Source organism: Macaca thibetana, chromosome 8, assembly GCF_024542745.1.
Source record: "Macaca thibetana thibetana isolate TM-01 chromosome 8, ASM2454274v1, whole genome shotgun sequence".
Classification (NCBI taxonomy): domain Eukaryota; kingdom Metazoa; phylum Chordata; class Mammalia; order Primates; family Cercopithecidae; genus Macaca; species Macaca thibetana.
Window position 1 is genome coordinate 57,163,821 of NC_065585.1, and position 52,387 is coordinate 57,216,207.

General features: G+C 37.0%; 1 protein-coding gene across 1 annotated transcript; it reads left to right on the forward strand.

Moving 5' to 3' along the window:
• The first annotated feature begins 22,689 nt into the window (after nucleotides 1–22,689).
• On the forward strand, nucleotides 22,690–26,037 carry DCAF4L2 (DDB1 and CUL4 associated factor 4 like 2). Its single transcript, XM_050801225.1, has one exon. It carries the CDS (start codon nucleotides 22,808–22,810, stop codon nucleotides 23,993–23,995), a length of 1,188 nt encoding a protein of 395 aa, XP_050657182.1. The 5' UTR covers nucleotides 22,690–22,807; the 3' UTR covers nucleotides 23,996–26,037.
• Nucleotides 26,038–52,387: the final 26,350 nt, after the last annotated feature.

Sequence of the window (52,387 nt, forward strand, 5' to 3'; positions counted from 1 at the left end):
CAATACTTTACCAACTATCTAGGTGTTCTTCAAGCCAATCAAGTTGACATCTAATATTAACCATCACATCTGTCAAGCAACACTTTCTGGTAGAATTTTTTATTTTAGTTTTATCAACGAATTAATTGTGATTTTCTGTCCTGTTTCTATTATTTTTGCTATAATATATTGTTAGTTAGTCTCCAAAGATGGCCCCTAACAAGTTTTCTCCTTGCTTTATGCACATATTTCTATATACATCAAAAGGTCATAGTTTATCTTTTCTTATTTCCTCTAAACCTTCACCCTCTGGAATGGTCTTTTGACTGGTTTTAACCAAGGAAGGTGGCAGAAGTGATGTTCTAAGAGTTCAAAATCAAAGCCTTAAGAAGACTAGCAGCTTTACCTTGTCCCTTGGCACCATGCCTTGATATGGGGAGGAGCCCAAGGTACATGGAGAGGAACATGGCGGGTACTGGGTCTTGATGGACAGCCCCTGCTGAGCTACCAGCTGAAAGCCAGAGACAATTGCCAGACATTTAAGTGAATCATCTTGACATACCAGCAGAGTTGAGTCCCCAAATGACTGTAGCCACAGCTAACAACACATGGACCAGAACTGCCCAGGTGAGTTCAGACCACTTATAATATTATAAGAGATAACAAAACTGTGTTATTTAAAGTTGCTAAATTTGGAGATTGTTTGCTATTTATGAAAAAAGATAACTGAAACAATAGACTACCATCTTCTAGTACATAAAGACAGCTTAATTTTCTAATAATGTATGACTTATTTCTCTTGAATAGATATCTGAGTTCAAGCATTGCTCTACAGAAATGATAATATTCATCTCTCTTATTAATATAATATGCAATAGCTGTCTTATTAAAGTGGTATGTGAAAGAAAAATTGTTTTCATTCTTGGTGCTATGTGGTCACAGGTTTTGTTTATGTTGTCCCATATGTGCATGCTATACATTGGCTTGTAGTATAAACTGCTCTTTGTCCTCCAGTATTTGTTCTCCTCTTCCCTTGTGATGATAGAGCCATGATTTTTGACTGGACATTTAGCTGTGCAGGATGGAGACAATTTCTCAACCTGCCAAGCTGCTGTAATTTCTGATCAAGGAGATACCAACGGAAATCACCCATGTAAGCTTATGGAGATTGCTTGCTCCTTCTTTGCTTCCTTTGAATGGAAGATAGATAATATATTTAGAACTTATCTTAGACCGGGGGACAAGGTCATTTAGGCAGAAAGGGGCCTGGGCCTTGCACTGTGGTGCACCATGCTCACCTTGGAATGCCTGCTAGGAGTTTCACATGATAGAGAAAAAGATTCTGTTTATTTAACACAGTTATTAGGATTCTCCGATACTTGCAGGTCAAGCCAATCCTCAGTAATCTAGCAAGTATATCAGACTCTAGGCTGAAACCTTTGCTAGTAGTCCACATTTCTAAACATATCTTTTAAAGCAAGATTGATAGGGCACATTTTTTCCCCTCAATAACACAGTTTCCTTTATATGAAATAGAAATAATCACAATCAGCTTCAATTAATTTTCTTTCTTTCTTTTTTTTTTTTTTTGAGATGGAATCTCACTCTGTCGCCCAGGCTGGAGTGCAGTGGCATGATCTCAGCTCACTGCAAGCTCTGCCTTCTGGGTTCATGCCATTCTCCTGCCTCAGCCTCCCGAGTAGCTGGGACTACAAGCGCCCACCAGCATGCCCAGTTAATTTTTTTTGTATTTTTAGTAGAAACAGGTTTTCACCGTGTTAGCCAGGATGTTCTTGATCTCCTGGCCTCGTGATCCGCCCGCCTCGGCCTCCCAAAGTGCTGGGATTACAGGCGTGAGCCACAGTCAATTTTCTTAAGATGCCTTTAGGAAGTATGAAGTAAATGTGTTATATTGGCATCAAGGTAAACCAGAATCTTCCATATGCAAATATTTTATTTTAATAATCTTTCATTTCTAATGATGTGTTTGAATGCTAAACAGAGAAAATAAAGAAAAAGAATAAATACATTTTGGGAAAGAAGATGTACACTGATGAAAATGACACAAAACAAAATTTTCAAGGTATTATACGCACATGTGAATGATAATGTAACATATATACACACATACTGAAGAGATTTTAAAGGAATAACATAATAAGGCAGCACTAGAAGGACAATTAATTGTGAAGGCACTTAGTTTAACATTTGGGTGCCTCTGGAGGACAACTTGCAGGCATTATGGTAACATCTTAATACATAATTAAAGTAGCATGCTGATTGAGAGACTGTCTGATAGCGTCTAACTGTCTAGCAACACATGGCTGAGGCACAGGAGAGAATCAGGTTTAGTCCTGTTCTTATCTTCTTTTTTTTTCTTTTTTTTTTTTTTTGAGATGGAGTCTTGCTCTGTTGCCCAGGCTGGAGTGCAGTGGCATGATCTCAGCTCACTGCAACCTCTGCCTCCCGGGTTCAAGCAATTCTTCTGCCTCGGCCTCCCAAGTAGCTGGGACTACAGGCGCATGCCACCACACCAGGCTAATTTTTTGTATTTTAGTAGAGATGGGGTTTCACCATGTTACCCAGGCTGGTCTCAAACTCCTGAGTTCAGGAAATCCACCCGCCTCCAGTTTGAGCTCAGGCAATCCACCCGCCTCAGCCACCCAAAGTGTTGGATTACAGGCATGAGCCATTGCACCCGGCTTTATTATCTTAATTTAGTGAAAATACTGTTATTTCACACTTTGCTTCAGAATAGGCACAATATAAAAAAGCAGGCATGTTTTGGTATGAATGCTGGAACAGCTAACGTCATTGCCACTTCTCACTGCCCTTACATACATCTCCATTAGGAAATCTGCCTTTCTCCATTAGAATGGCAAACCTTCCGTCTACCATCCAGTTACCAATTACCATTATCTGCTATGAAGCTTAGTGTGAGTGATGAATGATAAACTTTTGTTTTCTGGATTGGCAACTTTCCCAATGGCAAGATAATATGCACAAAGAAGAAGATACTCAAAGGTGCATTTTAAATTATTTTTTAATATCGAGGGTTTTTAACCACAATACAATTTTTTTTTTGAAAAGTTACCACAATATACCCCTACACACACAGAGGTATACACACACCATATATTCTGTGGATTCTCTTCCATAAAATATTAAGCAATGTTTTCATAAAATGAAGAAGGATGTCCTCATCTGTCACATATTAAATGTATTTCATAAAGCACAAGTATATATAATTCATGTCACTTTTTGTCTATTTAATGTTATGACAAATGCCAGTTTTATTTATGTTCATGTCAAATTTCTTAATCCTTCAAAAATATCATATTGATTTCCTGTAAAAATGAATTTCAAGGTTCGATTGTATCCACATAACTCTTAAAATTCATCTTTCTGATTTATTGAGGCAGCTCAGCTATTTCCTAGCTAAACCATATTTTTGAAGCTAAACTATATCTTGATGGGAATCTACATAGTATAAAAACACAGATTAGAAATATGTGAAAATGTGCTTGACTATCTGTCTCTTCTTAAAAATGGAAATGATTCACAGAAAGCAGCAAATGAGAAATTTATGATTCAGTAGCAGCAACATGCAGACCATTATAGATTGTTTCTGTCACTAAAGGCTTCTCAGATACACGGAATGATGCAGTTTGGGATTCCTCTTTTGTAGTATAATTTCCAGGAAGTTACTTGCTTGCTAACTCCCAAATAGATATTAACTGATGTCCAAATTCCTTTAAAAATTGGCAAAGTAATGCGAATCTCACCATGTCTCTGACGTTCTTTATTCTTTTGACAAAATCATAAATGTTATCTAAATGTTATCACTAAGAAAATTTTGTATGTGGACGGGAGTCTATAAAAAGTTTTCCATGTGAAGGCAGACGTATCCAAAGGTTTACAACTCCACTAGCATCCTGATTGAAATCTGAACTTGGTTCCATGTTCCTATCTTGCTTTCATGAGCTCACAGCTTCATCAATTTCTCTGCTAGTTTACAAAGGAAAGAGCAAGAGGAGTGTACAAAGTGAGAAACTGTAGATTTAGAACAAACCAAAGGAAGTAATTTTAGTGCAGGTAATTGTCATTTCAGTGGCAGGTTTTTCAGAGATCTCTGTGGTTTCAGTACTGGATCTCTACGTAAAAATAATATAAGCAAGACTTGTCATTCACAACAAAAATGATTCTAATAATTATGTCAAATTCATCGCATCATACCTGCTGATACCCTGTGAGGTAAAGAAGAAAGTTGTGAGGAAAGGATGGCCACTCCCTTGTTTAACAATGCCAATTGATGGTTGTCTCTTGGGAACATTAACCTCCAGGCTAGAATTTTTCTGTTTTGTTGTTGTTGTTGTTGTTGTTGTTGTTTGTTTGTTTTTGAGATGGAGTTTCACTCTTATTGCCCAGGTTGGAATGCAATGGTGCAATCTCGGCTCACTGCAACCTCTGCCTCCCGGGTTCAAGCGATTCTTCTGCTTTACTCTCCTGAGTAGCTGGGATTACAGGCATGCGCCACCACATCCGGCTAATTTTGTCTTTTTAATAGAGACAGGGTTTCTCCATGTTGGTCAGGCTGGTCTCGAACTCCTGACCTCAGGTGATCCACCCGCCTCAGCCTCTCAAAGTGCTGGGATTACGGGTATGAGCTACCGCTCCTGGCTGGTGGCTGGAATTTTTCAATAGCACCTCTGTTTGCTGACAGGTATTGAACTCGACAGTGCCAGCTTCTGGAAGATTCATTATTCTCCTGTGCATTACTAACTCTAGAGGCAGGCAAAAATGCCAGAAATCTCTTGAGCAAAAACAGTCTTATATATTGTTTTCCATGACTTCCAGACTCTGGAGATTTCGATAAATGATGCAATTCTGAGCGTTTTTCTCTAAATTGAGCCCAATTTAAACTCTGAAACTTTAGCAACAAGCATGAAAATAGCAATTATTATTTTTTTCTTGTTTTATGTATTTTACCTGCTTTTATGTAGCTTAAAAGTATTGTTTATTTTATTCCTTAAGATTCGTTCCTATTCAATAATAAGAAATGAGACCAGCCCAGGAAACATGGTGAAACCCACTCTACAAAATACAAAAGTTAGCCAGGTGTGGTGGTGCATGCCTGTAGTCCCAGTTACTTGGGAGGCTGAGAGGTGGGAGGAACACTTGAGCCTGGGAAGTCCTGGCTGCAGGAAGCCACGACTACAACACTGCCCTCCAGTCAGATGACAGAGCAAGACCTGTCTTAAAAAATAAAAGAAAGAGAGAAAGAGAGAAAGAGAGAAAGAGAAAGAGAAAGAGAAAGAAAGGAAAGGAAAGGAAAGGAAAGGAAAGGAAAGGAAAGGAAAGGAAAGGAAAGGAAAGGAAAGGAAAGGAAAGGAAAGGAGGTCAGGTTTGGTGGCTCATGCCTGTAATTCAGCATTTTGAGAGGCTGAGTTTAGCGGATCACTTGAGTCCAGGAGTTCAAGACTAGCCTTGGTGATATGGTGAAACCCCATCTCTACAAAAAATATAAAAACTAGCCAGGCGTGTTGGCATGCACCTGTAGTTTCAGTTGCTCAGGAGGCTGAGGTTGGGCGGATTGCTTGAACCTGGGAGGTACAAGTTGCAGTGAGCTGAGATCATGCCACTGCACTCCAGTCTGGGTGACAGAGCAAGACCCTGTTTCAGGAAAAAAAAAAAAAAAAGAAGAAGAAGAAATGAAATGATATTTGGGTAATGACATGTTTTCTTTAATGAACTACATTGATTAAAGTAGATAACAGGTCAATAAGCACACTTTTGGATATCAGGTAGAATACAATGACAAAATATGAGCATGCGTGTATGAGTTGGTTACAGGTATTCACCTAGGCAGCTAATATGTCTTCTTTTTACATACAGCAGCATTCCGGAAGGGGTGGCAAATAGGGAGAGCAGAAAGGGAAGGTTTTGACTGTAGTACAATCCTTAGGGCAAATAAAGAAACAAAATGTATTTGGTCTTATTGAGACACTCCTTCAGACGTTAATTGTGGTTATGGGAACTTGGATTCATAATGACCATTTTGAAATCTGTAGTACAATCCTTAGGCTAGTCCTGTTTATAGTAAAGAAACAAAATGTATTTGCTGTCTTATTGAAAGGACACTCCTTCTTGGACTAAAGATTTTGTAGGAAATATATATGTTCTTTTTCTAAAGTTGGAGTCATTTATCTGGACAGATGGTCATGCCAGTTTAACACATTGTGCATAAATGCTATGTAGCATGGCCAGAGTATAGAATGTTCTCTTTTGTGAAATAGTTTTATTTTAAAAAGTTACTATATTATGAAAAAAACCATACTTTGCCCATGTGTGTTACTAATTTTTGAAGAACTATATTGAACACAAAGATCAGTGTGATCATGATTTATTTTTCTTTGATCCAAAGGCTTTCATCATTATGTATAGCTGAGTTGAAGTTCCACTTAATGTTTTATCTTAGTTATTTTTCATACACTTTTGCAAGTAGGAAATACTATTTATTGAATCTGTGTTTATGCTAGGATATGACGTATGCTAAATCATTTTGACCTTGTCTCTGTCATGAAATTGTTATGATTAATATTTCAGGTTTACAGTTGAGGAAACATACTCAGAGGCATTAGGTAATGTGCATAAAGATGGTAAGTGTGAAGGCTGTTTCAGGAATCATACTTAAGGCAGTGCTTCCTCGGTGGTGTTCTGCTCAGAACCTTTTCTTTTTTTTTTTTTTGAGACTGAGTCTCACTTTGTTGCCCAGGAGTGCAGTGGCACGATCTTGGCCCACTGCAACCTCCACCTCCTAGGTTCAAGTGATTCTCCTGCCTCAGCCTTCTGAGTAGCTGGGACTGCAGGCACGTACCACCACACCCGGCTAATTTTTGTCATTTTTAGTAGAGATGGGGTTTCGCCACGTTGGCTAGGCTGGTCATGAGCCACCGTGCTCAGAACTTCTGTACCTCAAGTCGATACACTGCCTCTAGCCATCTCCACAAATGAATTTCAATCTGCATTTCCTCAACTTTCCATCCACTAAATTTTGTGCTTTAGCTGCAGATAACTTAGAATTCTTTGAAAATGTCCTGAGCTTTCCTTTGTACCTGCTCCATGATTTTCCCCCTATGAAACGCTCCTTTTTCTTCCCCTCAATGTGTTCCTTCAGGTGAAATTAATTATCCCCTCTTCTAAGATTGCAAAATTATATTCTTTTATTAAAAAATATCTTCTGTTCTGATGTGCATTTGTCTATTTCCTTGGTTCTGACTTCCACTGTTGCTTAATTGGTGATAGCCATTATGAACTGAAAAGTAAAAAGCAAAGATATAACCACAATAAAAAGTACACTCAAGCTGCACATTTTAATTATCAAAGAAGAAATTTCCATTGGTAGAGGAATACACCTTTCGGCAGGACAGCAAATAAATTTTGTTTCGTTAACAGGACTAATCTAAGGACTCTGCTAAAATCAAAGCCTTTCCTTTTTGCTCTCCCTATTTGATCTCCTTCCGGAATGCCCCTGTATGTAAAAAGAAGACATAGCAGCTGCCTAAAGTATAGATATCTTTGTAAAATGGTGGCATTTTATATATCTGTATCTTTTGCTTCATCCATAATTATAGGTAATTATAACATATACTTTGCTTCGCCCATCCTAATATCTTGCATACCGAGTAGGCTCTTGCATACCGAGTAGGCACTCAAAAAACAGTTTTGAGTTGGCTTTCTAGTCGATAGAATATTTTATAAATTAGCTTTTTGTGTATTCAGAAATGTTGGAAATGACAAATGACTGGTTGATTTTGGAATACCATGGTGATATACAATGTGTACATTCTATTCTAAAGATGTTACTTCAGTATTCAGCATGCAAACACTTGGTAATTTTCTATTATATGGTTATTACAAATTTAATCTTGTTATTAATTCCTGGCAAAGAGCTTCTAATTCCATATTGATTATAAATATGAGAAAAAGAAAATTACAATGGAAGGAATTCCTAGTTATACACAATACATCTTTAGCTCTTTACACTATTCTTGTAAAACAAGATATATTATTTATATTTATCATCCAAGACATGCAGTTGACCATTTTTAATCTAATGTTCAGTGATTTAATCATAGTGACAATTTCTGGTTATAGAAATAATTTTTGTTAGCATTAGTGGATTGATTTAATATTTCTAGGACTTATTAGGACAGAGGTAAATGCTAGATTATGGAACCTTAAGGATGACCTAGTTAAGGGCTTCCTTTTTTTTTTTTTTGAGATGGAATCTCACTCTGCTGCCCAGGCTGGAGTGCAGTGGCACGATCTTGGCTCACTGCAAGCTCCGCCTCTTGGGTTCACGCCATTCTCCTGCCTCAGCCTCCTGAGTAGCTGGGACTACAGGTGCCCGCCACCACAGGTTCTTAGTACTAGGATTCTAGACTTAGAGATGCTGATGATCCCTCTCAATTTACATGCACAATATTTGTATTTGTTGTTCCTTCCTCCACCTGTAGAGTTTTTTGTATATTCTTCTCATATAGTTTTATAATCATCTAAGCTGTCCATAACCACTGAAGTCATCTCTCTAAATTTACAAAGGAGTCCCAGAGAGATGAAAAGACACATATATGTCATCGCCTCACTGAAACCAGAACCCAGGTCTTCTAATTCCGTGCACAGTGACTTTCCTGAACATGATGTTAACTGGTGCCATATTGTGAATTCATAACACATCTGTATATTCTTCATTAACCTTAAAGAGAAACACGGGAAGATGATACATTTAATGGTAACAGTAAAAATGAAGCTCACTGCTACTTTTGTTTGTCCTTCAATTCCTAAATTAATTCTGGGAACAGAATGTAACACTAAACATATAGTCACAACATGACCTATTCTTAGCATTCTTTATTTCTGTTTATTTCTTTCACCTTAAAAGATTATTTTGAAGCAAGTAGAAGCTCTACATTTTGTGAGAAGTCTCCGAAATACTGAGGGAAATGTCTGTCCCAAACACCTTTGATAAAGTAAGTAAGCATCTGAATTATTTTTCTGTTTAGGGAAAAGATAAATTATTATACTTGACTTAAAAAATTCAGCATTTATTTTATTGATATACTTTCTGACACTGCATTTTTAAATAATACAACAAACAAAAAAACCCACATATACAACAAAACCAAAACAAGGAAATAAGTAAACCAAAAGTGATATGGCAAATATTAACAGCTTATTTTCTAAGAAACTTGCTTATTTTTCTGGATAAAAGGAGAAACCTTTGGTGTCAATGACTGATACATAATAATGTACAAAATACACTAGATATTTTGTCAATTAAAATACTAAGCCAACACCTGCTACTTCATTCTATCAGTATTACAGTAAACTAGAACTAGCTTAGTTTGGAAATCCGGTTTCTTCTAAAGACCTATTTATAGTCCTTTTGGTAATTTTTGTCTCACAGAAATTTATTAGTATAAACATATATTTTAAGAAGTAGTACATTTTCAAATCAATGCTTCATATTCAAAAGTGATCTTTTCTGCATACAGATACCATCCGAGTTACTGATCAATTGATCAATTTTTATTTGCATGCTTTCCAAAACAGGAATTAAGGTAGCTCAATGCCTAAGTTGTTTCTCTAGAAAGGGTTATAGTTTCTTTTGTACCTGGCAATAAATTGTAAATTTTCTGACTAGAGCCAAGTACCTATCTATGGCCCCAAAACATATATATAGTTTCTCTTTACCTCTCTACTTTTCTTCCCTTTTTCACTCCCTTCCTCTCTCTATCTGTGCCAAGATAACTAGGTTACTCAAAGACTGAATTATTTGTTTAGCATAATACTGTAGCTTAAATTGTTTTTAGAAGTATGTATACATTCCATCAAGTCTGTCCCTAAGACTTAGATTGTCTGAACTGTGTCAAGATCTCTAAAAAGCCTGGGATATTACCCTAATTGCAAGCTAACAAGTTAGCCTGCCACAGTTTCATAGATGTTGACAGGAGATGCAAGACTCTTGGAACAGAGACAAAAGACTTTATTGCTCACAGCAGAGCAGATACCATAAACTTCATGTTTGCATTGGTTCCCCTTGCCACCCACGTCCCATAGGGACAACATGAAGCAGGGTCAGGAGGAAGCTGTGCATTGCAAGTGGGTTTGTGTCACAGCTGAGGAAACTCCAGGTTAGGAAACCCCATTCTTTTAAAACAGCTACTAGCTAACTTATACAACCTTTGCCACAAAAGAAAACATATCTTTATTATTCTGGATAGCTACCAAGTGTTCCCTGTTCCCCAGAGAGACCTTATTCTAACTAATTGTTGTTTCCTATACAAATGTTTTTGAAAAGATAGTCCAGAACAAAAGCGTGGCAAGACATGCAGCAATGAGAGGGAACTTTGTAGAGTTGTCACCCATCAAATAGTGTTAAACTTGATCCTTACTTACTGTGGTAAAGTAAGTGGTAAACTTGATCCTTACTTACTGTGGTAAAAAGTGGTAAAATTGATCCTTTATCCTTTTTAAGGATAAAGAGTGCATAGATAAAGAGTTACTAAGAGTATATGTAGAGGAAAGAATTTTTGTCCTCTGCTATATGATTACATGCTATTTTCATCTTAAGTAAAAAATTGATATGCAGAAAATAATCTAAAGTTGCAACTGACAATTGTGAAAGAGATGAAATAATAAGGCCCACGGAGGAACAGGAACTCTCAGATACTGCTGGTGTTAGTATAGTTTGGCATAATTTTTAACAGGTGAATTTGTTTTATGTATCAAAAGTCTTAAAATGTGTGTGACACATACTCTAAATACTTTCCCAAAGACATCAGTATAGATGTGGACAAAGATAGAAATGGTTATTAGCTGTGTTTTTCTAAAAAGAAGGAAATAGAAACCACTTCATGAATAAAAAAGAAATTATTTAAGAAAATTATGGTTTACTCATGCAACAGAAAACCATATATAAAATGAAACCTATGTTATGGAAGAAGTCCTAATACCATTGTAAAATAGTCACAGTATAGGGCTGGAGGCTAAAAAACAGTGTGCACCACAAAACAATGTTTTTAAACAGGAAGTACCTAACTTTATGTGCATGTGAGTATATAAATATAGAATTACTGAAAAACTGTATACTAAAATGTTTATGTTAATGGCGAGATTACAATTTCTCTTTTAATAAATTTGCTTTAAACTTTTCTACTTTTCTGTTTTTAATATTATTTTTCTAATAATTGTGCATGTGCTACTTTATGATTAGAATATATGTTTTTTAACTTTTAATGCAGATTCTTTGATGTGACGTAGAACATTATTCTATGACATAAAGTATATAAAACTGTTAATTTATCCTGGATTTTGAAGTGACGAGTTATAATAAGGACAAAAGAAGTCAGACACTGCCTTTACATCCATTGAAACATCCACCTTTGCTATAAAACTGGTATTAAGAAAGTAAGTTAAGAGTAAACATAAAAATGAAAATATATTAAGTATTTCACTAGTGAAATTTTTTTTATCAGGAGCATAATTGATATACCTCTGATCAAAACTGTTGATTGACATATCCAAATGTCTGGTATTTCAGATGCCAATATTAAGAAAAAGTTTAGTAACAATGATATATAGTTTTGATTTTCATATTGGAATAAAGAATATTTATAACTTTATGAGAGTGTTTTGGGAAAGTGATTGTAAATGGCTGATTGGAACCTTCTACATCAGCTCATTTAGAATCAAATCACAAAAATTATAAAATCAAACAGTTTATATTTCAAACTAAAAAATATACAAATTTTATGTTATCAACAAGTCATGTTTACCCTTGCAAAATTAACTAAAAATTAAAATAGTGTTCACCATTTGTAAAATGAGCTATATTAACATTTCTCATATACTACAAATTTTACATATTCAAGTTTATTTATTTATTTATGTATTTGTTTATTTGTTTATTTATTTATTTGAGATGCAGTCTCACTCTGTTGCCCAGGATGGAGCACAGTGGCATGATCTTGGCTTACTGCAACCTCTGCCTCCAAGGTTCAAGAGATTTTTGTGTCTCAGTCTTCTAAGTAGCTGGGACTACAGGTGTGTGCCACCATGCCTGGCTAATTTTTATATTTTTAATAGAGAGGGGTTTTTGCCATATTGGCCAGGCTGGTCTTGAACTCCTGACCTCAGGTGATCCACCTGCCTCAGCCTCCCAAACTGCTGGGATTACAGACATGAGCCACTGCACCCCAGGCATGTATGTTTGGATCACAGTAATCAAATATGAATATTTTTAAACAAAATCACATGTTCTAACACAAAACTTCTAAACTACTAAATCTCTTTAACTCTTATAAAATTCATTGTTTCATATATAGTCCAGGTGTCTTTTATTTGCCCCTCCAGATGTGCACTCCACCTTTCTTTCCATACTTTCTGCCCCAGAACCTGTCCTCTGTGGACAACATCCCAACTGCACAATTCAGTGATGTTAGTGATGTAGTTAGGCCATGGTGGGAGTATTTACTCCATGAAAATCCTAACAGGCGCCAAATCAGTTTTTTTCCTTTTTCTCCTCTAAGAGCCAGTGGTTTAAACATTTACCACCATGAAGCTCTAATTCACACATATAATAGATAGCTATTAATTACATAAATTATCTAATAGTTTACATTGAGAATCACCATTTTAAATGTGTGTGTGTGTATGTGTGTATGTGTGTGTGTGTGTGTGTGATGTGTGTTACAAGTGGGATTCGCCTGCTAATGAGAAACCCCACCACCTTCTTATGGGTAGAGGGAAAAAGGTTTGGGTAGAGGGAAAAAGTTTAGGATGAAGTACAATGAAATGGGAGAATTCCCTAACAAATGAAACAACTGACTATTATTTGGCAAAGTATATTTACCTGAGTGAACTATAGGGACAATTGAGAGATGGTTAAAGGAAAGGGACTCCCCTTAATTTTTAACACAGAAACTATAATATGGTCTTCATATTGGCCTTATTTCTCCATCAACATTTACTAAATCAAATCTAAGTTTTATTCTCCTCTCAGAAATCATTAGAAACAGCAGTATTATGGTTATCAAGCACTTATAGGACTATGTACAATTATTAAGCTGTTGGAAAGAACAGGAAAACAAATTTTAAGCAGAACTCTTACTGTTAAAGCTTACAGGCTAAAACATGCATATCTAGAACAAAAAAGGTAGACGATCCCTTGTTTTACCATAATAACACTGAAGCATTTAAAAATATTAATATTCCTGAACACATAACATATAGTAATTTCAAGGTCTCTTGAAGTTATAATAGTATGCTTATCAAGGAAAGAAATAACTCCAGTTAAATACTTTCCTCCTGGTAGCAAATGCTGTAGTGAAGATATACCACAAACAGATGGTGCAGAGGATGTGAGATGGCTTGATGATGGGAGGATAATATCACTAAACCAGAATAAATTTGTGCTTGAGCCTGAGGATGGAACTGCTCAGAGAAATAGATAAGAAGCCAACAGTTTGGGGTTGGGATTACAGAGATAACTGCTTAATATCCAAATTATATTTCTCAAAGTATCAGAAGAGGTTGAAGATGCAACTAAATTGTAAAATATATCAACGAATGGAAGTCACATTTTTATTGCAATGATAATGCAAGGGCAGCTCAACGAACTTTGTAGAGCCATGCAGGCCTGCAAAGTTTAAATAAATGCACATCTATGAATTCCACCAAGCACTCTACAGTCTCTGCAAGCCAGGATTGCTTAGCATATGGCATGTGGGCATGCAGACCCTTTTATATGTGTAGATCTATATGCAAAAATGAGGAGGAATGTGGAATTAAAATGTGATAATTGTCCTTTTGTGCTTGTTCTTTTGGGAGTGCCTGTGTGTGTTGAGGAGTGATGTGGGAGAGAAAGGAAGTGAGGGGAAGGCAGGAGGTCTGGTTCATCCTACTCATCTATTTGTTGACTCCAATAATGTAGAATGAGATATTTTTGCATGTTGATCTTTCCCTTACTGAAGTATGAGGCTAATGAAAAGCAAATAATGGTCAGTTGTGCACATGCTTGTACAACACAACACCAGCACTTTTAGATGGGTTAAGTGTGGGTGATGTACATTTTTGCATAATTTGGCATACAATTGAATTTTCTGAACTAAACATGTACCGAGGGGGCATTTGAAATTTATTTCAGAATGAATCAGCAATTGAACATAACTTAAAATATTTTTTATTTAAATTATTTTTGAACTCAAAGCATTGAGCAATTTCATTTAATTTTAAAACATGAGGCTATTATTACCCCACTTAGATTATTTATTCACCTGCTGACAGCTCTATCTTAAATAATTATGATTCTATTCATCAAAATGCCTGATTTTTTTAAAAAGCCAGCCCCTTGATGGACATCAATCTGTTTCATAATGTTTCAGTGCATTTTTGATGGAAGGATGCTGTTAAGTTAGTAATGAAAAAATTAGAGGAAAAAAATTCAAGAAGCAGAGTCTGAGAAAATGAATCATGAAAACAATCTGTTTTTTTTTTTAAATACAAGATAATTTTAAAAGCCTAAAGAATGGTGAGCAGTGCTTTGCAAAAGTGTTAATTGAGTACAGTAAATATTATGTGTAAGGCACAGAGCAGTTGATGGTGGGCGTGTCAGGAACTTTTTTAAAATAATATTTTTTATTGAAGTACAGCTTACATATAAAAATGCTCAAATAATAATTATACAGCTTGATGAATTTTCAAAAATTGAAGAAACCTACATAACCAGCACGTGGATCAAGAAATAAAATATTTCTGGACCTCTAAAGTTCCACTTTATGCACTATTCTGTCACTACATTCACTCTCAGAGTAGCCTGTATCCTGAGTTATGACAATGTAGGTTAGTTTTGCCTGAAATATGTTCTTTTTTAAAAAATAGTTTTGCCTGAAATATGTTCTGTTTTTAAAAAATCTCTCTTTACATTCCATCTTTCTCCTCCCTGTTGTGCTCATCTTCATCACTGTAGCATCTATACAACATTTAACACTTGCCAAGAACCGTGTCTGTATTGCTATTTACTCCTTAAAACAACTCGATAAGGTACATATTATTATGATATTATTATTGTTTACATTTTACAGATTGGAGAAATGAGTATTAAATTATTTAAATGAAGTGTACAGTAGTAAAATTAGTAAAAGATAGATGAGGGATTTAAATCCAAGCTTGTCAGACAACATCATGAAAGCCTTAAGACATTACACTGAAAGATATCCTTGTATTTTATTGATTTCCACCTGAGTATTTTTGCTTCTATAAAGCTTTAATTTCCTTGGACAAATATTTCTCAACTAATTTTATAAGCAAGGCACAAAAGTTAAAATATTGATCATCACAGCATCTGCCTTCAAAGAAAACCCCATACATATATAAATTTCATCACAGAGTGTATATTTGGGGGATACAAGGGAACACATTGTTGGAACAAGAATCACATGAGTTTTCTGTTGAGAATCGTTACTGTGATGAATCATGCTTTTTGCTGGGACTATATATATGAATACTGAGACAAAAAAGAAAGGTTGAGAACAACTGGCCTATCAGAAAAGAATAACACATTAGAGTCACAGATATAAGGAGCCAACTCTGTGCCTTATGATTAAGACAACAAGTGAGTACTAAAGAACATCCAACTAAAGACTTCTGAGTTTTGACTGGTAGAAAGAGTGACACTTTTCCTCCAGGTATCTGAATTTTATCTAAGCCTTATTTTAAATACAACCTATATAATATGAAATTTAATATTAAAAGCATAAATAAAAAGAAACCAAGAAAAATGTTTTCAAGGGAAAGGGATATTTTTTAAAAAACAGTATTTGTCAACTTTGATTATACAGAAAACAGAAATGAGATTGAAGGCAAAGTCACTGAGTTAATACTTGAATAAAACTATAGTATCTTATATCTTTACCAGATTAAATTATGAAGACTTTTAAAAGTCTGGTGCTTTGTCAGAGATACAGGAGGAAAAATTACTCTAAAATGAAAACTTCTCCACATTATGAAATCATTATGAATTAGAGGTAAGAGTATTAAATTTAATTTGACAGGCTTATGTATGGAGTGTAAGTTTTCATGTATGTGTAAGTGTGTGCACATGCAAGAGACTGTTAGAACTAGGACTTAAAAATATCTACTTTAATTTAGCTTAATATTTCTATAAAAATACAGCCTTTTCATTTTCCTGTTTCACCAAAGCAAGCATGTTATTTTAGTAAATAGGATGTAAGATTTACTAAAGAGATTATCTTGGCAAAACCAGAGTTGGGGCATTTCCAAGTTCCCACATGGAATTTAATAAATCCCCAAGAGAGGTACCTTTTCATTTGGAGTAAGCTATTTGGTTAATATGAGAAGTCAGTGGGTGAAGAATTACATCAAAAACACATGAAGCTTCATAGGTAACAATCTACTAATCCATTATGAAATGCCAGTGAATACTTTGTACCTTAGGTTTATTATTGTAAACAAAACAAAACAAAACAAAACTATTTTTATTTGCTTCAAAAAGGGTATGCTTTGGTGCAGAAATTGTAACAGTTCATATAAAAGCATAATAATGTTTTTATAAATATGACTGCTTTTAGGTATAATATTTGCAATGTTATGTTTGCAGGATATTTGCAATGTGCTGAGACTAGTGCTAAGTGCTTTGCATACATTTATGCTCATCTTTTTAGCTAAAAATTTAGTAAGATATTATAATCCCAATTTTCAAGATGAGAAAACCAAGCAAGGCACATAGAAATTTACTTGTGTTATGTTTTACCAATACTAAATGACAGACATAGAATTCAAAATGGAGTCTATTCAAAATTAAATCTCTTTCTTCTGGCCAGGTGCAGTGGCTCATGCCTGTAATCCCAGCACTTTGGGAGGCCAAGGCAGGAGGATCACCTGAAGTCAGGAGTTCAAGAGCAGCCTGGCCACCACGATGAAACCCTGTCTCTACTAACAATACAGAAATTAGCCAGGCGTGGTGGCAGGCGCCTGTAATCCCAGCTACTTGGGAGACTGCAGCAGGAGAATCGCTTGAACCCAGGAGGCAGAGGTTGCAGTGAGCTGAGATGGCACCACTGAACTTCAGCCTGGGCAACAGAGTGAGACTCCATCTAAAAAAAAAAAAAAAAAAGCCGGGCGCGGTGGCTCACGCCTGTAATCCCAGCACTTTGGGAGGCCGAGGCGGGCGGATCACAAGGTCAGGAGATCGAGACCACGGTGAAACCCCGTCTCTACTAAAACATACAAAAAATTAGCCAGGTGCTGTGGCGGGCACCTGTAGTCCCAGCTAGTCCGGACGCTGAGGCAGGAGAATGGCATGAACCCAGGAGACAGAGCTTGCAGTGAGCCAAGATCGTGCCACTGCACTCCAGCCTGGGGGACAGAGCGAGACTCCGTCTCAAAAAAAAAAAAAATAATAATTCTCTTTCTTCTATGTCACAGTGATTCACGTTTTGACCAAAACCAAGTATAGACAATAAGAGCAATTTCAGTATACTCAAGATGAGAAAAAGAATTCTAGATTGAGTAAAATATTCAAGGGTTATTTAGCCAAAATGTATAAATTCTGGTGCATATATTTAATATTTAATGCTGCCAAAAAATATAATCTCAATCTAACATTTTGATATGTTCAACTCTTCATGTTATGTTTTTTGGCTAAATGAAGGCAGTCACTCACACAGGATTTTATACTTATTTTATGAATTACCTTTCTTCTTTTGGACTTTAAGTGTATGCTTATAAATTTTTATTTATGTGTTTATATGAACATACTCATTGATATTAATATAACATAAAATGCTATCCATCTGCTAGAATTATATTTAAAGAAAGTACATTATGTGAGAAAGAGAACAATGAAATGTAAGTTTGGACTTAAGTTTTATTAGAAAAGGACATTTCTTCAAAGACAGTTCACACTATATCTTGGGATAAAGGACACAGCTGAAAGCTAATATATCTATGTTATAACAGGACAACCTGCTTAAAGCAATTTGACGCTCACTGAGTATATTCAAATGAGTTTTTAAGATTATGAAGCCTGCCTTGTCTTGCTAAGGATAAGTGAATGGCCTGTGTTGTTTCATATAAGGATTATCATCCCTCCTCCTAAATTATTAGCTTATAAAATTGAAGACAGTGTTTTGGCAGAAAGTAAGTGAGGTTCCAGGTTTTTTTTTTTTTTTTTTTTCCCTGCAGCCTCACTGATAATACAATTGAAACCACCTTTAACAGAACATCTTATTAAAAATAAACATCATAATTAGGTAAATATCTAGATTTTAAAAGATCTACGCTTTTCTGGTTTCAGTATTAAGTAGAAAAAAGTTATAAAGGGATTCTGATGTTCCTCAACGATATGTTCAAATATTAATGACTTTGCTGTCCATAATTCTTTAGAAAATATTGTTAGTCTTCTCATACCCTATAAACATTTTATATTTGTGCTTTATAGCAAGATAACAAAAGTACTCTTCTCTTACATGCCCTCTAATTGCTAGCAATCACTGACCTTTTTACTACCTCCATAGTCTCTCCATTTACAGAATGTTGTATAGTTGGAATCTTACAATATTTAGCCTTTTCAGACTGGCTTCTTTCACTTGGTAATATTTGTTTAACTTTTCTCCATGTCTTTTCATGGTTTCATAACTCATTTATTTTTAGTGCTGAATAATATTCCATTGCCTGGATGTACTACTGTTATTTATCCTTGCATCTTCTGAAGGACATCTTGTTTGCTTCTAAGTTTTGGCAATTATGAATAAAGTTGCTGTAAACATCCGTGTGGATGGTTTTGTGTGAATATAAATTTTCACTTCCTTTGGGTAAATATGAAGGAGCATGATTGCTGGATCATATGGTGAGAATATGTTTAGTTTTCTAAGAAACTTCCAAACTGCTTTCTAAGGTGGCTGTACCATTTTACATCCTTACCAGCAATAAATGAGAACTTATGTTACTCTATATTATCACCACTTTTTTTTTTTTTTTTTTTTGGCCATTCCAAAAGGTATGTGGGTATGTCTGTTTGGTTTTTAAAAATTTCCATTTCTTCTTCAAATATTTCCACATCCAAAGTCTATTTTTGGAATGACAAAATATGTAGTAAATCAAAATCAAAGGTGATGAGGGACAAAAGACTACACACTGGGGACAGTGTACACTGCTCAGATGATGGGTGCACCAAAATTCCAGAAATCACCACTAAAGAACTTATTTATGTAACCAAACACCACCTGTTCCCCCAAAACTATTGAAATAAAAAAAAATAAAAAATTTACAATAAAAAAATATATTTAATGGTTAAAGCTTTTACTTCTACTTCTTGATAACCCTACCTGGGGATTCTACAACTCCTAAGAGTATATGGTAGTTCTCAGATATTAATATAAATTGTTATCATTAAAAAATATCCATTTCTTCTTCAAATATTTCCACACCCAAAGTCTAGTTTTTGGAATGATGCAATACACAGAACATCTAAATCAAAGCTGTAAGAAAAAGATTATAATTTTAATCACATATTTAAGTCTAAGATAAGGGCTCTGGTGTCAAGTGGTCTCAAGCTTTTAGAGTACAGTTAACTATGCAGTTAACTATAGGCAATCAATCACAGGAGCCACAAGAGCTCTCAATGGCCAAAGCTGCAATAATTTTAGCAAATAAATAAATGATGTATAAAATAAGTATTCAAGAGGCCATACTATATAAATAAATGAATACATTAATATAGACACACCTATAAAAATCTCCCTTATAGAATAATTCCTAATAATTGATGTGTATGTTCTGCCCTCAAGAAACTAAAGCATAAATCCCTACTCCTGAAGTGATAGATGTGCAAAGCTCCTTCCTTTCAAGGGGTACAGTGTGAAAAGAGAGGGACAGATGTTTATAGCATACAGTGGAAAAACCCAAGAAACACTACCATATTCAGGTGACCAAAGTTAACATCAATGATGATAAGTCATGTCCACAAGACGTCTGCACCCTTAATGGCATTTTCCTCTGTTGTCTTCCTCCAAAAACATAAAACCCCAGTATTAGTATGGGAAAAACATCAGACAACTCTCTATTGAGAGATATCTATAAGATATGTGACCAATATGCCTCAAAGCTGTCATGTATATAAAAAGTAAGGAAAGTCTAAGAAAAGGTCATGGCCAAGAGAAGCATAAGGAAACATGATTGATATTATATCATGGATGGGATCCTCGAACAGCAACAGGTCACTGGATAAAAACTAAGGAAATAGGAATAAAATATAGACTTCAGTTAATAATAAAGTATCAATATCGGTTTATTAGTGTAATGAATTTATCATTCTAGTGTAAAATGTTAATAATATGGAAACTGGGTGCAGAGTATGTGGGAAGGCTCTATATTATCTTTGTAATTTCTCTGTAAATCTAAGACTGTTGGAAAATTTTTAAAGGGGTTATTTAAAAAATTAAATTGCCTAGATGCATTCGAAGGCAAAAGTTATTATATTGGATAAAAACTTACCAGCAATATATTGTTTATATGAACCCATTTACATAAAAGAACAAATTTAAGTTGAAAGTAAAAGGTGAGAAAAGGTACAGCAAACACTATCAACCAGAAATCTTGGTTGCATATATAAATATTAGATAAGAAGGGTTTAAGGATAAGGATACTTTAATATCAGAGAACACATATTTAACAAAATAAAAGTTGGGCCAGCGTGGTGGCTCAAGCCTGTAATCCCAGCATTTTGGGAAGCCGAAGCGGGTGGATCATGAGATCAGGAGATTGAGACCATTCTGGCTAACAGGGTGAAACCCCATCTCTACTAAAAATATAAAAAAATTAGCCGGGCATGGTGGCAGGCGCCTGTAGTCCCAGCTACTCGGGAGGCTGAGACAGGAGAATGGCCTGAACCCGGGAGGCGGAGCTTGCAGTGAGCTGAGATCACGCCACTGCACTCCAGCCTGAGCGACAGAGCGAGACTCCGTCTCAAAAAACCAAACCAAACTAAACTAAACTGAACTGAACTAAATAAAAGTTGGCCGGGTGCGGTGGCTCACGCCTGTAATCCCAACACTTTGGCAGGCCAAGGAGGGTGGATCACAAGGTTAGGATATCGAGACCATCTTGGCTAACACGATGAAACTCTGTCCCTACTGAAAATACAAAAAATTAAGCAGGCTGGTGGCAGGTGCGTGTAGTCTCAGCTACACGGGAGGCTGAGGCAAGAGAGTGGCGGTGAACCTGGGAGATGGAGCTTGCATTGAGTCAAGATCACGCCACTGCACTCCAGCCTGGGCGACAGAGCGAGACTCCATCTTAAATAACGAACTAACTAACTAAATAAATAAAAGTTAAAAAAATTATAATAATAATGGCAATCATTCAAAAGGAAGACAAAAACAATCGTAAATTTGTGTGTACCTAATATCAACTTAAAATATACAAAGCAAAAACTTTGACAAATTAAATAGAAGAAATACATAACCCCTCAATCTTAACTAGACTTTGAAATGTCTTATGGAGAAACTGATAGAAAAGAGAAACAAAATATGCATAACTATAAAAAATTTGAAAAATGCATTAACCAACTATATCCCTTTCCCTGTTTATATATCTGCCTATATTTATATCTCTATTCATATCTATGACTTTGTTTTTCTACACCAAATAACTGAAGACTATGCATTATTTTCAAGTGAACATGGAAATATAAATAAAGCCTTAAGAAATTCCAAAGGTTTTAACTTATGTATGTTCTCTGACCATAGTTGATTTAAGCTAATTATGAAAGACAGAAAGGTAACTTGAAAAATTCCAAATATATGAAAATTACAGAATGCAATACTTGAACAGGAAGCTGAAAGAAGAGGATGCCCAAATAACCAATAAGCATATGAAAAACTTTTCAAACCATACTCCAGTGGGAAGAGCACATCAAAATCGCATGATCTAATGTACTCCTACCCCTATTTGTAAAATGTAAACTGACCAACAAAAACAAGAATTGGCAAGGATGTATATACATTTTTGACAAGACTGTAATCGGTTTGTCAATATCTACTTAAGCTAAATATATGTTTACCTAATAACCCTTCAATTTCACTTTTTCTTTTTCTTTTTGATAGGAAGTCTCTCTTTGTTGCTCAGGCTGTAGTATAGTGGCGCTATCTTGGCTCACTGCAACCTTCGACTCCCGCGTTCAAGCAATTCTTCTGCCTTAGCCTCCCGAATAGCTGGGACTACAGGCGTCCACCACTATGCCCAGCTGATTTTTGTATTTTTAGTAGAGACGGGGTTTCACCATATTGGCCAGGCTGGTCTCGAACTCCTGACCTCGTAATAGGCCCGCCTTGGCCTCCCAAAGTGCTGGAATTACACCACGCCTGGCCGAATTTCACTTATTAGTAAATAAGAGAAATGTATGCATACAGCTATTATAACATGTGTAAGAGGGGCCGGAAAAGACTCTCTAAACAGGAATAGAAAAGAATAAAAGCAGCTGTCAGAGTAGGAGAAAACTTGAGAGAAGCAACGGAACCCTTGTTTCAGATCACGCGATTCTAACGAGAGTTACGTCAAGGCACCTCAGAGCATTCGGGATTTTGGCCAAGGCGACGAAGGATCTCGTCCGGGTCGATCTCATACGCGCAGGCGCACACGCAGCGGAAAGTTCTTCCGTGCCAGGTCGTGCTGGTAAAGAAGCGGTACTTCCTCTTACTCCCGGGACAGAACTTCCCCTCAGGCAGGAGAACGTCCATCGAACGAAATGGAGAACAAAAGACCGCGACTGCTCGAGGAAGCGGACAAGCAGAAAAAGATAGCCAGAGTGGGACTCAATGCACCTTCCATGCTACGAAAGAACCAGCTAGGTTTCCTCAGATTCGCCAACTATTGCCGTTTAGCTCGCGAGCTGCGTGTAAGCTGCATGCAGAGGAAAAAGGTCCAGATTCATAGCTGGGATCCCTCGTCTTTGGCAAGCGACCGATTTAACCGCATACTGGCGAATACCAACACTGACCAGCTCTTCACAGTGAACCAAGTCGAAGCTGGAGGCTCCAAGTACGGCATCATCACCATGCGAGGCCTGACGACCCCTGAACTCCGGGTATACCCGCACAAAAGCCTCTACGTCCCTAATCGGAAGGTGAATTCTATGTGCTGGGCTTCACTGAATCACTTGGATTCCCACCTTCTGCTGTGCTTCGTGGGACTCGCAGATACTCCCAGTTGTGCCGTGCTGCTCCCAGCGTCGCTGTTCATAGGTAGCTACCCAGGAATGCGTCGGCCAGGCATGCTCTGCAGTTTCCAGATCCCTGATGCCTGGTCCTGTGCCTGGTCCCTGAACATCCACGCATATCACTGCTTCAGTACAGGCTTGTCTCAGCAGGTCCTGTTGACGAACGTGGTGACGGGACATCAGCAGTCATTTGGTACTAGCAGTGATGTTTTGGCCCAGCAGTTTGCAATCATGACTCCTTTGCTGTTTAATGGCTGTCGCTCTGGGGAGGTCTTTGGCATTGATCTGCGCTGTGGAAATCAAGGCAGGGGGTGGAAGGCCATTTGCCTATCCCATGATTCAGCAGTGACCTCTCTGCAAATCCTCCAAGAAGGGCAATGCCTGGTGGCATCAGACATGACTGGAACTATCAAGCTGTGGGACTTGAGGGCCACTAAATGTGTAACACAGTACGAAGGTCATGTGAATAACTCCGCCTACCTGCCCCTGCATGTGAACGAGGAAGAAGGAGTCGTGGCGGCCGTGGGCCAGGACTGCTACACGAGAATCTGGAGCCTCCGTCATGGCCACTTGCTCACAACCATACCCTCCCCATACCCCGCCTCGGAGGATGACATTCCCAGTGTGGCCTTCTCTTCTCGCCTCGGGGGTTTCCGAGGAGCACCAGGGCTGCTCATGGCTGTACGGGAGGACCTTTATTGTTTCTCCTACGGTTAATTCTTCAGGGTGCAGCCCGGAGGAACGTGGATTTGACTTAAAGAAGTAAGGAGTATCGTATTATCGTTTCTATGAGTGCATTTTAAGAGATGTTCGATGTTTGTAGATCCCATCCATCCGGCTGCCAGGGGTAAGGTGCTGTTTTATGTGAAGATAGTTCTGTAAAGTTGTTTCAGTTAAACTGTGGGCTTAGAGAGCGTGAAACTGTTTCCCTTTTCTTGTTAAATACCTTAGAATAGTTATTCCTCCCCCCCCCTTTTTTTTTTAACAAAAAATACTTTTCTAAGGACTGAAGATTGGCAAAAACTAAAATAAATTAAAACTGCTTCTTTCACCAGAAGCCCTTTAGAGAAGCATAACAATGCACTGGTGAGACTGTTTGACTAGTCCTACCTGGGTTTCAGAAATACATGCATCATCTGTACTTGAAGAGGCCAGTGGGAGAAGAGAGGAGGGGGAGGTCATTTACCTGAGTCTCTACAGAAGTTTTTAAGGCTACATTTTGGAATCATTAAACTTGGCCTTCTCAAACTCAATAGCAGATCTCTGAGATTCTCCTTTTATTATTTTCCGTAGGCAATGGAAGGAAAGGTAGATCTTTTTAAATAATAGAAGTGTTAAACAGTCCTTAACGTGCATTTGTGGAGGTACCTTCCAGAATGTCAGGTACAGAAGCTCCGGTTTCTATTATTGTGACTTGAGTGTTAGATTCAAGGGCTAAGTGTCAAAGATAATTGATTGTAACTCTTTGTAGTCTAGGAGTGGCAGGGCAGTTTGTGAGATGGTTATTCAAAGTGTTAAAGAGCTTGTTTTTCTACCAAAAAATAAGCTAGGAAAAAAAAAAGCAAAACAAAGAAACGTGTAATAAAGTTAGTGGCTCCTTCTTAATAGCCAAAGCCTGGAAATGATCTGACTTTACAATATGCTAAAATTGATAAATTGTGCTGTAATCACACAATTGGATAAAGCATAATATAAAATAAGGCACAATTGCTCTATGAGACTATGGATTAATCCCAACATGTTGATTGTTAATGTAGATAGAAATGAGTACAAGCTGATTCAGATCTCAAGTTCAAAAGCAGTAAAAACTTATCTGTGGTGATTACAGTTTGAATAGTAGGTATCTCTGTGGAAGGAAGAAAGGATATTGTTCATTTTGTTTTCCCTTTTTAGGATATTGTTTGGGAAGTAACATGGGGAAACTTTAGAAATGCAGTTTTCTTTTTCTTGATCCTTGATACATACATATTTTATATGTCTACACACTTCACATTTTATATGATACCTCAAAAATGAAAATATGAAAACAGGACACTTGTAATTGGTCAGGCAAGGGAATGATGATGGCCTGGACCTGAATATGAGAAGTAGAAATAATCAGAAAAATCAGAAATGATTGCATTGGAAGATCGTTCGAAGGTAGTATTAGTAAGACCTGCTGATGAGAGTAATCTAGAAAGTGAAAGACAGCATAAAGATTGCAGCTTTTTTGTTAACTTTAGGACTGGTGGATGGTGATGTCATTTACTAAAATGGAGAGGATTTGAGGTGAAAAAATTTTAGGTGAAGGGAATAATGCTGAGTTTTAGGCAACTATTAAAATGTCCAATTCACTAGATAGGAGGTGATGTCAGGACATAGATGAGGTTAATGTAATAATTACATATTGATAGAGGAATAGGTCAATAGAGAAGATACAAAAGAGTGGTTAGGTGCATAGATTTTTGAAATCAGTTTAATTGGTTTTTGGTACTTGATGTGTGACAGGAGAAATTGTGTAAGCTGTACTTGTGTGACAGGAGAAATTGTGTAAGCTGTACTTGTTATCATTTCTTCTTTGTAAAATGTCTTAGATAATAAAATTAAATCATAAAGTAGATACTTGTTTAAAGGATGTATACATTGTCCCTTTTACATTGTAAGCACTGAATAAGAACTAGCTGCAGATGTAATTTTTTAAAAAAGTCCAAAAGCAGCTATGGGCAGTTGACAAAAGAAAACGTAATGACTACATAACTTGCAAAACTGTTTACCCTCCCTTGCATGTAAAATAAATGCAAATAAAGCAATGATTATGTATTGTTTTCATTCATTGGTCTAGTACAATTTGTTTGTTTATAGCAGCTTTATTTATAATGGCCAAAAACCAGAAACAAACAAGATGTTCCTCAAAAAGTGATGGATAAACAAACTAGTGTACATACTTATATGATGGAATATTACTTAGTAATGAAAATAAATGAGCTATTAAGCTGCAAAAAGACATGGAGGAATTATAAGTACTTATGAAGAAGCCAGTCTCAAATGCTATAGATGTATAATTCCAACTATATGGCAGTCTGGAAAAGACAAAACTAGAGATGGTTAAAAATATCAGTGGTTTCCCAGAGTTCAGCAGGAGGGGAAAGAGGTCAATAGATGCAGTGCAGGCATTTTTAGGGTAGTGAAAGTGTTCTGCATGATAGATACTGTAATGATGGATTGATGACATTATGCAGTGTCAAAGCTCAGAACTGTACAACACCACAAAGAATGAACCCTAATGTAAGTTATAGGCGTCACTTAATTATAATGATCAATATTGGTTCATCAGTTGTAACAAACGTGCTACACTAACGCAAGATGTTAATAATAGGGTAATTTGCAGAGTAGAGAAGTGGTATATGCCCAGTTTTTATATTGTCTGTACTATCTCTTCAATTTCATGTTAACACTTCTCTAAAATCGTCTATTAATTATTTTTTAAAATAAGTTATGATCATAGAAACGAAAACAATGTGGAACAGGTTGTTCTTGCGTTGGATGACGTGTAAACTTGAAAAATCCATCAATAAACATCACTGAGACTGACAATGCCCATGAAGAAGATAAACCTTCCCTTCAGGCTGCAGGCAGAATCAAGTTCAGATCCTGTTAGCTAATGATGATGGTGATAAAAGACTTAAAATTAAGGCATTAAAGCCTATTATTATTACTTTTTTTGGAGACAGTATCTTGTTCTGTCACCCAGGCTGGAGAGCAGTGGCATGATTTCAGCTCACTGCAACCTCCACCTGCTGAATCAAGCGATGCTCCTGCCTCAGCCTCCTGAGTAGCTGGGATTACAGACAGGCACCATTATACCTGGCTAATTTTTTAATTTTTATTAGAGATGGGGTTTCACCATGTTGGCCAGGCTGGTCTCAAACTCTTGACCTCAGGTGATCCATCCACCTCGACCTCCCAAAGTGCTGGGATTACAGGTGGGAGCCACCGCGCCCTGCCTAATTTTTGTATTTTTTAGTAGAGACAGGGTTTCACCATGTTGACCAGGCTGGTCTTGAACTCCTGACCTCAAAAGATCCACCTGCATAGGCCTCCCAAAATGTTGGGATTACAGGCGTGAGCCATTAAGGCCTATTATTATGCAATGCCTTGAAATCTGGTGAAATCAAGAGGAAATCTGGTGGCCTAATGAGTATTTTTCCTTCCCACTCTGCTCCCACAGATAAGTGTCCTAGCCTATTAACCATTTCTATTAAGGGGACTAGGCACAGTGCCTCCTTGTTTCTGACAAGCAGGTTTATGTTGCTGTTGCTGCGAGCCCATGGAATTATTCAAAGAAGCCAATCCCGTTCTCGCACAGCAAACAAGGAGTCACCTTACAACTACAAAGCCTATCTCCCTGATTGTTTGCTTTGTTCTCAAATGCAAACCTGTGTGACCCTGTGCAATGTCCTCCCTCAAGCTGTGAGTATATGTGACTAATAAATTGCTACCAATATCTCATCTGTCCAGGGTCCAGCCATCTCCATAACCCTAGAGTTAGAATTCCTCCCTCACCAATGGGATGACTAAGAAGAAATTAAAACAGATGGGTCTTATCTATCAGTAAAACAATCGTTCCAGAAACTGGAACCCCTAATAGACTTAGGCTACTCAAAATTTCTTACAGGAATTGGAGAGACGTCACAGAAATCTGCTGATGCATACCATGGACACCTGACAGCTGGTAGAATTGAAATTGAATTTGTCACAGGTAGTAGTGGCTACATAACTGGTAAAGTCCTCAGACAGGTGAGGACATGCAACTTAGCTCCAGAAAGTGTTCAATATAGGAATCGCCCTAGTGTGCATGTTTGGATGAATGAGATTCAGTCGTAAAGGCTACTTGCAGAGTGTCTCTCTGGTGTGTGTCAGGTTTTATTTCATTCCTTGCATTTCTGAAGTCTTTCTCCAGTGTGAACTTTCTGGTTCCAAATAAAGTTAAGTCTTTGACTGAAGGCTTTCCCCAAATTCATTTTATTTATAATGCCTATCTGGATTGTGAATTTTCTGCTGCTGAATCACAGCAGACATTTGGTTGAAGCTTTTCCCACGTAAGGCTTTTCTCTGTAGTAAACTTTTTGGTGTCAGATGAGGTTAGACTTTTTACTAAATCATTTCCAACATCTGCTTTACTTATAAGACCTTGCTGCATTCTCTAGTGTTGAAGGAGGCTTAGAGATACGGTTAGAGAATTCCCCACATTCACTTCATTAATTAAGCTTTTCTTCATTGTGGATAGTTTGATCTTAAAATTCCAAACTTGCTGCATTCTAAATGCCCTTTCGAATTCTTCAATGTGAACTCTCCAGTGCTTAGTAGGTGTGGGTTTGCAGATAACTGATGTCTCCCATTTGCTACGCTTAAAAGGCCTTTCTCTAGTCCTCTCTCAGTCCCTGCGCTCTTTTCTTATTAAGGGCTTCTCCCTGCTATGTAGTTTCCAGTGTTGGTAAAGGTTTGCTCTGAACCAGAAGCCTCTCTCATGTACACAATATCTTTCAAACTGGACCACACATTGCACTGGAGTGGGCCTTCTGGGTAGACATTCCTGTCGTGGAAGCCTTGACATGTGATACTCCATGTACAAAAACATTGTGTTCAAAAGGTTTTGTGTTGAGTGGAGTTGAAGCCCTGGCTAAGGAAATTCCCACAGTTGTTTTGTGTATAAGGGGTTTCTCCAGTGTGAACTCTCACCTGTATGATAAAGTTGTATTTATGATTAAGTACTTTTCTACATTTGCTGTTTTCATAAGGATTTTATTCCATATATATTCTCTGGTGCTTAACAAGTATTTATTGTGATTAAAGGCTTTCCGATACTCAATACTTCTGTAGTATCTTTGTCCAATGTGAAAGGCCTCCTCCCAGCTGGTGCTCCTGTATTGCACCCCTTCCCCACTGTGAGTGACCTGATGCTTGAGAAGACCTGAGCTGGTCAGAAAATCCTCCTTACCCTTCCTATATCTGAAGGGCTTTTGTGACAGGTGGACTCTGCAGTTCTTCAAAACTCAGTCCCTGCGCTCTTTTCTTATTAAGGGCTTCTCCCCACTATGTAGTTTCCAGTGTTGGTGAAGGTTTGCTCTGAACCGGAAGCCTCTCTCATGTACACAATGTCTTTCAAACTGGACCACACATGGCACTGGAGTGGGCCTTCTGGGTAGACATTCCTGTCGTGGAAGCCTTGACATGTGATACTCCATGTACAAAAACACTGTGTTCAAAAGGTGCTTCCTTAGGCTTTACTCTGCAAACAAGCAGGTCAGGCTCTCTCCAAGCGCTTTTTGCCACGGCTGAAATCCTGTCCACATAATCAGGCACTATATTAGTCTTATAGAGGTTCCATAGCAAAATACCACAGACTTGGTGGCTTAAGCAATAGACATTTATTTTTTCACAGTTTTGGAGCCTGGAAATCCAAGATTGAGTTGTCAGCAAGTTTGGTTTCTCCTGAGACCTATCTCATTGTCTTACAGACAACTCCCTTCTTGCTGTGTGCTCACGTGGCTTTTCTGTGTGTGTCCAATCCTGGGGTCTCTTCCCCTTTATATAAGGATACCAGTCCTATTGAATTTGGACCCCACCCTTAAGACCTCATTTAACCTTAATTAACTCTTTAAAGGCTGTTTCCAAATACAGTCACATTGGGGGCTTCAATATATGAATCTGTTGGGGACACAATTCTGTCCATAATACACACATAGGACTCTCCTAACCACTACAGTTGGATAATTTCATGGGACCAGGAAGGTGCTAATATGCATGGTTCCTAAGTGCTTATGCAGTTATATGAACCTAAGTTGTAAGAGCCAGAATGACTGCCACCACCTTTTTTTTTTTTTTAAGGTAGAATTTGCTTGTAAATGGGAAAGGGAAAAAGTGCCCCCATACACAGTTGTGAGGAAAGTAAAATTTAAATACTCCTAGAGGTTGGTTTAGCAAGAGCTAGCAAAATTTTAGAACTTTGCATAATTTTAAAATTAAAGTAATTTCATTTCTAGGAATTTGCCCCAAATTAATAGACATACAGAGATATTTGTTTATTTTCTACTATTTTCCTATATACCACATGTAATTTGATACATAAACTATATAGAAGAATACATTTAGATAGGAAAATACACATTTCATATATGCCATTCTGACATATAATCATTTGCAATTTATCAATATTATAAGAGCTTGAGGGGGAAGAAAGAACTAATATGTTAAATGTAATATTGTGATATGCCCTAAGATGTCTTCACATGAAAAAAAAATGCATTTTAGAGAGAAAAAACTGAAGAAGAGGGACTTTTTTTTTTAAGCAAGTGAACTGGTAATTATGGCCAAATTGAGTCTGAAGATCAACTGAAATAGCCATCCTTTGGTTTCAGAAAACATTATCAAGGTAGTTACAAGGACATATGATAACTACCTACCTAATTTAAGAATGATGATTTTGAATATAGATACTATGGAGTAAGATGCAAAATGTAATATAAATTGGGTTTATCTTCAGTCAAACATTTTTTTTTTTGAGGGATTAGAGAAAACATTCTCCTAAAGATTTAGACTGTAGAGCTGCTTTTCCCCACATGCTTTTATTTATACAGAACAACACTGATTTCACTGATTTGAAAACTATTGGAATCGCCTTGTCCATACCAAAAAAAACAAACCAAGAAAAAAAACCAAACCCAAAAACCAAACCCAAAACAATCCCTCTCTAAATGACCACATGCTGTGAGTGAGGGAGGGAGTTTTCCCTAGAGGAAATGGCCTTCCCACTGTCCTTCCTGTTGTGGAGAGAATGGTGGTTTCAGGAAAATAAAGAGAAAAAAAAAAAATCTTTCCACTATTGGGGGCCAAAAGGTTGAGAGACTTTGTGGTGAATGTACCTAGAGATTTTCCTTAGCTAAGTGTGGGAGTAATAACTAGTTCTATGACACATGGAAATCATCAGGAGATTTTTAAGACCCTCAGACTAGGTCAAGGTTCTTTGAGTTCAAATAGATACCACTGCTGTTGCCAGTGAAATACCTTCTCTTCCTGATTTTAAGGTCAATTACTCCTGCGTGATGGAGACTCATTTCCTTGCCTGCTCTCATTGGTGTGTTGGTCAATGTTTAATAGCCAACTCTGGAGGTATGGGCAGGGAGCCCTGATTGGTAGCATTTGCAGTTTTCATGGTGTAAGTGTTCCCACTTTGGACAATTTCAAGCTATTAATGTGATGCTACATGTTGAGATGAGATGTACATCGTTGGCTCTGCAGCCAGTAGTAAACTGTCTCTTGGCATGAGAAGCCTGAAGTGACAGAGCAGTGCTAGACCTTAACATTGAATGGGAAAATGGCTGTGCCCCATTGCAGGTGTATTTTCTTTTGGATAATCATAATCACTAAATCATGATTTCCCACAGAATTAAGTTTGCAAGGATAAGAATCACAGATTCTCCAAATGAGTCACAGGAAGTGATGGTAAGCTGAGTGTCTCCTACTGCCACCCTTTGGTTCCTGGGCCTAGATATTATACCTATTGGGTAGAAAACCATACGATATTTATTGAGACATACATACCATATGATATTTATTGATTTAGGATGTATATTGCATTCTGGAAGATGATTCTTTATTCTTGCAGTGTTGTATCTCTAAGCCAGTCTTAAAGGTCATTCCATTGATCTATCTTGCCATCAGTTTATTTGTTAGAATGTTCCCCTAAGCTATTAAACATTAGACAGGTTGTAGGCCAAGCTTGTCCAACCTGTGACCTGTGGGCTGCATGTGACCCAGGATGGCTTTGAATACAGCCCAACACAAATTTGTAAACTTTTAAAAATATTATTATTATTATTATTATTATTTTTTGCTCATCATCTATCTTTAGTGTATCCCATTCTCATTCACCATGGGTGAAAAGTAACAGTTTTACAGTTATGGCATGTTTGGGGATGTTATTGTTTTTATTTTCTAGGACCACTCCTGGCATCCACTGTTTTGGGTCCTGTGTCTCAGCATGAGACTCAGAGTTACATGCAAGATTTTTCTTGGGGAGTGATACTAGTTTCTTAAGGCTGTGATAACAAGTTATTGGCTTAAAGCAACAGAAATTTATTCTATCACAATTCTGGAGGCTGGACATCTGAAATCACATGTCAGCTGGCTCACACTCCATCTGAAGGCTCTAGAAGAGGATTCTTCCTTGACTCTTTCAGCTTCTGGTGGTTTCTTGCATTCTTTGGTTTGTGGCATTACCCTCACTTTAACTCATCATTGGGAATAAGATGCCTGGAGTAAACTTGGGCACTGCATGTTAATACCTTTTGGCTTACTACAATGACCAGAGAGGGACTTAGTTGTGACTTACCAGCAGCAAATAGCAGTATACACATACACACATATATATCTATATATGTATATATACACAGATATACATACATATTACTATACATATATCCAAACATATATGCATCATCTAAATTATCTATACATACATATCATATGATGCTATTTATTTATTCATATATATTTTTATATATGTATATATAGAGAGTAATGTATGATACTTATTCTGAAGAATTGGCTTATATGATTTTGGGGGCTGGCAAATCTGAGCGCCATAGGATAAAACAGCAAGCTGAAAACTCAGGCAAAATTTAAGCTTGCAGTCAGTCTTGAGTTTGAATTTTATAGGTCAGGCCAGCAGGCTGAAAACAGGCAGAATTTCTATGTTATAGTCTTGAGGCCAAGTTCCTCCTCTGAAAAAACAGTTTTTCCTATTAAAGTCTTCAACTGATTGGATAAGGCCCATCCATATTATGCAGGGTAATCTGCCTTATTAAAGTCTAGTGATTATAAATATAAAATACCTTCCAGCAACATCTAAGAAATGTTGGTAACCAAACAACTGGGCACCCGTAGACTAGCCAAATTGATATTTAAAATTAACTCATTACAGTATTTGTCACTTGGTGGTAAGAGATAGGATTCTATTTATTTTTTTAAAAAGTTTTCATATTTTTTTGTTTTCTAGAGTTTTAAAAAAATGTGCACATACTAATTTCTAATATTAAAAGGTCAATAAGCATTATATTATTAAAATATGAATGTATTTGCCAAAATGTCTTAAAGTAGAAGAAAACAATGTTGTAGAAATGAGTGAAATATCAGTATCTGCAGAAAAACAAGCATACCAAGTATCAACTGATTTTTAAGTTGAAGTAGTATTTTCATGTAGACCAGAAACTAGAATTGTTCCCACGATTTTCAGTAATAAATCAAGTATGATGTGATGTTCTTTGAGTTGCTGCTGGCCTTCTGAAGAATATTTCTCTCTTTGTTAAAATGGGGATAAAAATTATATTGCCTTCTCTTAATAGAAAGCAGTGTAAGTTAGCCAGTGATTCCAAATGGTGCAGGTTATTATTAGACTGTTTCCATAATCTGTTCCATTTTTTATCCATTCTAAAATGATGTGCTACTTTTCCCTCAAAAGAGTTGTTAAAAATCAGGAACAGATTAAAGCCTGGGAAGCTCTTATTCCCACCAACTCACTTCCCATCAGTTATATTATGGAGAACTTAGCCTTGGTAGGGTGTGTACACTGTTTCATGAAAGAACTCTGAAATCTAGTAAGGTCATTTTATGGCCATTCTCAGGGTTACAAAAATATGACATAATAAAAGGAAACTATATGGTTCTCCTCTCAGGAAGAATGACAACCTTAGGCACTTTATAATGATGAGCCTCATCACAAGCTTTACTATCATCTTTAAGGCCTATATAAGCTTTTAGTTAGTTGTACTAGCATGTGCTTTTAGGTGTTTGATCAACTAATAAATTTTTATGCTGTCCTTCCACTCGATTATATTACCTTCAGGTAAAACGTTCTCTGATTGCTCTTGGAGTATGGTCTTCATGCTTTTGAACAACACTCAGTCCTAACAACTTGATGCTCTTCTTCACATTGACTGGCAAATTCCTTACATGGAACAGCAATAATTCTGAACAAGAATTTTCTACTAGGAACAGTGGCTCATTCCTGTAATCCCAGCTCTTTGGAAGGTCCAGGTGGGTGGATTGATTGAGCCCAGCTTCTCCAGACTAGCCTGGGAAACATCAAAAGCATTAGCTGAGCAAGGTGGTGTGCCCCTGTAGTCCTAGCTACTTGGGAGGTTAAGGTGGGAGGATCACCTGAGTCTGTGAGGTAGAGGATGCAGTGAGCTAACAGCACTGTGCTCCACCCTGGGCGACGCAGAGAAACTGTGTCTCAAAATAAATAAATAAATAATAAAAAGGAAAAGAAATAATTTTCCATAAGTCCTTTAATCCTTTCATATTACCTCTTTTTTCTTTTATCCAGCCTCCTTAGGCAATAGAGTCTCTGGGATAGGTCAAGTTGAAAAGAACATTGCCAACACTGGCTTTTAATCCTATAATGGAGAGGGAAGCCATTGAAAAAAGAAATGAGTAGGCTTGCTTTCTTCTTTTCTTTTCTTTTTTATTTTCAAGACAGAGAGTCTTGCTCTGTCGCCAGGCTGGAGTGCAGTGGCGCAATCTCGGCTCACTACAATCTCTGTCTCCCTGGTTCAAGTGATTGTCCTGCTTAAGCCACCCGAGTAGCTGGCATTACAGGCACCCGCCACCATCCCTGGCTAATTTTGGTATTTTTAGTGGAGATGGGATTTTACCATGTTGGCCAGGCTGGTCTCGATCTCCTGACCTCAAGTGATCCACCCACCTCGGCCTCCCAAAGTTTCTAGCATTACAGGCATGAGCCACTACGCCTGGCCAGAAAAGAGTAGTCTTTCTTTGAAATTCTTCTTAGATAATATAGCTGAACACAAAAAGTTCTCTTGACGTTGTTGATATTATAGTCACAGTTTCCCTAGTGATTTATATTATATCTATTTATTCAGATAACATTTATTTGTTCTGCCTACCTATTATATTTAAAATGTTAGTTATTTACACTTCACTGCAATCACACTTTTTGGAAAACTTATTTTTGATGCAAAAATGAATTTTTAGGTTTTTTTAGTCATATGCTAATATGTGTTCTTTCCTTATTTGTTTGTGCTGGAGTGGACTAGTTCAAAGTATAAACTCTTAGAATACAGAAGCCATGATTGTAGGAAATCTCACCCCAGGTCATAATGGCCCTGCACAGTTCTTAGTAATGCAAGAAGGCTAAGATGCTAATAATGGACTCAAGTGCAAATTAGCTGCAGCAATAGTAAAACCTCCTGTGATAGAAGACCGTTATCATTTGAAGCCAAAGTAGTTTTGTGATGCTGCAGGAAGGTATAGCAAAATCAGCTTGCTGTTGTAAATCTCTTTTGCCTTACCTCTCAATAACTTGTCATGTGCCCTGCTAACTACAGGACCCACATCTTTGCATGCTACTTAGAGTGTGTTTCTGTGAGTCATATATTGCATTTGACATGTTATGTTATATACGTTTTAATATATAAATCCACAGGCCCTGTGGATTTCATAGGCATTAGAAATAATTTTTAAGAAATAATTTAAGCCTTTGATTCTTTTTTTTTTTTTTTTTTTTTTTTTTTTTTGAGACGGAGTTTCGCTCTTGTTGCCCATGCTGGAGTGCAATGGCGCGATCTCGGCTCACCACAACCTCTGCCTCCCAGGTTCAAGTTATTCTCCTGCCTCAGCCTCCCTAGTAGCTGGGATTACAGGCATGTGCTACCACGCCCGGCTAATTTTGTATTTTTAGTAGAGACAGAGTTTCTCCATGTTGGTTAGGCTGGTCTCAAACTCCCGACCTCAGGTGATCCACCTGCCTTGGCCTCCCAAAGTGCTGGGATTACAGGTGTGAGCCACCGCACCCAGCCAAGCCTTTGATTCTTAACCATGATATGACATCCTCATGTGTCATAGACAGTAATACTGTTTGTTACAATAAATTAGTACTTCTGGAACAATTTACTTTCTTATGTATTAGAGTAAATTCAAAGTTATCTTTGAAATAGTGATATGATCACTCATTATGCTATCTTTCAATAGAAAAGAAAAATATGCAATGACAGCATTTCAGGAATTAAAAAAAACTTGTATAAATTATATTCAAGCAATTATGCTAAGGAAGGAAATATTATTTGTTACATATACCATGCTGGATACAGTTTGGAAAACTCAGATCTTGTCTGGTATCTTCCCTTTTGGGAGAATAAACAGAGGCTTAAAATAGTTAAAAAAAAATTAAGAAGTGGCACCTAAGAAAAATTAGAACCTATGCCTACTGATTCCCCATTACCATCATGAAAGCCTAGACAAATTATTCTGAAAACAGAAGAACGGAGATAAACATGCAGCATATTTGATGATCCACTTCCTCTGTAAAACTCCTCATAGCCTTAAAAGAAAGGATGAAAAAGAATCTTATGTGGAAAGCAGTTTGGAAAAGCAATTGTTAGGCCAGGCGCAATGGCTCATGCCTGTAATCCCAGCACTTTGGGAGGGCGAGGCAGGCGGATCATTTGAGGTCAGGAGTTTCAGACTATCCTGACCAACACAGTGAAACCCCGTCTCTACTAAAAATACAAAAAAAAATTAGCCAGGCGTGGTGGTGCATGCCTGTAGTCCCAGCTACTCAGGAGGCTGAGGCAGGAGAATCGCTTGAACCCGGGAGATGGAGGTTGCAGTGAGCCAAGATTGTGCCACTGTACTCCAGCCTGGGCGACAGAGTGAGACTCCATCTCAAAAAACAAAACAAACAAACAAAAAAAAGTAAGAAAAAAGAAAAGCAATTGTTATCTATTTGTAATCTGAAATATTGAAAGAACTTGATGTGTAAGAGTTACCCAGAATGTATAATAATATCAGGTATTCACAAATGGCTCCTATTCCTTCTATGGGTTCAATAAATAAGAACTTTTGTTCCTGAAGTCTGGTACCCAGGGAGCAAAGATTAAAATGTGAGCTTAGACTTTAAGTGTAACTAAATTAGTCTTGTGGAAATTTTCATAAAAGGAAATTCTCATTTGCTTTTATAAGTGTTTCCTTTGATTTTAGATATCACTTATAACTGCTTAATAACATATCAATATTTTAATATTAAGCATTTGGTTAGTTCCATCAAGTAACATATCACTGTATTGATTGAAGAACATCTCATTATGCTGGTTTCAAAGGTTTTGGACAGAGGAGCTTTATGATTTGTTATGTAGGCCATTGTTGAATTGTTCTGACTAGAATTTAATAGAGATTATAAACACAATGATTAAGTCAAGATTAATGTTTCAATACAGTTGATGAAGTCTAAAGAGAAATTCAACACGCATAAAAGTTATTTTAGACATTATTAAGGAAAACATTTTTTGATGGTGACATTTTAAGTTAATAAAAAAGGAAAATAAAAATCTTTTATTTTTAATTCATATGTAATTTGAAACATGTCTTTATTGATTATATACTGTGAACAAGGCTGTTGTGCTAAGTGTGGTAAGTTATTCAAAAATTATTGGAGAATAAATCCTTACCTAACCCCCAAAAAGGGAAATTTATCGAAATATATATGGAGGAATAATATAGAATAATATTTCCTGTGTCTTTCAATCTAGAAATAAAACTTAAATTATAGCCACCTTCAGGAAAACACCAATGAACAAAAAAAAATGTCTTTCAACATCTCCTTACTGATGTTCGTGATTTTAAAAAAGGGAATTAGAATGTTGAAAGTGTGTTTAAAATCACTGTTAGGTTAAATAATGTTTGGCTTAAAGGTGTGTTGATTTCAAAACCAGATTGTCACAATGCCTAAGAGAAATAAACTTTTGTAAAGAAAAAAAAAAAAAAAAAAAAAAAAAAAAAACACTGAAATATAAATTGAATTGAAAGTTGATGCTACCACAGTATTTAACAAATATGTGAAAAGAGAATTGTGATCAGTCCTATTCCCACTACAATAATGTACCTTAAACAAGAATTCACATCTTTAATAAATACCCCAATTTTGACTTTTCCCCACTGAAATGTGATCACACTGTGCTAAGGTAGTGTTCTTCCTAATTGTGGTATAAATAAACAGCCTTGTATTATCAACATACTTTTTGGTAACATTTTGGAGAGTGAGCATTCCTCAAAATTAGTTTTTATGAGGATTTTAATAAGGTTAAAACAGTGATAAAAGTTACCCAATGGAACACATTTTAACACAAAATTTTTAAAAAGTTATTTATTTATTTTAAACATAGTGTAATGACACTCCCCACCCCAAAAGGGCAGCTCTGAGATATCATTAAAAAATGTAGTGGACACTTTTCCGTTTTAACTTGAGAATTAAGATTTTATCTACACTTGGTAGAGTCCTGTTTGCTAATTGTCACACGAACCTATTTTCTTGCACACGTTATTACTAAATAACATTATCTAGCTTAAAATGCCAGGAAAGGCAACTTTTTGCAGCAGTACAAAGGTCAGCAATGGGATTAACATTTTAGCTTTTATTTTGTCAGTCAAATCCTGCAAATTCCTGGATCTTTTGAGTAAGTAGAACCTTGCATGTGTATCCTGAGGATAAAAATCAATTCCACATGCCTAGGATATAAACGACCAACTTTGGATGCAAAACACATCAAGTGAAGGCTTCAAAAGCTGTAATTTAAAGAGGATTTTTAGCTTCCTAATTACTTTATTGAACTTTTTACTTCCTTCTTAAGTAAAGATTGTTTCTTGTTACAAATGGATTTCATTAGGAGATGTGTCCTTTTTACCTCTGTTCTTGGTGAAAACAGGCTATTCTGAGTAAATTGGCAGGAAAGAGAATATGGAAAACTTGTATTGGTGAGTGAGTCAAGACCTTGGCTTTATATATTTGATTTACATTAATACTTCAAAACAGTACAAGAACCTTTAATACTCTGTTTAGGTTATCATTAATTACACAAATTCTACTTTAGCACAGCTGTTTATGATAGTTCATAATTACTGCATTCCAGTGTATTTTTCCTTCTGGCTTATTGCTAATTTAAAATTGTCATACATTCTTTTTTTTTTTTTTTTTTTTTTTTACAAGACCACTATTTTATTTAAATTGGTTTGTCAGAAGTCATCTATGGAATAATGATATGATTCACTATTTTTATCTAAAAGTCCAATTTAACAATAGGTAAACTATGGTATTTACACCTTTAACATTTTTTTAAAATTTACTTTAAGTTCTAGGGTACATGTGTACAACGTGCAGATTTGTTACATATGTATACATGTGCCATGTTGGTGTGCTGCACCCATTAACTCATCATTTACATTAGGTATATCTCCTAATGCTATCCCTCTCCCCTCCCCCCTCCCCACAATAGGCCCCGGTGTGTGATGTTCCCCTTCCTGTGTCCAAATGTTCTCATTGTTCAATTCCCACCTATGAGTGAGAACATGCAGTGTTTGGTTTTCTGTTCTTGTGATAGTTTGCTGAGAATGATGATTTCCAGCTGCATCCATGTCCCTACAAAGGACACAAACTCATCTTTTTTTATGGCTGCATAGTATTCCATGGCGTATATGTGCCACATTTTCTTAATCCAGTCTGTCACTGATGGACATTTGGGTTGATTCCAAGTCTTTGCTATTGTGAATAGTGCCGCAATACACATACGTGTGCATGTGTCTTTATAGCAGCATGACTTATAATCCTTTGGGTATATCCCCAGTAATGGGATGGTTGGGTCAAGTGGTATTTCTAGTTCTGGATCCTTGAGGAATCGCCACACTGTTTTCCACAATGGTTGAACTAGTTTACAGTCCCACCAACAGTGTAAAAGTGTTCCTATTTCTCCACATCCTCTCCAGTACCTGTTGTTTCCTGATTTTTTACTGATTGCCATTCTAACTGGTGTGAGATGGTATCTCATTGTGGTTTTGATTTGCATTTCTCTGATGGCGAGTGATGATGAGCATTTTTTCATGTGTCTGTTGCCTGTATGAATGTCTTCTTTTGAGAAGTGTCTGTTCATATCCTTTGCCCAATTTTTGATGGGATTGTTTGTTTTTTTTCTTGTAAATTTGATTGAGTTCTTTATAGGTTCTGGATATTAGCCCTTTGCCAGATGAGTAGATTGCAAAAATTTTCTCCCATTCTGTAGGTTGCCTGTTCACTCTGATGGTAGTTTGTTTTGCTGTGCAGAAGCTCTTTAGTTTAATTAGATCCCATTTGTCAATTTTGGCTTTTGTTGCTGTTGCTTTTGGTGGTTTAGACATGAAGTCCTTGCCCATGCCTATGTCCTGAATGGTATTGCCTAGGTTTTCTTCTAGGGTTTTTATGGTTTTAGGTCTAACATTTAAGTCTCTAATCCATCTTAAATTAATTTTCGTATAAGGAGTAAGGAAAGGATCCAGTTTCAGCTTTCTACTTATGGCTAGCCAATGTTCCCAGCACCATTTATTAAATAGGGAATCCTTTCCCCATTTCTTGTTTTTCTCAGGTTTGTCAAAGATCAGATGGCTGTAGATGTGTGGTATTATTTCTGAGGACTCTGTTCTGTTCCATTGGTCTATACCTCTGTTTTGGTACCAGTACCATGCTGTTTTGGTTACTGTGGTATAATTTGAAGTCAGGTAACGTGATGCCTCCAGCTTTGTTCTTAGGATGAACATCGCTGCAAAAATCCTCAGTAAAATACTGGCAGTCCGAATCCAGCAGCACATCAAAAAGCTTATCCACCGTGATCAAGTGGGCTTCATCCCTGGGATGCAAGGCTGGTTCAACATTCGCAAATCAATAAATGTAATCCGCATATAATCAGAACCAAAGACAAAAACCACATGATTATTTCAATAGATGCAGAAAAGGCGTTTGACAAAATTCAACAGCCCTTCATTCTAAAAACGCTCAATAAATTCGGTATTGATGGAACGTATCTCAAAATAAGAGCTATTTATGACAAACCCACAGCCAATATCATACTGAATGGGCAAAAACTGGAAGCATTCCCTTTGAAAACTGGCACAAGACAGGGATGCCCTCTCTCACCACTCCTATTTAACATAGTGTTGGAAGTTCTGGCTAGGGCAATCAGGCAAGAGAAAGAAATAAAGGGTATTCAGTTAGGGAAAGAAGAAGTCAAATTGTCCCTGTTTGCAGATGACATGATTGTATATTTAGAAAACCCCATTGTCTCAGCCCAAAATCTCCTTAGGCTGATAAGCAACTTCAGCAAAGTCTCAGGATACAAAATCAATGTGGAAAAATCACAAGCATTTTTATACACCAGTAACAGACATTCTTAATAGAGGAAAAAAAAATCACTTATTCACATATTCTCAAGGCAGCATCTCATACAGTACAGAGGAATACAATACAGAATGGCCGGTCGCGGTGGCTCACGCCTGTAATCCCAGCACTTTGGGAGGCCAAGGTGGGTGAATCACGAGGTCAGGAGATGGAGACCATCCTGGCCAACATGGTGAAACCCCATCTCTACTAAAGGTACAAAAATTAGCCTGGTGTGGTGGCACGTGCCTATAGTACCAGCTACTTGGGAGGCCGAGGCAGGAGAATCACTTGAACCCGGGAGGTGGAGGTTGCAGTCAGGTGAGATTATGCCACTGCACTACAGCCTGAACAGAGCCAGACTCCCTCTCAAAAACAAAGAAGAAAGAAAGAAAAGGCCGGACACGGTGGCTCGCGCTTGTAAACCCAGCATTTGGGAGGCCGAGGTGGGCAGATCACAAGGTCAGGAGATCGAGACCATCTTGGCTAACACGGTGAAAATCCGTTTCTACTAAAAACACACAAAAAATTAGCCGGGCGTGGTGGCGGGCACCTGTAGTCCCAGCTACTCCGGAGGCCGAGGCAGGAGAATTTCGTGAACTCCGGAGGCGGAGCTGCAGTGAGTCAAGATTTTAATGATTTCCCTTTTGACTTAAAATTTTTAAAATCCTTAAAAACTCTTATAGGCCTGCTTGAACTGGCTCTTGACCTCTTGTTTAAATTTATCTTGTAGTCCTCATTTCCTCATCATTTTATTGCAGTATAATTGGCATATAATAAATATACATATTTAAATCTTACAATGTGATAAGTTTTCACAAAAGTATACAGCTGTGAAACTATCATCACCATCAAGGTAATACACTTCTACCTCACTCTCTAGAGCTTCCTAATTTTTTGTTGTAATTCCTCCCTCCCAAACTTCTTCTTTCCCTTCCCTGGGCAACCAGTGATCAGTCTCCTGTCACTCTGATTTAGTTTGTACCTTGCGGAATTTTATAAATATGGAATAAAAAAGTTTGATCTGGGATTCTACAGGCAAGGAATGGACCAATAGAACTATTTAGCTCTGAACAAGTGTTATCCTTCAAGAAAAAGGACGAATGTTCCAGGAGGATTACTGCTTTCACCACAGGCCCAGAAAGCACAAGCTCAGGGATCAGGGCTGCCATGCCCTTAGTCCCAGAGGCTGGGCCCACTTCCTCCAACCAGAGGTCAGGTTTACTGTCCAGGGCTAAGTGTGGGGGCTGCCTCCCAGTGCACTCAGAGGATACAGTATCAGTCACAGATTATTCTCAAACCTTGAAATCTGCTGGAATTTGCCCTGTTACATTTGAGACTTGCTTGAGACTCATCACTCCTCTTTTCCTTGCAATTTCAAATGGGAATGTCTATCCTACACCTGTTCCACCATTATATTTTGGAGGCAGATAATTTGTCAGGCTTCACAGGTTCACAGAGTAGAGAGAAATTTTGCCCCGGAACAAATCATACTCCAAGTCTAACTTATACTTGACTTAGGTAACAGATGAGATTTTGAACTTAGAGTTAATGATAGCATGAAGCTCATAATACAAAACTAAAACACAAAATGAGAAAGGCAACAATTAGAGAGAGTCGCAGAAATTCCATTATTTCACAAAGTAATAAAGAATATAAAATCAATTTGCTTAAAATGAGAAAAACGGTGACATAAAGAGGTAATAAGGCAATCATAAAAACAAAAATATCTTATGTGACTACAATAAAATAAAATTAATGACTAAATTCTTAAAACAAAGAAAACACACCTTTCAAGCTTTAGAAAGTACATTCCTATATATGCATGAGTGATAGAAGAATTTATAATAAAATTTGATAAAAAATATTTATGTAAACAATAATTAAAATACCACATAGCAAAATTCATGGAATAAATCAAAAGCAGCATTTGGAGGGAAATGCTTATTTTAGAGAAGAAATAACCAAATAATAAAGTGTTAAGCCTTCTAACTTATAACTTAGAGAAATAATAATAATAATAATAATCTATATATGTGAGACATGCCTCTCAATCAGTATGGCAAAAAACATAAATACAAAAGTAAAATGATTGGAAAGATAAAAGAGACACTACTCACAACATTATTACTGTGTATTTGCATACCCCCGACTCTAAAACATCTTATTATTATTTTAGAAAGCTTATTAATATTTAATGAATAATTGTGCTTACATGTATCTAGGCATTAGCAATGGACATTTTTATAACATATCCATTAAAAATATACTGTCGATAATACATCAAAATTTAAAAGCACATCATACTCAGTTTCCTAAAAAGAAGGTGTCTAAGGCTTTAAATCAAAATGTAAAATGTATTTGAAAAACGCTGAAGGTCTACATAAGCCATATTCAGAATAAAATGAAAAAATAAGCTAATTTTTCCAAATGAATTTATGAATTTAATGAAATTCTAATCATCTCAAAAGGATGGTGGTTTTTAGTGAATCAATATTTGATAAGTGATGCTGATGCAACTTTAAATGGAAAATAAATAAGGAATCATAGATCGTGAGGTACTAAAAAATAAGACACATATTAAAGACAAATATGAAAAAGAGTAGTTATACAAACTTAAAAGAAAATATGAGAAAATAACTATGTTTTTTGCATTGGAAAAGATTTCTTAAACAAAACATTTAAAAACACAATTCCATAGGAATGAGCTGATAAAACACACAGTACTAAAATTAAAATTCTCTGTACAGCAACAGACATCCATAAAAAGAAGAGACAAGCTACATAATGGGAGGTGATATCTGTCATGAGTATACTAACATGGGATTAATAGCCACAATATATTTTAAGAAGAAACTTTCACAGAGGACAAAAGTAAATAAATAAGAAAGATCAACAATGGAAAAACAAAACAGGTAAGGGAAATGGGAAAGTGTCATAGGAAGAGAAACATTATCTCCTATGAAAAAGATGCTTGGCCTAATATTTTGGGAAATGCAGTCACAAGATGCAGTGAAATGTCATTTCTCACACACAGATTGGCCAATGATACAAAAATTCTGATGATACCAAAAAAAGTATTCCTAACATTAATGGTAATAGCAAAATGCTGAAACAAATAGATAAATAAATATTGGTATATTTGAGACAATTGCATCCTATAGGGTAATAAAAAATATATGAACTAGAGCTATATGTGACTGCATAAATAATCTCATAAATTTATCTTTGAGAACTATTAGCAACTTATAAAATGGATACAGACAGTATGTCACTTTATATGAGATGAATGCACATGAAAAGTCTTTCTCTATAGCATACATTAATACAATTATATGTAGCAAAAGTGTAAAGAATGCAAGAGGATAATAATTATAAGTTCATTGTAATAATTACCTGTACAGGGGAGAAGGAAGAAAACAAAAGTTAAGACATAAAATGAGGGATAGAGGGGCTTCAGTTCTTTCTCTGGTTTCCAAGTGCCTATAATATTAAATGTTTTGAGGACTGCTGCTTTCCACAAAATTCCAATATCCGCTTCTTCCACAGAGTAAAATTTAAGCTAGTCATATGGCTAGACTACATTAGCCAATTCCTTGCAGTAAGGTGTAGACCTGTAACTTAGGCTTAGTCAATAGAATAATGTATATCAGTTTCTGCCCTAAGTATTAAGAATGCAGATATGTTCCCACATTCCTCATCTCCTTTCTTTTTCCAGTGGGATTTAATCAACATGTGATATTAACTCAACCTCAATACCAATTTTAGATGATAGTGGAGACGCAAAATTAGGGAATTTGAGGACCTTCTGAATGATTGCAGGGAGAAGTCTATTATTTTATGATAGCTGCTTTGCAACAGTAATATTAGTAGTATCACAAGATGATGAAACAAACTTCTACCTTGTTTATATCATTAATTTTTGTGTCTATTTATTACAACTGTTTACTTTTAGCTAATATTAATTATGAATTTTATGTCTAAAATACTCTATTAATATAAAATGAGAAAGAGCTTAATACATCTGCTATTCTATTCTCAATGTCTTAAGTAATTTAATGCATTCAACTTTAAAAATCCAAAATGTATAAAAAGAACATATAACAAAATAATTTTGTTTGTGATATGTACAGAATTTCTATAAAGTATATAAATGATTAAAATTTTTTATTAATTAGCCATGAAGGTGAAAACAAATTTTAAAGCCTACCAGAGATAAGAAATGTAACTGATTTCTAATTTATCTGATATTTCTCTCCATTAATCTCTCAGTGAAATAAGAGATATAATTTTGTAAATTAAACTGAACATAATTGCTCTTTGTTAAAAATAAATGCTGACAGACTTTAGAAATTACTGCTTCCAATTAGCAGCATGTATTTTCATTGAACAATGCAATTTATTCTACCTTTTATAAAACTGTAAAAAGAATACTTAGCAACATTGTTTTCCCATGTTAGTCCAAAAACAGTGATGTAGATGTCTTGTTCCTCTAATATTACTTCTATACCTTTCTTTTGGAAATGTCCATGTTTCCATTATTTGTGACTTTGTTGTCTGACTATCAAGAGGTCCCACCACCAATGCTGTAAATGTGGGGAACTGTCTAAGGCTGAGCCTAAACATAGTGAGTTTTTTTCAGATGTGGGCAAATAATCTATGAAAAATTGATATTTATTTCAGGAACTTTATATGAACACTGAAAGAAGGTGCTTTACTAATTAGTTGAGAACAGCTATAAGGAATAAGGAATGTATTGTATATATTGTATCCATCAGTATCCTTTCAGGAGAACAGAAGCTATTCTCATCTTTTTAAGCAGAACTGGCTGTAGGACAGGTTATTAGAGGTTTACATAGCCTTTGGAATAGCCCGAAGTAAAGGTTAAAGATGTCATTGCTAGGTCTCAGTAAAATTAGAAGTGCAGGATTTACAAGCAAGCATTCCAGTAATTTCAATTGCTGGCAGCAACAATATGGATGATTCTAACAGAATTCCAGGAAGTTAAAACTCACGTCTTAGACTGCTTCTCCTTACACACCTGGCCACGGATGTGTGTTTTCTTTCTCTTAGTCTTTCCAACCTTTCTGAAAATGTGCTACTAACTGCAACCTAACAGGAAAATTTGCTGAGGAGTTAAGGAAAGTGTAGTTCCCAGATATCATCCTTATGATGTGGTAGAGAGTATGGAAGGCAACAGGAATGATGCTGCTGTAGCAACAGGAAATCTGTTACACAGAATTGGCCTATACTCATCTAGCTTCCATGTAGAGGAAACCTGCCTGCAAGTATATGTCACTGGAGTCATAAAGAGCTGAGACACAGAATTCTAATAATATTTTTCAGCGCTGTGACTCAGTCGTCTCTTAGATTACCAACTTATGTATACCAATTGGTCCTTTTATTTCATTAGTTGTTGTGCATGTATTGAGTTTCTGTCTGTAAAAACGAAGGGAGTCCCACATAATGCAAACAGAAATAGAACAGCGTAGTGGACTATGAATTTAATATCTTCTTCCTTTGAGTATGGGAGGATAGTGCCTAACAAATAAATGGTGTCTTTGCTAGCCAGAGCCACCAAAACAAAAAACCATAGACTTGGTGGCTAAAACAACAGAAATTTATTTTTGCACGTTCTGAAGTTCTAGAAGTTTGATATCAGGATGTCAGCATGGTTGAATTTGATGAGGGCCATCTTCCTGACTTATAGACAGCTGACATCTCACTGTGTGTACACATGGCCTTTCTTCTGTGTATGTGTGAGGGAAGAAAGAGAGACAGCAAGCTCTGTTTTGTATCTTCTTATAAGGGCACTAATTCTATTATAATGGTGCCACCCTCATGAATTAATCTAAAACTAATTATCTCTCAAAGATCCAGAGATGGTTAATTTTGTGTTTCAACTTGTCTTGGCCATGTGGTGCCCAGATAGTTGGTTAAACATTATTTCTGGTTGTGTTTCTTACAGTGTTTCCAGAAGAGATTAGCATTTGAATTGGCAGACTGAGTAAAGCAGATTGCCTTCCCCAATGTGGGTTGACATCATCAAATCTGTTGAGGGCCTGAAAAGAAGAAAAAGGTTGGGCAAGGTGGAATTTGCTCTCTCTGCCTGACTCCTGGAAGCTGAACATCAATCTTCTCTTGCACTTAGGTTGAACTTACATGATTGGCTTTCCTGGATCTCAGACCTTCAGACTCGGAGCGGAGTTCACCTGGAACTACACTACCAGCTCTTCTAGGTCTCCAGCTTGCAGATAGTAGCTTGTGGGGCTTCTCAGCCTTCATAATCACATGAGCCAATTTCTTATTCTCTATACATATATACTGCTATTGGTTCTGTTTTTCTGGAGAACTCTGACTAATGCAAGCCCTATCTCCAAATGTCATCATATTGGGTATTAGAGCTTCCACATATGAATTTTAGGGGACACAATTTCATTTATACCATTCCACCAATAGCCCTGCAAAATTTATGTTCTTCTCACATGCACAATACATTCATTCCATCCCCAAAGCCCTAAACGTCTTAACTCATTTCAGGATCAACTCTCAAATCTAAAGTCTAAGGTCTTATCTAAATAGCTCCACACCAGTTGAGTGAGACATGAAGTACAATTCATCCTGAGGAAAAACTGCTTCCCCAGCTGTGAATCTGTGAAACCAGAACCTGTGAATTCCAAAATACCATGCTGGACAAGCAAAGAATAGACATTTCCATTCCAAAAGGGATAAATGGAAATAGGAAGAGGTGATGGCAGCCCAAGTAAGTCAAAACATAGTGAGAAAACTTCTTTTTCTTTTTCTTTTTCTTTTTTTTTTTTAAGACAGAGTCTCACTGTGTCGCCCAGGCTGGAGTGCAGTGGCACGATCTCAGCTCACTGCCACTTCCGCCTTCTGGGTTCAAGCAATTCTCCTGCCTCAGCCTCCCAAGTAGCTGGGATTACAGGTGCCCACTACCGTGTCCAGCTAATTTTTGTGTTTTTAGGGGAGATGGAGTTTCACCATATTGGCCCAGCTGGTTTCAAACTCCTGACCTCAAGTAATCTGCCCACCTCGGCCTCCCAAAGTGCTGGGATTACAGGTGTGAGCCACTGCGCCCAGCCAAAATTATTTTAGATGTTTAAGGCTCAGGAATAATGCTTTCGGTCTGATGGTCTGCCTCCAGGCCAGCTGGAGTGGTAGCATCGCCCCCAGAGCTCTGTGGGGCTGCTCTGACCCTTCAGGTTGGTGGGGCACAGGTCTTATTGCTACCTCTGAGGGCCACACCCTCTAAAACTGAGAAGGAAACAGCCTTTTCCCCTAGTCCTATGTTTAGCATGGCAGACCTGGTGATGTGTAAATCACCTTTGGGGTCATTCTTCTCTTGAAGAATAACACGTGTTAATGGCAGAATAGCTCTATGGTCGTGTCCTGTATAATACAAGAAGGTTAACAGCCCCACTTCATTTCATCCCATCTCCATTTCCTTCCGTTCAAACAAGCATTGTTTCTGCTGTTATAATGCCATCTCTATTCCTGGCTTCTGCAGAGACTGATAATTAAATACAAAGTTCATACCCGTGACCTCTTTTTCAAATGGTTGTTCAGCCACACGCAGTATTCTCTCAAGAACAAACTTTCTCAGTTTTTGCAATATAGATAGGCTAAAACTTTTTCAAATATCCAAGTTCCGGTTCCTTTTTGCTTAATAATTATTTATTCAATTCATCTCTTTCCTATTGCATTGTACTATAAGCAGTCAGGAAAAGCTAAACCACTCCTTTAACACTTTGCTTAGAAATATCCTCAACTAATATCAAAGTTTAATCACTTACAATTTCTGCATCCCATAATATACTAGAACAAGCTAAGTTCTTTGCCACTTTATTACAAGACCACCTTCCTCCAGTTTCCAATAGCATATTTCTCACTTCCACCTGAAATATAACCAGAATGGCCTTTAACACCCACATTTCTAATATTCTGTCATAACTATGGATATATTCCCTAAGAGACAGAAGCTTTCTCTCCAGCTCTCCTCTTCGTTCAGAGTCCTCACTAGAGTTGCATTTAATGTCCATATTTCTAGTGTGCACCAGAAAACTCTTTCAGCCTCTAGCCATCAGTCAGTTCCAAAACTGTTTCCACATTTTTGGGTATTTGTTGCTGCAGCAACCCACTCCCAATGCCAAAATTCGACTTCGTTTGCTTGGGCTGCCATAACAAAATTGTGTACACTGGTACTTAAACAACAGAAATTTATTTTTACACAGTTCTGAAGACTAAAACTCTGAGATCAGGGTGCCAACATGATTGGTTTCTGGTGAAAGCTGTCTTCCTCGCTTGTAGATGGCCAGTGTCTCACTGTGACCTCACATGGCCTTCCCTCAATGTGTGTACACAAAAAGAGAGAGAAAGGGAGAGAGAGAGCATGCTCTGTGGTGTCTCTACTTATAAGGGCATTAATTCTATTATGAAGGTCCCATTCTCATGACCTTATCCAAACTTAATTATCTCAGAAAGGCCCCATCTCCAAATATCAACACATTAAGGGTTAGGACTTCAACATATGTATTTTAAGGGATACAATTCAGTCCATAGCAGATGGCCTTTTCAGAGATGGCTATTCATGTCAAAAATAGCCAGAAATGTTTATTTGCATATTACAAGATTATGTAGAAACTCTGATGAAACATACAAAAAGCAGGCTTAGAATAAATAAATAATTTTATCATGACTGCAGGCTGTAAGATCAATACATAAAACAATTATGTTTCCATATAAAAGCAAATAAAATAAATAAGTAAAACATAAAAACAATACAGTTTCTAATAGCATTATGGTAAGGATAACTTTGGAATAAATCTGACAAATGATACTCAAGCTCTATAAGCTGAAAATTGTAAAAGATTGATGTGAATAATTGAAGAAGACAAAAATAAAGAGATATTACTTGTTTATGCATTAGAAGATGCAATATTCTTAGTATGTCAGTTTTCCCTAAATAAATCTATAGATTCAGGCAAACCCTGTAAAAATCTCAGAAGGCAAAATAACAACAAGATTTCACTTCCCACCAACTAAAATGGCTATTAAAGAAAAAGGATAATAATAAATAATGCTAGTAATGTGAATTATACATTATTGATGAGAATGTAAATGGTACAGTCAGTTTGGACAACAAGTTAGCATTTTTTGAAAAATTTAAACAAAAAGACCACATTCTGGGGAAATAACTACACCTCAACAAATAAAGTGGGTCCAGCCGACCCACTAAACACCCCCCCCACATATTAAGCCAGAATGGTACTTCCTATTCGCATACGCAATCCTGCGATCTGTTCCCAATAAACTGGGAGGCGTATTAGCACTCTTCCTATCAATTCTCATCCTAGCAGTTATCCCCATACTTCACAAATCCAAACAACAAAGCATAATATTCCGCCCACTCAGCCAGTTTCTATTCTGACTCCTAATCACAATCCTATTAACTCTCACCTGAATTGGAAGCGAACCAGTAACCCAACCCCTCATCATTATCGGCCAAGTAGCATCCGTAATATACTTTATCACAATTCTAATCCTAATACCACTGGTCTCCCTAATCGAAAACAACCTACTCAAATGATCTTGCCCTCGTAGTACAAATTAATACACTGGCCTTGTAAACCAGAAATGAAACATTCTTCCTAGGGCAATCAGAAAGAAAGTACCTAACTCCACCGCCAACACCCAAAGCTGGCATTCTAACTTAAACTACTTTCTGTATTCTTATGTTGCATGAACTTCATAGTATAATTCTAGTACCAACTTACTTATAATACTACTATGTAATTCGTGCATTACTGCTAGCCAACATGTATAATATATAGTACTATATATGCTTGACTGTACATAACACATATCATTACATATCAACCCAACATCCTTGAAAAACATGCTTACAAGCAGGAACTCTAATAAGGACTTCAACAGTAACACATAGCATGACCCTTCCAAATCCAATTCACCTTCCCTACGGATATTAACTAGACCAACTTATGTTAATCGTCCATAGTACATTAAGTCGTTCATCGGACATAGCACATACCTATTAAATAATCCTCCTCACCACGGATGCCCCCCCTCACTTAGGAATCCCTTGTTCACCATCCTCCGTGAAATCAATATCCCGCACAAGAGTGCTACTCTCCTCGCTCCGGGCCCATAACTCGTGGGGGTAGCTATACTTGAACTGTATCCGGCATCTGGTTCTTACCTCAGGGCCATAACAATCAAGATCGCCCACACGTTCCCCTTAAATAAGACATCTCGATGAATCACGGGTCTATCACCCTATTAACCAGTCACGGGAGCTCTCCATGCATTTGGTATCTTTTATCTCTGGTCCGCACGCAACCCCATCGCAGAATGCTGACTCCCACCACATCCCGTCCTGTATGCGCCTGTCTTTGATTCCTAGTACATGCAGTTGTTGATCGCACCTACGTTCAATATTTTAGCTCCACGCAAACTTCAGCAAGGTGTTATTTAATTCATGCTTGTAGGACATACCAATAACCAGTTCCGCAACACCACTCCCACCACACCACAAACCACAATAAAATTTCACCAAACCCCCCCACCCCCATCTCCGACCTTCATCCAAAACCCACTCTTGCCAAACCCCAAAAACAAAAGTCTTAATATGTCCGATCAGAGCTTGTATTTTCATCTTTTAGGTGTGCACGACTCCAACTGCCATTCCCTCAATTAATAGGTATTTACTTCACTAAACACTCTTAACACCAACCCACAACAAGCTCCTCCCCCACAACCCGAAAGAAACTACCCCACAATTGTACTCACACCTCCGTTTATGTAGCTTAAACCCGCCCAAAGCAAGACACTGAAAATGC

Bases quoted from the DNA above. Each gene is read 5' to 3' on its own strand.
- DCAF4L2 (XM_050801225.1), top strand. From the start codon at position 22,808: ATGGAGAACAAAAGACCGCGACTGCTCGAGGAAGCGGACAAGCAGAAA.